Source organism: Rana temporaria, chromosome 3 (assembly GCF_905171775.1).
Source record: "Rana temporaria chromosome 3, aRanTem1.1, whole genome shotgun sequence".
NCBI lineage: Eukaryota > Metazoa > Chordata > Amphibia > Anura > Ranidae > Rana > Rana temporaria.
This window is the reverse complement of record NC_053491.1, coordinates 76,949,759-77,021,847: the sequence shown is the minus strand read 5'-3', so window position 1 is coordinate 77,021,847 and position 72,089 is coordinate 76,949,759. Positions and strand designations below refer to the sequence as shown.

Below are 72,089 nucleotides of genomic sequence, written 5' to 3'. Positions count from 1 at the left end.
TGTTCCAAGATTGGAACAAGCCAGATAAGATCTTCTTACCACCTAAAAGGTTCTCTGTCCTATATCCTATGGAAAAAAAAAAAAAAAAATTTTTTCCAAAAGATGGGCTACTCCTGCAGTGGACGCAGCCATCTCATGTGTTAACAGATCGTTAACATGCCCTGTAGAAAACATACAGGTGTTCAAGGATCCAGTTGATAAGCGCTTGGAAGCACTACTTAAGAACTCCTTCACTACTGCAGGGGCAGTAGTACAGCCAGCTGTGGCTGCGATTGGGGTCGCTCAAGCATTATCGGATCAATTTAAGCAGATGCTTAAACTTATTCCGGCCCAGCAGGCAGAAAAATTTTCGGATGTCCCTAAGGCCATATGTTTTACGGTAGACGCAATCAAGGATTCTATCCAGCAAGCGTCACGTTTATCGTTATCCCTTATCCATATGAGAAGACTCTTATGGTTAAAAAGCTGGGAGGCTGAGCCCCCATGCAAGAAGCTCCTGGTAGGGTTCCCCTTCCACGGAGGACGACTCTTCGGAGAAGACCTAGATAAATACATTCAGACCATTTCAAACGGCAAGAGTACTCTCTTGCCAACTAAGAAGAAGGTTCAGGGACCTGCGTTTAAACGACAGTATTCCCCTGGGCAGGGGCCCTCTAATGCCAAGCAGTATCGACGGCCTCCTGCAAAAGCAAACTTCGGCTTCAACAGCAGATCACAAGGACAGGCTGTTAGAGGCAAAAGGCAGTGGTTTCGCAAACCAGCAAAACCAGCCCCCAAGCCAACCTTATGAAGGGGCGCCCCCACCCACGAAGGTGGGGGGAAGGCTGCGACTCTTTTCAGAGATTTGGGAAGCCAGCATTCCCGACGAGTGGGTACGGTCTTCCGTGGCCACAGGCTACAAATTAGATTTCCTAAGGTTTCCTCCTCCTCATTTCCAGAAGTCGAGGATTCCAAACGATCCGGAAAAGGGAGCCGCATTAAGATCGGCATTAGATCATCTACTTTCCCAGGAAGTAATAGTAGAGGTACCAGTCCTGGAACAGGGGCTGGGTTTCTACTCCAACCTATTCATCATCCCAAAATCCAATGGAGATGTCAGGCCAATTTTGGACCTAAAGATGGTAAATGCATATCTAAAGATCCGCTCATTTCGGATGGAATCCGTGCGGTCAGCAGCTGCCACACTCCAGAAGGACGACTTCATGGCGTCCATAGACATAAAGGATGCCTACCTTCATGTTCCAATTTATCAGCCACATCAAAGATATCTACGCTTCATGGTGGCTTCGCGTCACTTCCAATTCGTGGCGCTTCCCTTCGGGTTGGCTACGGCCCCCCGGGTGTTCACGAAGGTCCTAGCTCCAATCCTAGCCAAACTAAGGATCCAAGGGGTCACGATCCTAGCATACCTGGACGACCTCCTAGTCATAGATCACTCGTCTCCCGGCTTGGAGCGAGCAGTGGCCCTCACGGTCCAATACCTCGAGAGGTTCGGCTGGGTCCTAAATCGAGAAAAGTCAGCTTTCCAGCCCACAAAGCAGTTGGAATATCTCGGCATGAGATTAGACACAGAACAACAAGGAGTGTTCCTACCTCTGAGGAAGGTAAAAGCCATCAAGGAATTAATCCTACTGGTTCTAAGCAAGAAAGAACCGACTATTCGCCTATGTATGAGGTTACTAGGCAAGATGGTGGCCACATTCGAGGCGGTACCATACGCCCAGAGCCACACTCGCATCCTACAGGCAGCCATCCTGTCAGCATGGAGCAGAAGGCCACAGGCCTTGGATATCCCGTTGCCGCTCTCATCAAGAGTCCGACAAAGTCTGTGTTGGTGGTTAGACCCTCAGAATCTACTGAAGGGGAGGTCTTTCAGCCCAGTGGCTTGGAAGATAGTGACCACAGACGCCAGCCTGACGGGCTGGGGAGCAATTTTGGATGGTTGCACTCGCCAAGGTACTTGGGCAAAGCCAGAGAAGCAGTTGCCCATCAACATCTTGGAGCTCAGAGCTGCTCGACTAGCCCTCAGGGCTTGGACGTCAAAATTGCAGGGGTTCCCGGTGAGAATTCAATCAGACAATGCCACGGCCGTGGCACACATAAATCACCAAGGGGGAACCAGGAGTCAAGCCGCTCAGAGAGAGGTGAGCTTGATTCTTCTATGGGCAGAGGCTCATGTGCCCTGCATATCGGCAATATTCATTCCAGGAGTGGACAACTTTCAGGCGGACTTCTTAAGCCGCCAGACTCTATGGCCGGGGGAATGGTCTCTGCATCCACTAGTCTTTCAAGCACTCTGCCAAAGATGGGGAGTGCCGGACGTGGATATCATGGCATCGAGACTCAACAAGAAACTAGACAGGTTCATGTCCCGCTCAAGGGATCCGATGGCCTGCGGAACCGATGCGTTGGTTTGCCCTTGGCATCAGTTCAAACTTCTTTATGCGTTTCCCCCGCTCCAGTTACTACCCCGCCTGCTGCGCAGGATCCGGGTGGAGCACATACCAGTCATCCTGGTAGCTCCAGCATGGCCCAGAAGGGCATGGTACTCACTAATCTTAAGGATGGTAGTGGGAGACCCTTGGACTCTTCCTCTACGGCCAGACCTGCTATCGCAAGGTCCGATCCTCCACCCTGCCTTACGGCATCTAAATTTGACGGCCTGGAAGCTGAATCCCTGATTCTCAGGGGTAGAGGTCTGTCTCAGAAAGTAATCTCTACCCTAATCAGAGCCAGGAAACCGGTCTCTAGGGTGATTTATTACAGGGTCTGGAAGGCCTATGTAGGCTGGTGTGAGTCCAAGCGATGGCTTTCTCGCAAATTTACCATCGATAGAGTATTAAGTTTTCTCCAGCTAGGAGTGGATAAAGGATTGGCATTAAGCACAATCAAAGGACAGATTTCTGCTCTGTCAGTGTGGTTTCAGCGGCCGCTGGCCACCCACTCGCTGGTTAAGACCTTCCTTCAAGGGGTCTTACGTATTAGACCTCCAGTTAAATCCCCGCTTTGTCCGTGGGATTTAAATCTTGTTCTGTCAAGTTTACAGAAACAACCGTTTGAGCCGTTGGCTGATATTCCTTTGGTTCTACTGACAAGGAAGTTAGTATTTTTGGTTGCCATAGTTTCCGCAAGAAGAGTTTCGGAGCTGGCAGCCTTATCCTGTAAGGAACCATATCTTGTTTTTCATAAGGACAGGGTCGTTCTCCGCCCTCATCCTTCCTTCCTTCCGAAGGTCATATCCAGTTTTCATTTGAACCAGGATTTGGTATTACCATCCTTCTTCCCTAAACCTACTTCCAGAAAGGAAGGGTTGCTGCATACCTTGGATATTGTCAGGGCCATGAAGGCCTATCTTAAAGCTACAAAGAAGATCCGGAAGACAGATGTGCTGTTCATTCTACCGGATGGGCCCAAGAAGGGGCAGGCAGCTGCAAAGTCCACCATTTCTAGGTGGATTAAGCAATTAATCACTCAGGCCTACGGCTTGAAAGGGTTGCCTCCTCCAGTATCATTAAAGGCTCATTCTACTAGAGCCATGGGCGCCTCCTGGGCAGCACACCACCAGATCTCTATGGCTCAAGTTTGCAAGGCGGCAACCTGGTCTTCTGTCCACACGTTTACAAAATTCTACAAGTTGGACGTAAGAAGGAATACTGATACTGCCTTCGGGCAGGCAGTGCTGCAGGCTGCAGTTTGAGACCCTCGGATTCCGGGGGCTCCTCTTGTTCGAGTTAAATTTAAAAATTTTATTTTTCTCAACTAAGTTGGATTTATTATGATTTGAGTATATCTCTAAATTAAATCCTTTTGTCTTGGAGATGTTCTCCCTCCCCTCATTGTAAGCATTGCTTTGGGACATCCCATATAGTAATGAATGCCGCTCTGTGTCCCGTGATGTACGATAAAGAAAAAGAGATTTTTAATACAGCTTACCTGTAAAATCTTTTTCTTGGAGTACATCACGGGACACAGAGCTCCCACCCCTCTTTTTTGAGGACCATTTTGGGAGGCATACTGCTTGCTACAAAACTGAGGTACTCCTCCTATGGGAGGGGGTTATATAGGGAGGGGCATTTCCTGTTTGAGATTGCCAGTGTCTACACCTGAAGGTACTCCATATAACCCATATAGTAATGAATGCCGCTCTGTGTCCCGTGATGTACTCCAAGAAAAAGATTTTACAGGTAAGCTGTATTAAAAATCTCTTTTTTTCATCTTGGGGTGTTTATTTTTATTCCTGGTTAGCAGTGGAGATGTTTTTTTCTGTTATTCAGGGATTTATGAGTTGGTTAATGCAACTTGTTGCTCCACCTAATTGAAAGAGTTTAAAGTTCCCCAGTCAGCTGTTGTTTCACCTGTAGCGCTCACTTCTGGAGGGACCAATGGATAGTACCGTGGTCCTGCTTATGTGTTCAGAGGCTGCCAAGCCCATACAACAGTGGTGCTCACACTGACAACGCAGGCTTAATCCTGGTACACACTGTCAGTTTTTTTTTTCATTCAACCTAGCGGGTTGAACTAAAAAAAATACTGGCTGCTCAGGTCGGACCTGCTGTACTAAAGATTCAAAGTCAGTACAGCGATCTCCCCTTCTGAGCTGTTTTGTCCCCCCCCCCCCCGCGCCAGAACACATTTTGGTCAGCACTCAGATATTGTCCGAGAGTGCGGATTTGGAGCTGGTCAGCTGCTGGTTTTTCAGCATGCTCAGAAGCCGTTCGAACGATTGGCTTTGGTCGGACCGGCTGCCATACACTCGAGCCGGATGTTGGATGGTTTTTATTGAACCGGCCAATGTTGCCCAACATTCGGACCGTGTGTACTAGACTTTAGTCTAGGGGATGTCTTTTCACAGATTGATTGCATGAATAAATAGGAGTGAGGGGCGAGGTGCAGGATACTCCAAAATGCAAAACAGATTGAGGACAGTTTCTTAATCACAAATACTTTTTAACATTTGTCTACCTTAATGCATGCCCTAGCTCTAAACACTTACCTGGCTCCTCTTACCACTCCAGCACTGTTCCATCTGCAGCATCACTCTCCCCTCTTTCTGGTCTCACAGGAGACCAAGGCAGCAGAAGGAGGCATAAGCTCCTGCTGCTGTCAGTCAAACTTCTGTGAGGAGGGAGCAGAGGCCTGGCTTACTAACTCTGTGTATGTTTATGGATGCACACAGTCTGGGTCAAGAGTGTGTCCACAAAGTTCCCCCCAGCACACAGCTTGCTATGGTGCTTGCAGAAAAAGAAGGAATGGAGAGCGCTGGTGGGGGGCTCAAGAAGAGAAGGTAAGGGACCTTTCTGTGCAATTTTTTATTGCACAGAACAGGTAGGTATAAGGGGCCAGATTCTGGTAGATCGCCGCATTTTTGCGGCGGCGTAACGTATCTCATTTACGTTACGCCGCCTCAAGTTTTACGGGCAAGTGCTTGATTCACAAAGCACTTGCCTGTAAAGTTGCAGCGGCGTAACATAAATCCTCCGGCGCAAGCCCGCCTAATTCAAATGATCCGGGTAGGGGGCGTGGATCATTTAAATTAGGCGCGTTCCCGCGCCGAACATACTGCGCATGCGCCATCCCTAAAATTTCCCGACATGCATTGCGCTAAATGACGTCGCAATGACGTCATTGGTTTTGGCGTTAACGTAAATGCCGTCCAGCGCCATTCACGGACGACTTACGCAAACGATGTCAATTTTCAAATTTTGACGCGGGAACGACGGCCATACTTAACATTGACTGCGCCTCATTACCCAGGGGCAACTTTACGCATTGCAAATCTTACGTAAATGTCGTAACTTTACTGCGTCGGTCGGGCGTACATTCGGGAATTTGCGTATTTTGCTAATTTGCATACTCGATCGGGAAAACGACGTCGGCGACACCTAGCGGCGAAAAAAAATGCATTTAAGATCCAACAGCGTAAGAGCCTTACGCCTGTCGGATCTAATGGTTATCTATGCATAACTGATTCTATTAATCAGGCGCATAGATACGACGGGCGGACTCAGAGATACGACGGCGTATCAGCCGATACGCCGGCATATCTCTTTTGAGAATCTGGCCCAAAATCTTTTTTTATTTTAAAGAAAAAAAATAGCATTTAGTATCATTTTAAGTTACACATAGTTACAGATTGTTGGGTAAAGTCTGAAAGGTTGATGAAACTTGTATTTACAAAACTATCTTCCATTGAAGAACATTTGGCTTTTTAGTTGGTTCGTACTTTGACAAACTTAAGAACATGCACCCAATCAGGTTCACTTATATTTAGATGATTTCCAATGAATGCGTGTTGGTATATTATGTTATGGCTACATCCATTCACAAAGCCATATGAGTTACCTTAAAGTGGATGTAAACCCAAATTTTTTTTATTTTATTTTTTTATGTCACAATGTAGAGTATAAGATTTCCTATCATCTGTGCCCAGTCTTGCCACACAGAGTTAATCCAGGTCTGAGCAATCCTCTTTTATTGTTCAGTGAAATAAAATGGACTTGCAGAGAAAAACCTTAGTCCGTTCCATCCCCTTGCCATGAGTGACAGGTTATTTACACTCATTCAGTAGCCTAGGGACAGGCATTATTTTTATATTTTCCCACCCCCACTCCTTTTCTGAAATCATGTGGTTACTTTTCTGGATTTTGACTGGATGTTAGTGATCATAGCAGAAGTCAGTTAGTGACATCACAACTCCACCCACAGAGCTTCAGACAACAGATTCACCCACAGAATCTGCAATTTTTCAGTTCTTATAACAGACAGAGTGAAGATATTTGACAGGTAAGGATACATGCAGGAGGCATGTATATCCTTATAGATCAGCACCATGGCAGTAGTTTAGAAAAGATGATAGTGAGTTTACATCCACTTTAAGTTAGCTTGGAGAGAGTGGACAGGATTAGCTTAAATTAGGTTACATATAGCGCGCACCTCATCCCGTATAGTTATATAGTATAGTTAAGTTAGCTTGTTATAGTATCTCATGATAATATTTTCATTAGAGTGTTCCAGTCACAAAAATAGCTATTGCATTGGTATTGAATTTATTTTTTATTCCTTAACTTAATGGTTAACAAAAACAAAATCAACATTTAAAGATGGCTGTGTAGAATCTAAAGAGTTTAGCAAACAGGTATTTACTTGTATAAAATGAATTTCCATTCAAGGACAATAATCTTAGCTACACCACAAAAATACCATGCCGTTTATCTCAATGTCTACAAAAGAATGGGATTTCTGTGAATGCTTATTCATACTTTCTTTATTCATGGCAACATGTTTATGCTTTTAGAAAGCCTTTAAAGTTTATTTTTTCACAGACCGCTACTAAAAAACAAGTAAACAGCTAAGTGTTTGATAAACTGTGCTGATGCTCTTATGTTTATTGTCGAGTGTCCATCAAACTGGGTTTGTGTAATTTTGTATATTTAAGTAATAGATCAGAACGTGATCAAGATGATTTTTTTCCCCTTCAAACCTCTGAGTGAGTGAAGGAAGTACTTTTTCACATATGCACAGCTGTAGTGTGTTGGCTCAATCTTTATTGTCCCCATGCAACCCAGAAGTTCAGCTCAGGCATTAAATTCCATATGTGTGTATAGCCAAGGCTATTTAAGAGTGCAGTCTTGTTGATTAAAATACAATTCCTTTCAAGTAACCTGTATACAACGCAAGAATTTTAGCAGACTTTATTACATTATCTTTCCTTTCTTTGCTTTGGTGAAATTATAATGTATTTTCCAATGTTCTTTCTCAAAGTAGTTGCTTATTGGGAGGGTTGGGCTTCATAATAAAACACCTGAGCAATTGCAGTGTTGAATAATAAAAGGTGCATCACTTACACCCCTTCAGCTATAAAAAAAAGTTTTAGAACATAACTCCTAATGCAGTGGATGGCAGAATTTTTGTCAAAAGCCAACCACAGAAGCAGAAAATTTGATTTCTAATGCTTTTCCTTAAGCCTCGTACACACAATCTGACTTTCTGACGAGAATTGTGTGATGGCAGGATGTTGTCAAATAATCTGACCGTTTGTATGCTCCATCAGACATTTGTTGTTGGAATTTCCAACAACATATGTGGATAGCATGCTTTAAATTGTTTTTGACAACAAATGCGTGATGTCGGGTTATGCGATTGTGTGTACATAAAAATCCAAAGTACAAACACGCATGCTCCGAACCAATGCTAACCATAAGACAACATTCACAGAAGTTGCCAAAGGGTGGCACTAAAGAGCTGAAAAAACATGTAGTTTAGTGTTTGTTGGCCAACAATTCTTTGCCATCGTGTGTAATATAAGTTCACAGCCAACGCCCTTCGGAAAAAAGTCCTACGCTTTGTCTGCTTTGTCCACGGAAAATCCGATCGTGTGTACGAGGCTTAACACTCTCAGAAAACAAAACACCCAGACCACACACCACTGTGTTTTTTGCTTACCAGAATCAATAAGCTTTATGGAAAGCAAAACATGGCTCCTCTTGCATTATCACACTCACTGGGCATGACTCCTTTGCTGACACCTTTCACCAGCAGTATTAAGCCTCATACATACGATCGGACTTCCAACTGACTTTTTTGTGGATTTTGCTCTGAAGGGCATTGTCTGTGAACTTGGTATTTGGTATACATACACACGGCAGCCAACAAACACGAACGTAGTGACACAATAGATGTACTACGTGTTTTTTCTGCTCTTTTCCGCCACCCTTTGGGCAACTTGTGCTATTGTTGTTTGATCTTTAGCATTGGTTTCTAGCATGTGTGTTTGTACTTTAGTCCGATTGACTTGTGTACACACGATCGGATTATGCAGTGTTGTCGGAAAGTTTGTCTGTTCACACAGCGAACATTTGTCCGATGAAAAAGCGAAAATGTTTGTCCGATGGAGCGTGCACACGGTCGGCTTGTCTGCAAAAACAGGTCTGTTTGTTGTCAAAAAGTCAGATCGTGTGTACGGGCCTTAAAAATGATAGCCCTGGAGCTTGCACCTTTAAGACCACAACAGCTGTTGTATCCCATATTGATTGACATTAAGCACAACACTTTCACTCTATCTTTGTTTATGTATTTTGCACAACATTTGGTAGGTTATTACATTCTGTTGAAATGATCAGCATTTTCTAACAGTAGTGAACACTCCAACATTTACTGATGGGATTTGTTTTAACGCCAGCTTGATTTGCTCGGTGAAAATTTGACGTAATTTCTTATTTTGATTGTTCTAGTGCTCTAAATCATGTGAAGCTGGTTTCCGCATTCGTGAGGTCCGATGCCTGGCAGATGACATATCACACAGTGACAAATGTGAAGCAGAACTTAGACCGGAAGACAAAGAAACATGCAATACTCAGGACTGCATCCCAGAAATAGGTAACAGATACTAGTGCTGCTTGGAAACAAAAATGACAATACACTTTTATTAGTTGCCTTACTGTTATTCTAACCCATGGGCTTCAATAATTTGTGAGCCACTGACCTGGAAAATATATACAGATTGCTAAAGGTATTGAAGCTTGATGATCAGCAGCATGGTGGTTAGACAGCTATTATTTTCTGAGTGAGAGTTATTAAAGGCTAGTCTCCATATTTCTCCCTGTTCTTTGACCCTAATAGTATGCACCTAGATGTGCCTGCATGTCCCAGTATTTAAAGTGAACCTGTGAGGACTGGTGGGAAACTGCCATTGGTGACTTGAGGAATAGCACTTGTGGTGTCACAATGATCTTGGTTTCACTACCTACTAAGTCATTGGCCTGGATGGCATGCATTTTCATTTGAAAATTGAAGCACCACACCCAAAAGTTTGAGTCTGAAATGAAATGTTGTCGAAATGTTAACTGGGTATCCAATAGATATATCCAATGTGCATTAGTTTTCGTCCGAATGCATTTTCGTCAGATTTTCGCATTTGTTTTAACAAACGATAATGAACGTGCAGAATCCGAAAGATCAGACATAAAAAATGCTTTATTTTCATTTCGTTGCGACAACAGTTCGATATAGATAGAAGATTCGACATGACGGTGACAATAGCCATCTGTGTCTATCGAACTTGCGGTTTAATGTGCCTAACCTAACTCTATTAATCCAAGATTATTGAACATAGTGAGAAAAGATTCAACATTATAGAGACATGAAGATTCGACGAAGCAGCTAAAAACATACGATCACCGCCAGTGGACATTTATGTCCATAGGCTATATAAGAATTCTAATGTTGGTTGACTAGTAATAATAATTAATAAACAGAATTATTACTAGTCAACCAACATTAGAAGTCTACTATAGCTTGTGGGTGGAGCATTCGACCGGAAATGTACGATTGCGGCGTCGTACAGTTTAGCTGCTTCATCAAATCTTCTTAGAACATTCGACTCACCATAGGCCTTCAATGACAGATTCAAACCTAATTCGAATTTTCAGAAAAATGCATTTTTTTAACGAAACAAAATAAATAAAAACGAATTTCGGAAGTAACTAAATAATTGTATTTTTTGGACGAAACCGAAATTCCGAAACAAAATATTTTTAGTGTGCACATGTCTAGCATCCAATGTATTTCAGGGCCTGACATCACATCTTTCATTGAGGCTTATACTGTATTAGACACATTTTGGGGTCTTTGTGCTTCTCTAAACCAGTGTTTCTCGACTCCAGTCCTCAAGGCGCCCTAAAAGGTCATGTTTTCAGGATTTCCCTCAGATGAAACGGCTGTGGTAATTACTAAAGCCCCGTACACAGGATCAGATTATCGGACAAATTTTCGTCAGCTTTTTGTTGCATGTTAGTCTCGAAAGTGAAGAAATTATTCAACATATGAAAATTCTCATACAACAGAATTTAACTTCAGAAGAGATATAATGTTTAACACATTACATCTCTTTTGAAGTTGAATTCTGTTGTACGAGAATTTTCTCGTATGTGTTCTTTTGTTTCTGAGCATGCATAGTCTTGCTCTTATGATTTTTTTCAGATGAAAACTGTTCTAATTAAACTAAAATCGGCTGTTGTGTTCACATACGACAAAAATGTTATAGCCTACACATCCAGTTTTTGTCATCCGAAAATTCTGAATCAAAAGCACTGTACTAACGATCAGAAAATCAGCAGATCATTCGGACAAAATTTTACTTTCGATTCTCTGATCATGTGTACGGGCCCTTTTCTGTGCAAAATATTGGAAAGCTTGAAATTATGACCTGTTGGGGTACCATGAGGACTGGAGTTGAGAAACACTGCTCTAAACTATGCAGGCAAATTGTGGCTATGATAAACTTAATTTCGGACATCTTTGGGTGTGGTGATTCAATTTAAAGTTCAGACTTTTGCCTACATAACACAGAGTGGCTGTAGTGACCCTGTGGTGTGTGGAAGCTGCCTATCCACCAATTAGTTTTCCTACAGACATTACACCAACACAACAGTGTCATCTATTGGATCATAAAATGTTCATCTATCTTCTGCTGCAGGTTCCAATGCCATTGATCTATTTCCTGGAGCGAGCATGCAAGCAGCAAAGTCAGAAATCATATCTTGCATCCTAGTTTCAAGTCAATGACTCTCCATGTATTGATAACAACCTCAGAGCATGCACATTAAAAAAATAAAACATTTTGTATTTACAGGTCACTTTGTAAGCTGCAGGGCATACTTGTATATTTCGGAAAGCACTCTGGGGGAAGCAATCCACATTATATTATATTTAACTAAAATACCTTGGTAACTACAAAGGGTTGGATATATCTCAGAAACAAAACATGTTGGTGGGAGGGAGAAGAAAACGATTGGGAAATGGAAAGAACAAAAGATATCCAATATGATGCATTAGTGGCAGAGCTTAGTGAATGAAGTGAAGCTCTGCTGACTGCCATCATCCAATCATGTGTAAGCAAAAATGATTTTGTTTTTGTTTCGTTGCACATGATTGAATATTCGCTGCATAATAAAATTTCACCACATTCACTAAGTTTTGGGAAAAATCCCCTTGCAAAGTGCAACTTCCCTTACAAAGTGATTTGTCTATTTTCTTTTAGTAAATCAACCCATGTGTGTCTGAACAACTGCAGGCAGATTTGAATCCTGTATAAATTAATGGGTGGCGATGCTGCCCACATGTAAGCACCTTTCCAAGTGTTTACATAAGATTAGGGACTCTGACCAGCCATGAACACAGTTTGACCTCTGAATGCCACAGCCTATTTGCCCTTGTTCACCCATCTGAATGAGGCCTTAAGGAGATCAAATGTATAGCAACCTTATTTGCATCCCGTTGTGTAGTGCCCTAATCTAATAAATATGACTTGTTTATTCCTCTGTAACAGATGAAACCTGCAAAGACAAATACTACAACTGCAACGTGGTAGTACAAGCTCGGCTTTGTGTATATGCCTACTACAAGACAGCTTGTTGTGCTTCCTGTGTGAGAGCAGCAAGCAGACAATCGGGATACCTTGGACGAAGATAACAGCTACTGATAATTTTACACAAGAGGCAGCAGATAAGTGGTGTGACAATGACTGATCTGACTCCCTGCCTCTGGCATGTATAGTTTGAACTCCATATTTTTATGACATGGAACTTCATCATTACCTTCCGGTTTTATCTGCAACTTTAATAGGAAAATTATGACTTTTTGTAATATGAGCAGAACATTTTTGCTTTACTATTTTAAACGTGACTTTGTGCACACTGCTGGAGAAGTACAATACACAACCTGCACCAATCTAGAGGAGTCAAATAGAGGCACATGGCTGGTATATATATTTTTCTTCTGGGATTAATGTGGTATTTTATGTACTGTATATAATCGAGGAGTGTTTTTTTTTAGCTCAAACAATTGTCTGGGATGTTGGATTAACTGCCTTGTAAATAATGATTTTATATATAAATTGGAAATGATGCAGTCTTACGGTTCATTTTAGTTTCATGGTACATGTTCAGCAAAAAGTGAGTGATTTCCAAATAATTTGTTGATCAAGAAAAAAAAGGAGCACTCTTTTTTGACAAGTACTGCAAATATGCTACATTTTCTTTACCAGATTCTCTGTATATGTAACATTTGCAAATGTATTTCTGTAGTAAAAATGTGTACTTTTTGAACTTGTGAGAGTCTCTAAAGCCATTATGATTGTACACGTTTGTAACTCCAAGCTTCTGGCCCTAAAATTCTGAAGGTTGTCAACATGGTTGACGAGTCTACAGCATAAGCCTAGTGGTACTATCTGTGGAAGAACTTGGACACAGAGACTCATGGGCTCAATTATTTTTATGCTGATAAAGTCTGAACATCTCTAAATCTAGCAAGCTGTTTATTGACAAGTCTATGTAAGAAGAAATTGACAGTTCTATGTGGTTGTCATGGACAAGTCTGCCCACTAGATGGCGGTAGCGGCACATCGGCGCGCACGGGCAAGCGCAATCGCAATCGCGTCACTTTGACGCCCGTGCACGAGCTGTAACGGCGCGCAGGCACGTGCGACCCCATCTTGGCACCAAATATGACTATTTAAGGGAACTGACCCTGGGGCCTCTTGCTGTTCGGTCTACAGCGTGTCCTGAGCCAAACCTGATACCCGTTATCCGTCACCTGCCTGTTCCTGAGACCCGGCTTGCCCCTGACAGCCTGGGTTAGATTGTCCAGATGTCGGCAGAGTTCCGCCATAGGATCCGCTCCCTGCGCAGGCTCAGACATGGCTGTTCGGTACGGTCACATACCTAGTGGTGGAGCCTAATGTGCAGGGAATGGATACTCTTGCTCCTCTCACACCAGAGGCCCTGATAGGAAGAACAGGGAACCCGAGAGTGCAGAGTTGCACAAGAGCCTGGCGGGAACGCTGGTGCTGGGCTGAGCTGGAATCCTGTGCACTCCGGAGTGGTGTCAGCAGTGCTGAGGAAGACTGGACAGCAGGTGACTGGAGCTAGATGCAGGAAGCCGGGATCAGCACTGAGGGAGGTGTATCGTAGTACAGACAGACAGTATCAGGTTCAGACAGGCTGGGTCATACACAGGTGGGCGGATCAGGTGCATGGTCAGAGCAGGTCAGAGCAGGAGCGGAGTCGTGGTCCAAGCCAGGTTGGCAACTGGCGGGGAGCAGACAGATCAGTGGAACAGGCAGTAATGTGGTCAGACAAGCCAAGGTCAGGGCAGGCAGAGATCAAGGGTAGTCAGGGGCAAGCCGGGTCTCAGGAACAGGCAGGTAACGGATAACGGGTATCAGGTTTGGCTCAGGACACACTGTAGACCGAACAGCAAGAGGCCCCAGGGTCAGCTTCCTTAAATAGTCATAGTTACCGCAATTCCGCGCACCAATGTGCCGCTACCGCCATCTAGTGGGCAGACTTGTCCATGACAGTGGTCTTCTGTGATTTGTTTGGGAAGTGCACAATATTGATTATTTTTTTTTTTTGCCTAAAAATATTGACCCTTAATCTGCTATCCTAAATATCTCCCAAGCCAATGCCCCCCTCATTCTTTTTGTACTTGTCGCCCCCCTAAAGTGAAACTTTAATTTTGTGTAGAGATTAAAATGTATGTATAGGCAAACTTTTTATTTAATTTGCTTTTCATATCGTAAAGAAGCATCACAGCCCCTAACAAATTGTTATGGTTGTCTGTGTCCCTACTTGGTAGAATCACACTCTCTATTTGCTCTGGTGACCATTGTCACTGAGACAGAAAGTAATACGAAATACAAAAGTTTATAGTTCTCTATAGAATAAAGGAAAGGTGTAAATCTTCAAATGAGGACCCATGTTCTTGTAAAACAGAGATATCCTCCCACTTCATTGTGTGTCTCCTGAAAGTAAATCTCTGCTCAGTAGAAAAAGCCAGCACAAAATAAACTGGTATGGTTTAGCAATGCCCTACTCTAAAAAGAAAAAATAAATTGTCTATACATGCACTTTAATGAGATCCTAAATGGTACAACCAATATGTCAATTTTTAGCATGGTAAAGTTTACCAGAGTATGATTGGTCTGCTAGTGCTGGTACATGTTTTTAGCATGTTGACTTACAATATCTTTTTATATTTTTACTGTAGAGCAGTCATGTCAAACTGTTTTTTGTTTGTTTTTAAACCTGTTTTAGCTTAATACTGCAAAAAAAAATGTTTTGGGCCCCTTTACCTGGGATACAATGTTTTAGGCTGGGTTCACACTGCAGTATGCAGCGGCTCACAGCAGGAGTCCGGTGCTTCTTCATTCACCGTTTCAAGTCAGATTTCAGCCCGAATACTGGGCTGAATTTGAACCTGAAATGGACCAAAAGACGCACACGGCTCCTGTGCAATTCAAACTGGAGCAGCTGTGCAGATGTGTGAACCGGCTCCTTAGAGAGCCAGTCACAATCTCCTGCAATGCGAATTGGACGTGGAGAAAACCTGCATCCAATTCGCACTAGTGTGAACCCAGCCTCAGACCCTTTTACCTGGGATCAAATGTTCCAAGTTGCAGTCATTGCTATAATGTTAGGTACCATAATGCTGTAATCCTTTTCAGGGTATTAAGTAGTCATAGCCCCTGGTAAACATAATGAAGATGCAGTTCAGCCCCACAGTTTTATTTGACATGCCTGGTGTAGAGACTGCAGCCTCAACAGAATACATCAACTGTCCCATTGCACTGAAAGACTGTTAATCATTTCACTTATTTCTAAATAAATGTATTGAGGGTCTCTTTTATATCTTGATCTTACATTCTGTATATACTCAGCTAAACTATTTATTTAAAAAAAAAATGCCTCATACTGATATTGTCATACTAGATCACCAAGGACAAGTCCACCTTACATGTCCCATGTTCAGTATGTGCTGCATAAAGATTATGAGACTTCAGAATCAAGCAATGGAATGGCCAGTACTTTTTGTTTATTGGGTTCTGCTATTCTATGGGAATTTCTTTGCTGTACTAAAGTTACCAAGTTAAGTTGATATATATATATATATATATTCACCTTGGACTACTCACAATAACATGTTCTTTATATTTTTAATGGTTCAATTGATTAATTTAAGTGTGTTTTTGTAAGCGTTTCAAAAATGTGCTCACAATGAAATTCAGAAGAAAATAAAAGTCAGAATGTGCCATTTTGTTTTTTAAATTAAGACCACACTTTCTATGGTTTACATAAGCACTACATTAAATAAGGTGCTTAATCAGCCCTCTATCTTTCTTTTTTCTTTTTTCCACAGTATAGAGTAGTTTGTGCTAGAACACTTTCAAGCCAGCGTTTGTAGCTAAAATTCATAGCAGGAATTCTCATGAAGAAGCAGATAATCGATGTATCATCTCAGTATAGAAGTCAGCAGGAAACTTTCTTATCATGTTAGACTTGTACTTTTTCTTGGCCAGAAGGCAAATTGGGCATGACAACCTTTTATGTGGTCTTGGACTTTTTATAATTATTCACCTAGGTGTAAATCAAGGTTTTTCCTTACTTTCACATATGATTATTTTGTCGTTTAGTAGCATCTTCGATTTCAATCCTTTCTACCCATTTTAAATAATTTACAAATAGATACAGCACATACAAAAATACAAAAACCATAAAAGGAAGAGTATTTACAACTCGTACATGACAGCACAAAAACATAATAAAAGGTGTATAACCTAGGACCCTGTACAAATATCACGGCAACCATAATTAGTCCCCAAAGAGGAGGAGAGAGACAACAGGAGAGGTGGAGGCTCCCTACATCTGAATGTTAATAACTAGATTGATCTTGACCAAAATAGGTTTAGTAACTACCAGACCACTCTACCTAATGCTCGCCTCTCTCCTCTGCCTTCTTTCTTCTCTCCCCTCCATTATCTTTCCTCCACCCCTTACCTCACGTGTTGTGACATGGGCAAAAACAAAAAACAACAAAAGAAAAGCAATCAAATAGTGATATTTAGGGAAAATAAAATTAATTTCATCCTCCTCCTTATCCTTTCCATTTCCTCCCTCCTTCCCATCTCTCCCTCCATAATACACACCCGCCCTTCCCCTTTTTCACTCACTCACTCCTTCCCGCCCCTCCCTCACTCCCATAATAGGCATTCTATATTCAGAGAATTATTAACCACTATTCCATTAACTGTGAGTATATATCTGTGCATCTTAAAAAAAATTATATATTCTTCCACCTATTTGCCCCACATCATGAAGGCAATAATAGGGGGGGTGGATACCTCAGCAATTGAGAGGACAGGATAAGCAAACTTTCTAATAAAAAATAAAAAAAAGGGGGAGTAGTTACCTATGGCGACCTCTTTCCTTTTCCCATCCACTAGCACTTGGGGATTCCCCCACTGTGTGTTCAACAAAAGTGAAATAATGTATGTTTAATATTTTTTCCTTGACTTACTAGTAGCATGAATTAAACACTGCCAAGGGTCTTGCCCAATTTCAGAGTTACTATTTACATAGTGTGTAAATAGTCTATGACTTCATGCTTTAGGACTTCTGAGATTGGATGGGGGCATGAATTAAAAAACCTTTCAAAAAGCAAGAGTCCCCAGAATCCCGGGATGTGACTAGCATCCTGTACATATTGGAAATACCATATCTAGTCCCCCCCACCCTGCCCCATGAGTCTCTCCATTGGGTCAAACTCACTAATAGAACGGAGCGGTCTTGGAAAATAATCCGCAAAATGCTGAAGTTACCAAAATATCCGGACATTCCATGATAAAGAGCCATTAATACTATATTAATATTAATTCTAATAATGAGCAGAGGGCATTCCCATTTCATACATACTTTATTCTCAGACAATCTATAGTTGTCCAATTTAAATAGACCTTATTTTCTTTCCTTGGCCCGAAAGTGGTATTAAGGGACTATTGTACTGCTAATTAGGGATGAGCCGAACAGCCCCCCTGGTTTGGTTTGCAGCAGAACATGTAAAAAATGTGTTCAAACACGCGAACACCGTTAAAGTCTATGGGACACGAACATGAAAAATCAAAAGTGCTAATTTTAAAGGTTAATATGCAAGTTATTGTCATAAAAACTGTTGCAAAAAAAGTTTAAAAAAACTGCAGTTTTTTCAGGAGCAGTGATTTTAATAATGCTTAAAGTGAAACAATAAAAATGAAATTTTCCTTTAAATATCATGCTTGGGGGGTGTCCTTAGTATGCCTGTAAAGTAGCGCATTTTCCCGTGTTTAGAACAGTCTCTGTACTGTCATTTTCTGCACTGTCATCAAGTAATTTTAAATTGCTCCCGGCTATAATGAATTGTCGGGTCTTGGCAATACAGATCAGTCATTGAAAAAAAATGCATGGGGGTCCCCCTAAATTCCATTACCAGGCCCTTCAGGTCTGGTATGGATTTTAAGGGTAACTCCCTGCCAAAAGAAAAAAAGCCCCCCCTCCTGAACCGTACCAGGCCACATGCCCTCAACATAGGGAGGATGTCCCCACAACCCTTGCCCAGTGGTTGTGGGTATCTGTGGGCGGGGGGCTTATGGGAATCTGAAAGCCCCCTTTAACAAAGGGGAACTCCAGATCCTGGCCCCCTATGTCAATTGGTAAGGGGTACATTGTACGCCTACCATTTCACAAAAAATAAGTGTAAAAATGTTAAATACGACAGGAGACGGCTTGGGACAAGTCCTTTAATAAGAGAAAAAAACACACAATTCCAGTGATGTAATCCAGTCTCGATGTCCAGCCTTGTAATCCATTCTCGATGTCCCGCCACTATGAACGATACCGCTTCCACCCGGCTGAATGACGCGCAAGCTGTTTGATAAGCTCCCCGCCTGCAGACCCCCACAACCACTGGGAAGGGTTGTGGGGATGAGGCCCTTGTCCTCATTAACATGGGGACATCCTCCCCATGTTGAGGGCATGTGGCCTGTTATGGTTCAGGAGGGGGGCGCTCTATCATCCCCCCTCTTTTCCTGCACCCTGTCAGGTTGCATGCTCGGATAAGGGTCTGGCATGGATTTTTGGGGGGAACCTCACGCCATCTTTTTTTTCTTATTTGGCGCAGGGTTCCCCTTAATATCCATACCAGACCTGAAGGGCCTAATAATGGAATTTGGGGGGACCCCCACAATTTTTTTTTATTTTTCAATGACTTTTATCTGTATTGCCGGGACCCAAACACTTAAAGTTTCTACTGTAATAAATGCCGAGTTTTTAGACAGACCTCTGTACTGACCTGGAAACCTTGTACAGTTCAGGAGGGGGGGCGTTCTCTCGCCCCCCCCCTCTTTTCCTGCGGCCTGTCAGGTTGCATGCTTGGATAAGGGTCTGGTATAGATTTTTGGAGGGAAGCCCACCCAATTTTTTTTCAATTTGGCGCAGGGTTCCCCTTAATATCCATACCAGACCTGAAGGGCCTGGTAATGGAATTTGGGGGGACCCCCACACATTTTTTTATTTTTCAATGACTTTTATCTGTATTGCTGGGACCCAAACGCTTAAAGTTTCTATTGTAATAAAGGCTGGATCAGTCCATCCGATGAGAACGGACCGATGGACCGTTTTCATCGGTTAACCGATGAAGCTGACTGATGGTCAGTCGTGCCTACACACCATCGGTGTCAGAACGCGGTGACGTAAAACACAACGACGTGCTGAAAAAAAACGAAGTTCAATGCTTCCAAGCATGCGTCGACTTGATTCTGAGCATGCGTGGATTTTTAACTGATGGTTGTGACTAACGATCTTTTTTTTTTATCGATTAGGAATCCATCGGTTAAATTTAAAACAAGTAGGCTTTTTTTTAACCGATGGTTAAATAACCGATGGCGCCCACACACAATCGGTTTTGACCGATGAAAACGGTCCACCAGACCATTCTCATCGGTTTAACCAATCGTGTGTACGTGGCATTAGTCTTTAGACAGACCTCTGTACTGACTTGACAACCATATAATCTGTTCCAACGGGGTTTCACGTATAACTTCTTCCAATTGTACCCAATTTTTCAAGGGGGCACTGTGCGACCAGTCAAGTGTTCTCAAAGTCTAGTAGGGATAGTTCCCCATTTGACTCACGTCTAACAAGCACTTTATATGCAACACAGGGACCTAGATGTTTCCAAATAAATCTCCTAAACCAGGCATGTCCAAATTCCGGCCCGCGTTCCAGTTTTGAACGGCCCGCCTGGTTATTTGAACGTATATATATCTTTTGTGGCCCCCAACGATCTCCCGGTGCCAGGGGCCACAAAAGATACAGTATATACTGTAATGATGGCTGCCTTGGAGGTGACAGGGACAGGATAAGTGCCGTGCAATGCATACAGGAGTATTTCCTGTTTACGGACGGGCTCTGTAATAGGAAGTCCCGGCTTCTGCGCTGCCATTGGACGGCTGTTCTGTCCATCATAGGAGGCAGGACTTTTTATTAAAGAGGCTTCCGTGTAAACAGGAGTTTCTACTGTATGTAATCTTTTGGCATTCGTCCTGACCCTCCCTGTCCCCTACAAGCCTGCAGAAGGATGGGCATCAGTCAGGCTGCACTGATGTCAATGCTGAGTCTTTATTCCTGGCAATGGTGGGTACTGTTTTCCTTGCAATGGTGGGTGCTGCATTCCTGGCTGTGTTCCTGGCAATGGTGGGTGCTGTGTTCCTGGCTGTGTTCCTGGCAATTGTGGGTGCTGCGTTCCTGGCTATGTTCCTGACTGTGTTCCTAGCAATTGTGGGTGCTGCGTTCCTGGCTGTGTTCCTGGCAATGGTGGGTGCTGCATTCCTGGCAATGGTGGGTGCTGCGTTCCTGGTTGTATTCCTGGCAATTGTGGTTGCTGCGTTCCTGGCAGTGGTGGGTGCTGCGTTCCTGGCAATTGTGGGTGCTGCGTTCCTGGCTGTGTTCCTGGCAATGGTGGGTGCTGTGTTCCTGGCAATGGTGGGTGCTGCGTTCCTGGCTGTGTTCCTGGCAATTGTGGGTGCTGCATTCCTGGCTATGTTCCTGGAAATTGTGGGTGCTGTGATCCTGGCTGTGTTCCTGGCAGTGGTGGGTGCTGCGTTCCTGGCTGTGTTCCTGGTAATTGTGGGTGCTGCGTTCCTGGCTGTATTCCTGGCCATTGTGGTTGCTGCATTCCTGGCAGTGGTGCTGCGTTCCTGGCTGTGTTCCTGGCAATTGTGGGTGCTGCGTTCCTGGCAGTGGTGGGTGCTGCGTTCCTGGCTGTGTTCCTGGCAAGGGTGGGTGCTGCGTTCCTGGCTGTGTTCCTGGCAATTGTGGGTGCTGTATTCTTGGTTGTGTCCCTGGCAATTGTGGGTGAAGTGTTCCTGGCAGTGGAGGGTGCTGCGTTCCTGTCAATGGTGGGTGCAGCGTACCTGGCAATGGTGGGTGCTGCGTTCCTGGCTGTGTTTCTGGCAATGGTGGGTTCTGCACTGATGGCAATAGGGGTGCTGCATTCATGGCAATGGTGGGTCTGCAGATGGCATTGATCCTAATTTTGCTTTACAGTTCTTTCTTTAAAATGTATTTATTTTTTCTGAAACTTCCCTCCTAAAGTGAAGGTGCGTCTTATACCCTGATAAATACGATATATCCAAATAACACACCAAGCTCATCTCTTCACCACACACAGCCACAAAGGCTAGATAATTCTTGTTGGGCAGTGTATTAGTGCTCGGACGAACACACTTAGACCGAATTTTAATGTTTCAAAGAATGTCAGGCAAAATGATCAGCCCTCGTGCATGTTCACTTCATCAAATCTGGCCCTCTTTGAAAAAATTTGGACACCCCTGTCCTAAACAATAACCTAAGGGTTTAAAAATGCCCCTCTGGTATATTTATCGGAAGAGCCTGAGAGCCTTTAGAAGAATCACCATTTAATCACATTTATCCTACCCAAAAAGAAAAACCTACCACTAGAATTAAACCGTATTTGAATGGTTACTCTGTTTCAATCCAAATGGGTATAAAAAGGTCCAAGAACCCCAAGTTCTCCTTGTGGAACAGAGATGTTTAATATTCCATACTTTACTTTAAATTTGAGATCTCCCCATATCTTTTCATTATTATTATTATTATTATAATACAGGGATTTATATAGCGCCAACAGTTTACACAGCACATTACAATAAAAAGGAGGGACAGTACAAATTCAATACAGAAGGAATAGGAGGGCCCAGCTCATGGAGCTTACAATCTAAAGGGAGGGAGAGGTGATGGAAAAGGTATTGGCTGCAGGGGATGATCTGATGGAGGGATGAAAAAGTACAGTTCTTAGGTGGGGTAGGTTTCCCTGAATAAATGATCTTTAAAGGATTGCCTAAAAGGCGGACAGGCGAAGAGCTGACCAGACATACTGAGGCAGGGAGTTCCCGAGGATGGGAGAGGCTCTGTAGAAGTCCTGAATGTGGGCATGGGAGGCAGTAACAAAAGAGCTAGAGAGTTGGAGGAGCAGAGAGGACGATTTGGGCAATATCTGCAGATGAGGTTGGTAATGTAGCTGAAGGTGATGTTGTGGATGGTCTTGTATATTGTGGTTAGTATTTTGAATTTCATACGATGGGGTAAGGGAAGCCAGCGCTTGGCAGAGAGTAGCAGAAGTCACAGATCTGTTAGTAAGGTGTATTAGTCTGGCAGCAGCATTCATGATTGACTGAAGGTGGGATAGCCTGTGTAAAGGTAGGCCAGTGAGGAGGTAGTTACAGTACAGGCGTACTTCATATTCCCATCGCACACTTTCCTGGATCCACTCTTGTGTTTGGGTGCTTGTAGCAACAACCAGCTGGATACTGGTACACGTTAAAGTAGAAATATTTGCCAGCACACCATGGAACGACGTAAATAGCATCCAAACGGATGTTTTATTGCATGATCACAACACAAAGAAAGCGCACTTTCTTTGTGTTGTGATCATGCAATAAAACATCTGTTTGGACGCTATTTACATTGTTCCATGATGTGCTGGCAAATATTTCTACTGTTACAGTACAGGCGGTCCCTGGGTTACAAACAAGATAGGGTCTGTAGGTTTGTTCTTAAGTTGAATCTGTTTGTAAGTCAGAACAGGTACATTTTTTGTGGCTCCAGCCAAGCTTTTTGGATAGCATAGGGAAGGGTTAGCACCCCTGTAATGTGTTTTGCTGTCTGTGCCCCTGTTCAGAAGATTTCATCTCACTTTCTATCCCAATGAAATTATGGATTTTGAAAATGTTGGGTTGCTGGAAACAAGCCTTGGGGATGAAGCATCGGTGGAGACACTTTTTTTCCCATAATGACACTTACAGGAGTGAATTTCCCTTCCTAGGCAAAGATTTCCTCTCACTTGCTGTGGTCGCCTTCCATTTGTAAGTAGGAGTTGTTTGTAAGTCGAATGTCGAATGTTTGTAACTAGGGGACAGCCTTTAGACAAGGCGGGAAATAATCAAGGAATGAATACGTTTTTTTTTTGTTCTATTAGGATAATAGGCAACATTTTGCTTGGATTAGATACATAGAACATAATATCATCTGCAAATGCAGATACTTTAATGTTCTTTCCCAGATATTTCTATGCCCTCTATCTCTTGATTTGTTTGAAACATTGCTAAAAGAAGTACCAGGGACAGTAAAAATAGCAAGGGAGAGAGCAGGCATCCTTGCCGTGTCCCATTGTGTGAAACAAATGGTCACGACAGGGTCCCATTCACTCGGACAAATGGTTTAGCATGTAATGCCTCTATAAATGTATCCATGCCTTTTTGGCATCAATTGACAGGAGGCCTATTTTTCTTAGCACTGTGTGTTAAAAGATAGTTCTCGGGACAATAAACTTCCGCTATCCCCCTGAGGAAGCCACATAACCCTGTGGTGCAACATGCAGGGGAGGGACCCGATTACATCACAATATTTGGAGATCAAGGAATTGCAGCAACATACACCTTGGGAGGTCCACTGGTTGAAAGAATAATCTACATACTGTTACATGCTGTTATAGTCTGGCACACTGTGAGCACCGAACAAATGTGTTTCGTCGGGAGTTTTTTTAGCAATAAAAACTGATCTTTTTCAGGATACAACACGATGGTGAATTTATTTCATGTTTATGCGGCTGAGTGGAGAAGTGACTATGGAGGAGGCGGAAGCATCTGTATTATCCAAACATCTGAAAAGTTTAATGGGGTCATGGAGCATCAGATATCCCCACTCAAAGTGAATGACATAATTGGGCAGGAAGTGGTAGACCCTCTGCAGTCTCTAATGGCCCATACAGACAATCAGAAAATCGTACGAAGAATACCGCATTCGAAGCGATCATATGAGAATCTGATCATTAGTACACAGCTTTCTAGAGCTGATCACGACAGCTCACCCAATATTATTTATTTTCATTTAATCAGTACAGTTGTCATTCAAAAATACAATACAGATACACTACATCACTTACAAATTAGTATTCTGTCGTACAGGAATTTTCATTAGTGTAGTAAACTCTATTTTTGATATGTGACTAGCATGCAAAAAAAATGGCGGATCATTGATCCGATAATCTCATTGTGTGTACCAGGCATAATACTGTCACTCAGACGAGAATGCAAACAGGAACAAGGTTTTTGAAAAATTCACAAACTGATAAGATTTACATTTAGCTGTTCCTTTTCACAAGTTTTTATATATATATATATAGCTTATGGATCCTCTTTAAAGCAAGACTAGTGCTTTTGTCAGACAATGATCAAAGATTATAGAAGCTGCTATAATACATACCACAGTTCACTGAACAGAATAGGCAATAATGATGCATTAATCCTCTTCAGTAAAATTTGTAAAGTATTTTATTTTCTTGATGTGAAAAATAATTAGAACACATGAGAAGACAACTGCAGTATAGAGTAAAGAAAGGCACACTTACCCATGCACTGCTATATATTATACAGCAGGTAAGGAAGCATTGAGAATACGAACAGACTCAGGTTTGAAATTGACGAATGCTCTCCTGGGCATTTAGATCTGTAGCTCTTTGAATTGCATGCTCAAGCATTTAATCATAAAATAATGCGCCAATTTTATTGATGAGAGTCTCAAACTACCGGAGAAAAAAAAACTTTATGTGATGTGAAGAATAAATTAAGAGTTGAAGATCCGAGTACTGAGCTATCTAGAAATCACTTTTATCTAGTTTATGTTCAGATTTTTTTTTGCAGAAAGTGCTAAGAGGGAAAAAAAAAAAGCCTGTCCGTGTCCAACAAGAAACATCCAAGCTTTGTGCGAGTCAGTTCTACAGGGAATATTTTAGCACTGAGGCAGTAATTTCAGTGAGTGTAGGTGACCACTAGGGATACCTCCCTTCATTGGACATTAAGCAGAAAGGCAGATACTTTTACATGCAAGGTGCCCTAATGCTCCCCCCCACACAAAACTACATTTAAAACGTTTTTGAAGATCAGTTCTAATTTTTTAGTCTTCCACAGGAAAAGTTTGTAACTTCTTTGACAAAATAAGCTTTTATCTTGCAGATGGCATTGAAGATGCCAATACAGTCCGAAAGTAGCCGTGTTTAATACTGTAATTGTCAATTGAAAAAAAAAAAAAAAAAATCCCTCTTTATCAGCCTATAATATTAACCACTTTGGCTCCGGAAGGTTTTACCCCCTTCCTGTGCGAGCCATTTTTGGGATACGGCACTGCTTTAAATGACAATTGCGTGGTGGTGCAACGCTGTTTCCAAGCAAAATTGATGTCAATTTTTTTTCCTCACAAATAGAGTTTTCTTTTGGTGGTGTTTGTCGCCTCTGCAGTTTTTATTTTTTGTGCTATAAAACAAAAAAGTACTGACAATTTTGAAAATTTTTTACTTTCTGCTATATAAACACATCCAATAAAAAAAAGATCTCACTCCCAAGATGCAAGTGGGACTATGGTCTACATAGTCTGGGATGAGTAGTGTACATGACCACATCGAACATCTAGCCCAGGGATCCTCAAACTACGGCCCTCCAACTGTTGCAGAACTACACCTCCCATGAGGCATTGTAAAACACTGACATTCACAGACATGACTAAGCATGATGGGAATTGTAGTTCCTGAACAACTGGAGGGCCGTAGTTTGAAGACCCATGGTCTAGCTAGCTCATTTCAAAGAAATTGAAGCGAGTGGGAAAACAAAGAACAATTTTGGGAGCCCACAGGGTTATCTTGCAAGGAGGCAAAAAAACAAAACAAACAAACAGTACGTAGTTTTCTTAAAAAAATTGATTACAGGGTCATTGAAGGATACGTTTACCTTTTGTAATATGTTACATCCTTATTCAGGGTGTAACATGTTACAGATACATCAACCCCATTCCCCCAGTCTTACAGCTAGCAAAGTATCCCCTCCACTAGCTGTCAATCTGCAAAAAAACTTGGCCATGAGGGGCTCCGCCCGCCCAACCATTGCATCCATTTACAGTGTTCCATGAACGGGAAAACTACAATGTCTGACAGCCTTTGGTGCTGCCGAGCGCTGCGGTAGTTCATCAATTCCTTCTGTCACAGTGTTACTGCCTAGCTATTTTGAAGGTACAGACCATCTGCAGGACCGTGGAGTTACACCCAGGATCTGGTGATGCTTTAAAGCAATGCAATTTATTTTATTTTTTGTAAAAGGTAAAATTGTGTATGCGTGTGGATTATTTTTGCAAAAAAGTATATTTAGTTTCATTTTAAGGGTTTAATGCTCTGCTACTGTAAATCAAAGCTGTATCCAGTGATTGACAATCACCATTTACAATTATTAAAACATAAAATAAACCAAAATCACACATTTCTTAAAAGGACCTAAATAATCATGATGTGGTTTAAATTCTGGTCCCATCCTAATCTGTTAAAGAGCGTTCAAACTTTGTGCTTTAAGACTGCTATGCCTTGGAATTGAATTAGTTACACATATGTTCTATATGGATATCAGGATTTGCAGACATACAATCGATTAGAGTGAGACTGCTCTGTCAATAATAGAGGTAAGATGCATGGAAATTGTGCATTTTTATTTCATGTGTGGTATGATATTTTATTTTCTATACAATAAAAGACAGATCACCATGATTAAACCTTTAAACACGACTATACATTTATGAGTTACAGAATTTAACACTGTAATATTGCATTTGATAAAAAACTTATGAAAGGTTGTTTCTATAAAAAAAAAAAACAACATAATGTTGCTTTGTTCTTCATCATAAAATACCAAGTCTAAGGAAAACAATTCCATATAAACATGCAGTGGCTCTTAAAAAATAAAACATGAAATCAAGTTTCAGATTCCAGGTTTTAGTTGCATCATCTGTGATTCTAGTGGCAGCCACATGATCCCACCACCATGTTTCTATACTTCTTTAATATAACATTGGAACTGTCGTCAAAATACAAGACAGAGATTCCCTGAAGTTCTTTAGGGACACAACATGGCTTTGGAACAGTTTCAGGATTAATGAAGTGAACCAAGGTCTGAACAATTGCGTGATTAGTGGCATTCATGTAAGAGTTGAGTGGAAAAGCACATTCTCCTTCACAGTAGTAAGCGGCATATCCTTCTGGGGCGATTATCCAATCTTGCCAGCCAAGGTCACGAAAACTCACATACAGTTCATGCTTTTTGCAGGCCTGTTTTAAGAATCGGTGCCCACTATTACTAGGGCTGCTACCCATAAAGCTCTCTGTAATATTGACTAATGGAACGTTTTTTTCCTTTACTGCCTTTTTATCTTGGTTTCTATGTTTACTGCTCACAGAACGAATATTACGTAGGTGAATTGTTGCAGTTTTAAAAAATGCGACCATAAATGGCTGCTTCTCCTGTGGTCCATTTCTGTCAACTAGACCCACTGATTGAGGTTTAACACTTTTCCTCCCCAGAGTTTCTATTCTCATTTGTAGTCCAAGGTTGTCCTGAGGATTAACTACCCAATCATTGCTTGATGCAGTAATGTCAAATGTCAACCATCCACTTTCTTCACCTGGCTGGATTAATTGGCTGTCCAGCTTTAACAGCCGACTAGTATGTTCCCGAAGCACTTGGTAGATGCTGATCCGGTAGGTTTCATTATGGTTGGTTGGATCTTTATATATGCGCAACTCAGCTGCCATCATTTGCTCTCCAACTGGAACATCAGCAAGATCAAACCTAAACTCTTTGCTGTAGCACTGGTGACAGAATTTGGTGTCATTCTCCATTAGGTTAACAAAACTCATGACAAAATCTGCATCAGCAAGAAAGTGGTTTTCATGAAGATGGACAAGGGAAGGATCATACTTGGTAAAAAAATTGAAGTACTGAAAATTATCTTTTCTCTCTTCATTGATACTTATTGAATTGTAGAGATTCATCATGAATATTGGTGCAGAGGTCTTCTTCTCATGCAAGTAAGGTCTTGGTCTATGGGGCAAGCCTAAAATAGATAAAATCTCTCTCTGCATCTCTCTGCGTTCAGGGTTCTGTAGCCGCCACTTGACAAAGCTGGAGTGCACATCATCTTTAACCATTCCATCTGATGTTATGAGTTTCATAGAAAAGTAGAAAAATATGAATATGACGGTTCTTCTGCTGCTGCCAACCTCAACAGTCATTTCCATAGGGCCTTACTGTAATAGAGAGAGAACATGCAATGAAAACTCAAATCGAAGGCATAAAAATTCAGTGCCACCTTAAAAATACATTTCTTAGAATAGATATCCTGGTTTTGTTGGAAAATTTGCGGCATTTGTCAATGGACTTTTGTTCATTTCAAGAAGTTTTTACATTCCCATGTCTTCAGGACATGGGAATGTAAAAACTCCAGGAAGACTATCTAAAAAAAAAAAAAAAAAAAAAAAAAAATGTATTTTTCTTACAGGACATATATGATCCTCGCTTCTGGGTCTCATGCCAAGTGACTGCCCTATTGCATAGTAACCACAGGTGGTTACCAGCTTGGCACGGGCACCAGAGAACACCTCATGTCTTTCCTCAATGAATTTAAGGCATTCTCTGATTGGATAAGGTGAATAGTATGACATCACTGCATGCTTCTCCACCTAGTCCAGAGTACAAGAATGCGTTGCCTTGCATTTTTCTCAATGAATACATTCTACAAATGATGCCCATACAGAGTGATTAACCCACTGTATTCACTATGCATCCCAGGTATGGGGTGTGGAAGACAGCGAGGATCACTGTAGTAACAGTGCTTATAACAGTGATTCTCTGCTTCCACTGGATTAGCCAGGTAGGGAACGTGTATATTTGCATTGGTTCAAGCTAGAACATACCTGGAAGTCAGCTTTAATACATTTCTGGAGTGAAGGAACAGCTACTGGAGTTTAATACCATTGGGACCACGCGTTTATGTTGTGGAGGAAATCTGGTTTACTGAACTACAAGAAGAGTCCAATTCAGACATGTATACACTGGATTAATTCTTATGTTCGGACAATTGTGGCTGCTTTTCCTGGAATCAACGTTCTAAACATTATACATGTGGACTGCACTGATTGCACTTTTTTTAGTGCAGCTTTCCGATTTGCACAATGTTAGCTGCTTTTCACACATCTATACTGTTACAATTTTTACATATAGAAATGTTTAATTATATGTAAATACACAGAAGTCATATATGAAGTGAAACTGCCATTGTAAGTGACGGAAGCTTACATTTCTACATACAAGAATTTTGTCTGTAAAGCACTGTAAAAAAACGATCAGAATATCGTTCCACAAAATATAATCTGATCGTTTATTTTTGACCAAAATGTTTTGATGAAGTTTGTTCCCCCATATGATACCAGATCATATGATTTTTCTTTGACCAGTACAGTTTTCATCTGAAAATACAATATAAATACATTGCATCACTTCCGAATTTTTATTCTGTCGTATGAGAATTCATATACTTTAGTACCCTATTCATTTTCGATATGGAGGCTAAGCATGCAAAAATAAAAAGATGATCATTCGTTCGATAATCTCAATGGGGTAGATTCACAAAGGAGATACGACGGCGTATCTCCAGATACGCCGTCGTATCTCGGAGTCTGGCCGGTCGCATCTATGCGCCCGATTCTTAGAATCAGTTACGCATAGATTTCTGTTAGATCCGACCGGCGTAAGTCTCTTACGCCGTCGGATCTTAACTGCATATTTACGCTGGCCGCTAGAGGCGTGTACGCTGATTTACGCCTAGAATATGTAAATCAGCTAGATACGCGAACGTACGCCTGGCCGATGCAGTACAGTTACGCCGTTTACGTTAGGCTTTTCCTGGCGTAAAGTTACCCCTGCTATATGAGGCGTATATGCGGCGTACCAATGTTAAGTATGGCCGTCGTTCCCGCGACGAAATTTGAAAAATTAACGTTGTTTGCGCAAGTCGTCCGTGAATGGGGCTGGACGTCATTTACATTCACGTAGAAACCAATGACGTCCTTGTGGCGTACTTTGGAGCAATGCACACTGGGAAATTCCATGGACGGTGCATGGGCCGTCCGTGAAAAACGTCAATCACGTCAGGTTAGGGTTAATTTACATAACACATGCCCACCTCTTCACAATTTGAATTAGGCGGGCTTACTCCGGCCTATTTACGCTACGCCACCGCAACTTTCTTTTGAGAATACGGCACTTGCCTTTAAAAGTTGCAGAGGCGTAACGTAAATAGGATACGTTACGCCCGCACAAAAATACGCCATTCTACGTGAATCTACCCCATTGTGTGTACCAGGCTTAAGGATGGCAGATTTGGTAAAATGCAGATTACCAAGCTGCATCTGTGTCCACCCCCCCACTATTGTCCATTGGGGAACTTAGAGGGAAATCCTCCATTGGTTATAGGTGGAAAGACCTCTACACTGTTCTTAAAATAATGAAACCTTCCATGTGCGCATGACGATGAGAGCAATGGAAGGCCTTAAACAGTGTTCTTTTTAAATGCTTGCCGACTGCCTCACGCACTTAAACGTCAGAAGAATGGCACAGGCTGGCAATTTCTTTGAATCTGCCGCCTAGCGTGCGGGCTCGCCGTGGTCTCCGTGACCATGCCCGCGGGACTCGATGTTTTCTGCGATCAGGTCACAGAATGGCAGAACGGGGGGATGCCTTTGTAAACAAGGCATCTCCCTGTTCTGCCCAGTGACAGGACACTGATCGTCTGCTCCCTCTCATTGGGAGCAGCGATCAGTGTCCTGTAACAGTAAGCCCCATCCCCACACAGTTACAATCACTCCCTAGGACACACTTAACCCCCTTCCTAGCCCCCTAGTGGTTAACCCCTTCCCTGCCAGTCACATTTATACAGTAATCGGTGCATTTTTATAGCACTGATCGCAGTATAAAGGTAAATGGTCCCAAAACAGCGTCAAAAGTGTCCACCATAATGTCGCAGTCACGATAATAATTGCTGATCGTCGCCATTACGTTCCCCTATTTTGTAGAGGTTATAACTTTTTACCAAAAATATGAAGAATGCGTTTTGGCCTAAACTGGAGAAAAAAAATGTTTTTTTTTTATATATTTTTTGGGGGATATTTATTATAGCAAAAAGTAATATAGCTTTTTTTCAAAATTGCCACTCTATTTTTGTTTATAGCGCAAAAAATAAAAAACACAGGAGGTGATCAAATACCACCAAAAGAAAGCTCTATGGGCCAGATCCACAAAAACCCGGCGCAACGTAACTTTTTCAATTTAAGTTACACCGCCGGAAAATTTCTACCTAAGTGCCCGATCCACAAAGCACTTACCTAGAAATTTTCGGCTGTGTAACTTAAATCCGGCCGGCGCAAGGCGTTCCTAATTTAATGGGGTGAGTCCCATTTAAATTAGGCGCGCTCCCGCCGTACTGCGCATGCTCACGACATCATTTTCCCGACGTGCTTTGTGCGGTTTTACGTTGCACCGGGTTTTGAGAATAGCGACGGGCGTAAAAAAAAAAAAAATACGAGTTGCGGCGGAAAAAAAAAAATTGAAAAAAAAAAAGAAAAAAAAGACGGCGACGCGGGATAGAAGGGTCTACTTTTACCTAATATTGCGACGGCAAACTAATACTTACGGAGAAAAAATGAAGAGTAAAAGCTTCGTGGATCTCCGTAAGTGCCAATTTGCATAGCCGAAGCGGCACTTCAATGAGAAATGCCCCCAGCGGCGGCTGCGGTACTGCATCCTTAGATCCGACAGTGCAAGTCCCTTACACATGTCGGATCTTCTGTCTATATATGTGAAACTGATTCTGTGGATCAGTTCCACAGATAGAAACAGGGATACAACGGCGTATCAGTAGATACACCGTCGTATCCCTTTTGAGGATCTGGCCCTATTTGTGTGAAAAATCTTGTTTGGGAGCAACATCGCACAACCGCGCAATTGTGAGTTAAAGCGACGCAGTGCCGAATCGCAAAAAGTGGCCCTGTCATTTGGCAGCCAAATCCTCCAGGCCTGAAGAGGTTAAAGAAAGGATTGCTTTTCTTGAATTGTTTTTAGAGTTGTGTGACATTTAGAAGCAAGAGTTTTTTTTTTTTTATTCATTCAAAAAGTTTAGTGCTCTGCCCCAGATTTAGGTACTACTAGGAGGAAAAAAAAGCACATTGTTCGTATAGTCTGTAAAACAAACTTCAGCAAGATTCCCAAGAACATTATTTGGGCTTCAATGCTTTTTGTGCCTGCGTATTTTCACATTCGCATCTGTTGCCTTGAACTGCAAATTTGATGTCACAACCACAATACTGCTTTTATGACTAAACTGAAAACATCAACATCTGTTCACACATTACTAGGATGAGCTACCATCCAATGGCTAATCACAAGGCCTGGAATCATTGTGTATTCAGAAGCAAAGTATTTACACATTGCATCTCATTAAATACATTCCCATGGAGTTAGACGTTGTAATGTATCTTCTTTGTGCTTTTTTTCCCTTGGCCTCTCCATTTCCATGATCCTGTAATCCACCCAGTAAAGGAGTAAGATCATGTGAAGCTTCATTTGAATGAGCCAGTGACCTTGGCTATGCACAGCTCAGTTTATTCAAAAATCAAGCTTCTGTGCAGTGAAATAGCTTTACAATGTTTCAATAGCAATGTCTTGGAGGAAAATATAATGATGTAAAGAACAATTCAATCACTAAGTAGGTTGCTTCCTATCAACAAATGAACGTTATATATCAAAACAGATTTTTGTAGAAAGGTCTTTAGTTACACTAGGAAAGTTTAATTGTTACTCAACTTTCTCCTACCTATTGTATGTGTGTATAAAAAGGACAAAACAATAAAAACACAAATCAAGCACTGCCACCCTTCATTGTGTACTGACAGATTTCCAAACACGGATCATTCAGATTCAAACTAGGTTGATACACTGACCAGTATTACACATGTTAAATAATACACCTATTAACTGAAGTGTTTATGTGGGTATAGATAGGATTCAAATTTATTTTTGCTACCTGTGTCCAATTGGGGAGATTTTCCTTCATGTTCTGTTCCAGAGACGCAACAGAAAACATGAGGAAAGCTGTACAAAGTAAGGGGAATCCTCCTTTTAAAGGGGTTGCAAAGGTTCGTTTTTTTATTTTCTAAATAGGTTCCTTTAAGCTAGTGCATTGTTGGTTGAATGAATGAATGAATGAATGAATGAATGAATGACTTGTATAGCGCAACTCATGCGAACTGAATCGCCTCTGGGCGCTTTTTCCAGCCAGAGTCTGCTTGGCTGGTGCGGTCATTTTACCCCATAGGATAGTGACACGCTAGTGACACAGTCATACACACAGATATACATATATATACTGGGTCAATTTGGACAAGATCCAAATTTACCTACCAGCATGTCTTTGGAGTGTGGGAGGAATTCGGAGTACCCGGAGGAAACCCACGCATGCACAGGGAGAACATGCAAACTCCAGGCAGATGGTGTCGTGTTCGGGATTCGAACCAGCGACCCTTTTGCTGCTAGGCGAAAGTGCTACTCACTGCACCACTCTGCATCACGTACCTTTTCCTTCGATTTGTCTTCTAAATGTTTTTTTCTCTTTGTCTGAATTATCACTTCCTGTTCCTCCTCAGTAAGCTGTTCTGATCGACTTTCCACCGCTCGGATGATGGGGGAAAGTTTACTGATGAGAAACAGGAAGTGAGAAATTCAGACAAAGAAAAAAAAATTTAGAAGGGAAAAATTCGAAGGAAAAGGTTAGTGAACCAACAATGCACTAGCTTAAAGGAACCTATTTAGAAAATAAAAAACAAACCTTTACAACCCCCTTTAAAAAAGGGACACAAAAGGCATAAATATATATTTTTTTTAAAATAACAAACATGTTATACTTACCTTACCACTGTGCAGCTCGTTTTGCACAGAGTGTCCCCGAATCCGGTCTTCTGGGGTCCCTCGGCAGCTGTCTCGGCTCCTCCTCGCAAAAGCTTTCCACCTTCATGCGAGCGAGCTCGCATGGTGGAAAGCTTTTGCGGGCGCGCTCCCGTGATACAGCGGTGGGCATAGCCGCCGACTGTATCACTCGGACCCGCCCCCGGCGCGCCACGTCATCGAATGTGATTGACAGCAGCTCCAGCCAATGGCTGCGCTGCTATCAATCCGTCCAGCATAGCCAATCAACGGCCAGGCTGGGAAACGAAGAAGATCACAAGGATGCGCACGGGACTTTCGAGGGGTGAGGTAAGTAAAAACGGGGGTTCGGGGGGGGCGGTACAGTCGGATGTTTTTTCACCTTAATGCATAGGATGCATTAAGGTGAAAAAACATTTACCTTTACAACCCCTTTAAACTCTTTTCACCATTTGAAAATGTATCCTTATCTCCGTTTATGGTAAACACAAAAATGTGGGGTTTCACAACACTTTGTTTTGGTTACAATGGTCACCACGGAAGACAGAGGGCAAATCTAAGGCTGGATTCACACCTATGCATTTTTAATGCTTTTTGCATATTTGCACTACAGAACGGGTTTCATAGGAAACCATATTAAATGGACTGTAGTACAAAGCTGCAACATGCAAAAAGCACTAAAAATGCATAGGTGTGAATCCAGTCTAAAATTAAGTTGACTGATGTTAACCCTTCCATTCAAAAAATGCATTTTGGCTGCATATAGACTTTAAACCGATTTCAGAGAGTTCAATTCCCGGAATTACATTTTATCATGTATGTAATAAACATATTTCACCAGCAAATGCTTCCACCATGAGATGATCATGGTAGTAAATTTGTTGGCATGACATAAAATAATTTTGGTAAAGGGGTGGCAAAAAATATAATATTATATCTTAATATATTAATCAGATTGCCTTTGAATGCATGTGTGTATTGATGCATTTGGAAAGTATAAACCAGAATGCTGCCTTTCAGTATTTGAAGGAGTCCATGCAGGCAGTTTTCTTCATTCTTTGCAGTCTAGTAATGAGTGCCATGAGCCATTTTTTTTACACCTTAAAACATTCAGAGTTTTCTTCTTTTTTTTTTATACCTCCATGTTAGTATTATTTAGTTCTGGACTATAGGTAACCCAGTAGTATAGTTAGGTTTTGTGCTGCCCTAGGCCTGACTAAACTCATGCACCCCCTAATTTAAATATGGCCCACCCCTTCCTGTTTAAGACCCGCCCTGAAATTTTTGAGATGGGACACTAGTTCTGAGGGCCTGGTGGGGGGGGGGGAATGGATTCCCCTAATTTGCATGGATTTCGTCTCACTTCCAGTTTGGCTATGTGGCAGGAAGTGAAGGGAAAAACCTGAAATGGGACAGTGACGGTAACAAATAAACTGACGGGCTATAGAATGAAAAAGTGTTGCCTATAGTTCTACTTTAACCACTTCCATACCAGGCACTTATGCACCTTTCTGCCCAAGCCAATTTTCAGCTTTCAGCGCTGTCACATTTTAAATGACAATTGCGCTGTCATGCTACACTGTACCCAAACAATTTTTTTAATAATTTTGTTCCCACAAATGGAGCTTTCTTTTGGTGGTATTTGATCACCTCTGCGATTTTTATATTTTGCGCAACAAATAAAAAAAAAAAAAAAAAAAAAGGACAGAAAATTTGGAAAAAAATACGTAATTTTTTCTGTTAATTTTTTTTGTAAATAAGTATGTTTTCTTCAATTACGGGCACCGATGAGGCGGCACCGATGAGACGGCACTGATAGGTGGGCACGGATAGGCACTGAGAGGTGGCACTGATGACATTGCTGGGCATCACTTGTTTATCCCATATTGTGCCCATGTTGCCAGTCAGTTCCCATTCGTGGGCACTGATTGGCATCTATTCTTTTTTTTGTTATTGTTTTTTATTGTTTTTTATTGTTGCCCCCTTCCCTGGTGGTCCTGGCGGCTTCCCTGGTGGTCCAGTGTGGGTATCCGAGGGGGGGCTGCGCTAATAAACAATCAGCGCGAACCCCCCATCAGGAGAGCCGCCGATCGGCTCTTTTCTACTCGCATCTGTGAGACGCGAGTGGAGGAAGAGCCGATCAGCGGCTCTTCCTGTTTACATCGTGATCAGCCGTGATTGGAAATGGCTGATCATGTGGTAAAGAGCCTCCGCCGGAGGGTCTTTACCGAGATCGGAGATGCAGGGTGGCAGACTGACACCTCGCATCACAGATCGCCACGCTGCGCACCCCCACGGGCACACGCTGGCATGTTATCCTGCTGGACGTCAATAGATTACAGGATTACACAACCACTTCCCGGACGTCAATTTACTATTGACCGGGCGGGAAGTGGTTAAGCACAAATTTCTGAAAATTTTATGGAGAGGATTAAGAACATATAATCATGCCAATGGTGCAGCAGAAACATATAGCACAGTGAGGAAGGTTTGTGCTCCAGCCCCCCCACAGTTGCGGAATGCCGATCACCCACATACCGGAAGCAGTTCAGCCGCTTTATAGGGGCGTTAGACAAATTAGTCTAACAGTGTAGCGGGGACTTTTTTTGTGCTGCCCCCTTGCAAAGTGTTGCCCTAGGCCTGGACTTGTTGACCTAGGCCAGGATACAGCATTGAGGCAACCACAGCCAGAATTCCCACCATGAATGACGGGAAAGAGAGATTTTACTTTAATACCACTGGGATTTGTATTGCTTTATGATGTTCAGGAGGCACACTTATATCAGAAAGAGAGCCAGTATGGGAGAAGTCCTGCTCTGCCTAATGGATGTGTATTTTATTTTATAATTACAGAGAATACAGCGTGAGGAGTGGGAACACCTTAAGGTGGGTAAAAACACCCAAAACTTTAAGGTGGCAGGATCAGAATTTTCAACGATGTCAGGGGGATCTTGACAATAGGGAGTGATATATAAAAGGGAAGCGTTGAGTTAAGCCAGCCGTACACCGTTTGAATCTTGGCCGGTTCATCAGAAGCCAGCCGAGATTCAAACCATTAATGGGCAGGCAGAATGTAGCAAGTTGATCGATCAACTTTGGTACAACCAGCCTGCCAGATTCACTTCTGACTATCAAAAGTGGCTGCTATAGCCGATAGCGACAATTGCCTTCTAAAACCCTCCTGCCGGGAGAAGACAATGGCTCAGCTGAAAGGCCCCACCCCTCCCCAACATCATGGCCGAGTTTGACAGCTGGTTTCTTTCCCTGCATGCAGTTACAATACATGACAGTTTCACATACTGTGTGGATTTTGCAAGTCTCACGATCTGCTGCCTGTGAAACTCCCCCCTCTCCTCTATCGGTGCCCATGAGTGCTACCAATCAGTGCAGCCTATCAGTGTCAAATGCTGCTTTTAACTGCCCATCAATGCTGCCAATCAGTATAGTCTATCAATGCCAATCAGTGCCCATCAGTGCTGCCTATAAGTGCAGGGATGGGAAGATGGACTCTGCAGCCAGGCACATTGTCCATGGGGAAGGGGGGGGGGTGGCCTAGTGGGGCATAACTAAAACATGTTAATGTTTATTAATGCCACATGCCAATCCTTAGTATAAAATAGGTAATCACCACACTACTATTTACTATAAACTACTGGAGATAAAATAAAAAAAAGTGTCAGTAAAAGACTTGCCACTAAGCACTGTTGTGTGTTCCCACACCACAAAAATAAAAAAAGTGCAGCGCTAATTTACTAATCAATAACGTAATAATGGTGGAACCCTCCAATGTATGGAAACCTCAATATTACCACAATACCGGTCTCTGTGATATGTAACATCACATATAATTAAAATCAAACTGAAAACAAGACATACCAAATGAAAACTTAGCAGGTATGGTGGAAACACCTCTTCAGATAATTGCAATACAAATTAAACTTCAAGTGCAACAACTTTTTAGTGTGGGAGGTTCAAACCATTATAGCACTTTGGAATTTTTATTTTTTAGATTGTTACACTTAATTTTATATGTTTTAGTTACTATTATAAATGTGACATATTGCACCTGAAGTAAATTTTCCACCTCCCCTGCCAAATCTGTCTTTATGGACCTTTCTCACTGGTGTGCAGTCATGTTGAAATAGGAAGGGGCCATCCCCAAACTGTTCCCACAAAGTTGAGAGTATGAAATTGTCCAAAATGTCTTGGTATGCCGACACCTCAAGGAGTTCCCTTCAATGGAACCAAGCCCAACCCCTAAAAAACAACCCCACACCATCAATCCCCCCTCTACCAAATGATCTGGACCAGTGCAAATAGAAAGGTCCATAAAGACATGGATTAGCAAGTTTGGGGTGGAGAAACCTGACTGGCCTGCACAGTCCTGACCTCAACCTAATAGAACACCTTTGGGATGAATTAGACAGGCCTTCTTGTTCAGTATCAGTGCCTGACCTCACAAATGTGTGCGTATAAAGGCAGGCGCCACAATACACACAAAATATATATATATATATACACACACACACACACACACGTTTGAGCTTTGGCGTGCACACCCTAATGCAATAGACTGTGCGCGCCTATGCTCCCTCCTCATTGGACAGATGGACAGCAGCGGGAGCCATTGGCTCCCACTGCTCCAATTTAAAATGTATGACATAGGAGAGGGGGTGGGGCCAAGTTCTGCTGTCAGTGTGAATGGACGCAGCAGCCAGACTCGGGAGTGAGTACTCACAGGTGCCCCCTATTAAAAATAGCTTTTCGTGGGGGCACCTGCCAAAGAGGAGGGGCCTGGAGCACCGGCAGTGCACTAGGGGCGGATCCAGGGGGCGACAGGGCAATTGCTACCCCGAGAAATCTGTTGCGGGCCGGGGCGGATGAGCTCTGTTGGACACTCAGAGCGGGTGGCTCCGCGGGCGGATGATAGAATGAGCAGCTCGGTTTGTGAGCGGGCAGGTGAGAGAGCGGATTGGCTGGGCTTCCGGGTGACTGTGTGTGTGGGTGGGTGTGTTACGAGACATGAGAGAGCAGGCTAGGTGTGTGTGGGCAGCTGGTCAATCAGCGAGCCAATGGGCAGGGGAGCAGAGAGATGACATCATCATCTCCCACCAGCCCGCATCCCTGCGGTAACTTCCACCCTCACTGTGCAGGCAGTGTGGGCAGCAGACAGATTACATTATCTCTCTGCTGCCTAACCCTGGGACAAAGAAGCAAGAGATCAGCAAAACACCACCCTACCTGGTAAGGGACAACCCGCAAGGTGTGGCACGAGACAATCCACAAGGTGTGGTAAGTGACAATCCACAAAATGTGGCAAGTGACCATCTGCATCTGGTGGCAGGCAAATGACAATCCCCAATGTGTGGCAGGTGACGTGGCAAGTGACATGCTCAGGGCTCCCACTGATTCTGCATTATGGCGAGTTGAACCACTTCATTATATATTACAATGTATTAATAGAAATAATGCGCTTCAATCATCCTGACACCATAACAACCATGGTGCCGTGATAATTGAAGCACTAACACCAGCTATTTCCCCAGATAAATTGCCTGCAAAAAACATTTTCTGGCAGTGCCCCTCCCGAGACTAGACTCTGTATCCGCCCCTGTGGTGGACCCCAGAAGAAGAGGATCGGGGCTGCTCTGTGCAAAACCATTGCACAGAGCAGGCAAGTATAGGCAAGTTATTCTATTTTTTTTTTTTAAACAAAGCTTTAGTAACACTTTAAGCAGGAGTACCTTTATCACAAATCTTTAGAAAGTTGCCACAGTATTTTCCACTTTAGGGTTTTTATAACATACATATTTAAAGAAGCAATTTGGCACTGGTAGATTGCAAATCCCCAAACTCTCTAGCTACAGTACCTAATGTTTTCTTATACTGAAATCATTATATATGATTTTCATGTGTGAGCCACAAGGGAACATTTGGCTGCCCTGTGTACATAGCCTTAAAATAGAACACTACCTGTAATGCCGGGTACAGACAAGCAAACATGTACGATGAAACCGGTCCGTCGGACCGTTTTCACCGTACATGTCTGCCCGGGGATTTCTGTATGGTGGCTGTACTCACCATCATACAGAAATCCGCGCGTAAACAATACGCGGGGTGTGTCCGCGCCGTCGCCGCGACGATGACACGGCGACGTGGGCGGGCCTGCCAGTTAAATGCTTACACGCATGCGTCGAAGTCATTCGACGCATGCGAGGGATGGCGGGCTCTCGGACATGTACGGTAGGTCTGTACAGACGACCGAACATGTCCGAGGGGACAGGATTCCAGCGGGCTGTTTTAAAACAAGCCCGGAAATATTTGCCCGCTGGGAAAAGGCCCGGCGGGCAAATGTTTGCTGGAATCCTGCCCGCTCGCGCCTACACACGACCGAACATGTATGCTGAAACTGGTCCGCGGACCAGTTTCAGCAGACATGTTCGGTCGTCTGTACGGGGCCTAACAGTCCTGCTACATGTTGTGGTTAATCACATAGCACCAAGAGCAGTGGTATGAGCAATCATGCAATTACAGTATACCTACATATAAAAAAAAAAAAAAAAAATCAATTAGGCTAGCTATCTCACACTAGTTTTATGGGAAAGATGTTCAATGTGATAATGTATGCAATTGCTCCAATACACTATTCTGTATGTATGTATGTATGTATGTATGTATGTATGTATGTATGTATGTATGTATGTATATATATTTTTTTTTTTTTTCTGACATTACCGACAGCAGTGATTATATATATATATATAAAAAAATAAAAAAAAAATGTGCAAGTTATACTTACATTTTGTTTGCAGATTGCACTGATGGTGATCACTGTAAGGAATCAGAGAAAATGGTTGTGTAATAAGTCTTGAGCAATTGAAACGTTGTCCCAGTATTTTCTGATGATGTTGCAGGTCAGGCTACATCATTGTTTCCTCTTCTCCAAAAACAGAGCTTCTAAATGCAGATACAGGCAAGGTTTCTTTTGTGCAGAGGTTTTGCAAGAATCTCCAGGGCACCAGTTGAGATAAGTAGTTACCTACACGAGATGAAGATTGGTCTCAAGTCACAGGGATTCCAGTTTAGCGAAGTTCTTTGAAGAAGGTGGTAAATCAGCTTTGTACTGATCCAGGATATATGTAAAAGAAAATATGAAAATGACAAACTTTAAAAAAAGGGTCAGAGTGGTCCTGTGTGTAAGTGGGAATCTTGAAAAGGAAAACATTGACACACCTTTGTAGACCCTAAACAGTGAATTCCCCTCTGTAATCAGTAGGGGTGATTTCTAATTTGCATTCACATGCACAAAAACAGTAGGAAACAATGGAGACGCAATTGTGCATTTGTAGAACCATACAGTATTGTAAAACAGCAAACTGAACCATAAATTATAAAGTCGAACCTTAGCTTTCTTGAAAATACCAAATACATTATGGTCAGAGGAAATCACCTAGGATAAAAGGCAACATGTGCATGTCTATACCAATATGTATTTTGAGTTTAAGGGGTTGTAAAGGTTCCTTTTTATTTTCTAAATAGGTTCATTTAAGCGAGTGCATTGTTGGTTCACTTACCCTTTTCCTTTCCTTTGATTTTCCTTCTAAAAGTTTTTTCTTCTTTGTCTGCATTTCTCACTTCCTGTTTCTCCTTAGTAAGCTTGTGCCATCGTCGGAGCCGTTCTGGCTGGGGGTTAGTCAGTGTGCTCACCCCCTTCCTTGGGACTACATCCCTGTGGGGAGACGCTCTGTTCACACAGCGTCTCCCCACAGAGATGTAGTCCCAAGGGAGGGGGCGAGCACGCTTACTAACCCCCAGCCAGAACGGCTCAGATGATGGGGCAAGCTTACTGGAGGAGAAACAGGAAGTGAGAAATGCAGACAAAAAAAAAAAAACATTTAGAAGGGAAATCGAAGGAAAAGGTAAGTGAACCAACAATGCACTAGCTTAAAGGAACCTTTTTAGAAAAAAAATAAAATAAAATGAACCTTTACAACCCCTTTAAGTCCTCTATGAACTTCAACACATATAATCACTACTCAAGTGCATCATTCTAGTGACCACACCATGCCCAGCAACAAAAAAGTTTCCCGATTCCCAAGTATTAGGACACTGCCGGAGCTGATTCTGATGTCACTTGTAAACTGTGACCTACTTTTGTAAAGATGCACTCCTGATTCTGAATATTTGTTTGGTAAGAAATAGCCCCTAGCAAGATATGGGAGAATCCTGTCTCCTGGTTCTGCTGGACCTAAGCGCAGCCTTTGACACAGTAGACCACAAAATGTTACTGATGCGACTGGCCGAGGTAGCCAGAATCGCAGAAGGTGATTTACCATGGTTTTCCTCCTTTCTTGAAAACCGATCACAAACAGTGAAACTGGGATCTTTCACGTCGGAAAAACGCACGGTGCCATGTGGAGTCCCCCAAGGATCCCCCCTGTCGCCGGTGCTTTTCAACATCTATCTTCGCCCTCTCTTTGATATTATCAGTAGCCAAGAACTACTCTATCACTCTTATGCAGACGATACGCAACTGTATTTTCGCATCTGCAACAAAAAGGATCATCATCTCAGTTTAGAGAAATGTCTCTCAATAGAAAACTGGATGACTAAGAGTTATCTTAAACTCAACAGTTCCAAAACAGAACTTCTTATGTTTCACGCCAGCCGAAACAGTCAACTGGCAACAACCTGGACACCGCCGCCCATTCTGGGCCAAATCATCACCCCTAGCTCCAAAGTCAAAAGTCTAGGAGTCATTTTTGACACCTTCATGACAATGGACGCACAAATAGGGTCAGTAGTCAGCGGATCGCACCATTTGTTGCGCCTACTACGCAGACTTATTCCATTTATCCCCAAAGAAGACGTAGCAGTCGTGGTGGGAACAATCGTGAATTCCAGACTGGACTATGCTAACGCCCTTTACCTCGGGCTCCCAAAGTACCAAATCGCTCGTCTGCAAGTCGTACAGAATACGGCCGCCAGACTTGTGACTGGGAAAAGGACATGGGAATCAATCTCACCTTCGCTGAGAACCCTTCACTTGCTGCCAGTAAAAGACAGAATTGTATTTAAAGCACTCTGCCTGACACATAAGTGCATCCATGGGAAGGCGCCGCAATATCTTTGCGACAAGATAGAACCTCACAATTCTAATCGCGTTCTGCGATCCACTGACCAAAATCTGGTCAAGGTGCCAAAAACCAAATACAAGTCCAAAGGAGAAAGAAGGTTTGCTTTTCAAGGTCCGAGACTATGGAACGCTTTACCAACCAGCATTCGGTTGGAGGAAAACCACCTGACCTTCAGAAGACAGATCAAAACTCTGCTCTTTTGATGTCATGAGACACGAAACATCAAGCGCCCAGAAGCGATTCAGTTCGCATGTGCCGCGCTATATAAGTTTTTTCATTCATTCATTCATATGTTTGCACCTGACATCTGGTAAAATCATATTATTTTAGGTTTAAAAAGTACCTATTCTGGAGCTCCCTTTTGTCAAGTTGAAAAACCAAATACCTTTGACTAACAGAAGCATTGCGAGACAGCAGAAAAAACTATTTTAATCAGTCTTATCTATCTGATAGATGAGTGATGATCTAAGTATCAGCAAAGTAGAAGCACAAAGCTCATATGTACAGTGCAAATAGGACCTCCTCCACACAACTATACAAAAACATACATTCATAAAATTTAAGTTTTGTGTACTCATTGTAAATTCCATGTTTATTGAGGAACACAGTAATGGAGAAGCCTATACATTGGGTTATTCTGTGACGTTACAGACTTTCTACATACGTGTCCCTCAGCAAACTATAGAGAGATAATTGAAGGGGGACATGCATGCAGCTGTGCATGCAGGAGCCCATTAAGTACAGCTCCAATTCTCACCTGCTGAGATACATTGACTGATGGCAGATCTCACACATATTTACTATACAGTGACAGAAATCACCTGGATGTCAATACATGGCACGAAGGGGTACAAGAAAGGTAAACAGGGACTGGAGTTCTGACACTACTACAGTGATCACTGCCCACAAGATAACAACCATAACAGTGATCACAGCCAGCATGCAGCACAGAAATCCAGATTTTCTGGGATAAAAAAAAAAAAAAAGCCCTAAATAATGCTTCACATATACAGGTGATATTTGGGCTCTTGTTCCCTCCTATGAAGAATCTGTATCATAATCCCCAAGAGCCAATACATCTTTAAAATCTATTCAGCTTATAAAAAGCCGATTTTCAGTCAAGCAAAACTCAAATACCTCAAGGTCTCAAATATTTCTGGCACTCCATTAAACACGATTTTTTTGTTCCTCCTAATAGAGACAAAAACAAACACACACACACACACACACACACACACACACACACACAAAAATTAATGGATATGGTAGAATATAAATGAAACTAGATTCCACATCCCAGAGAACAAATCAGAATACCTTCCATATACAAGACATACAATCTCAACTTGACATAGCATGGTCATTAATAGATGGCCTTGAAAACAGGTCACATACTGTAGATATAGGTTTTGTATACAAGGACTTAAAAAAAAAAAATAAAAAAAATATAGGGGGATTATACTCCCAAAATAAATACTTTCAAACCATAAGCTGCGATTGAATCAAAGGGACATCATGGTCATACCTAATTTCTACTTATGAGGAACAAGTCTTTAATTAGACCAATTAATGAAAATCACTAGAATTGAATACACATGAAAATACTAGAATCAATCAGATAACTATTCTTTGTTTGGGTACAGTGTAGCATGTCCGCGCAATTGTCAAAGTGTGTCAGCGCTGAAAGCTAAAAATTGACCTGGGCATGAAGGGGGAGGAAGTGCCTGGTATGGAAGTGGTTAAAGTGGTACCCATGGGCGTCCGCAGAACATTTTCCGGGGGGGGGGGGCATAATTTTACAGTCACCTATGGTCCGCTTCTTTGACAATGTCATGAAGGGGAGGGGAGGGGCTTAGTCATTATCCCATAAAGCGCAGGCATGTGCCCATGATATGCAGCCTCACTGTGCTGATCAAATGTACAGTACAGAGGGTGTACAGTATGTGTATATAGAAGGGGTGGATGGTATTGGTATATAGAGGAAGGAAGGTGGGTATATACAGGACAGATGATGTATATCTACAGTCAGTGATGGAGGAATACAGGAAGGAAGATGGGTGTATATAGCTGTATACAGGACAGGACAGATGATATGATCTTTCCTATATCTGGCACCCCCCCTTCACTGATCATACCTGTATGCACTCAGATGCCCCCCTCATCTGTATATATGTCAGCCCCCCCCTGTACACAAACAGCCTTCTCCCTTCACTTGTACTCACAGCACCCACTTGTAAGGTCACGGTGGTCTTCCTTCTCCCAAGTCCTGTTTCCACATGTCCCTTTGAAAATACATTACAGGCAGCAAAGCAAACACGAGGGCGCACATACAGGAAGCGTCCAGAGGTGTCAGTAAAGAGCTCTGTAAGCTCCGTGACACTGATCTTACAACAGCTGTGGAGCCGACTGCACAAACACAGAGTCAGCACAGCTACAGATGCAAGCATGGCAGACCCTTGCCGATTCCAGGGGGGGTGTCATGGTGGTACCTAAAATAATAAACATGCTATACTTACCTGCACTATGCAATGGTATTGCAGAGATCAGTCTTTTACCACCTCTTCTGGCATCCCTTGCCAGTGCTCTCCACTTCTCCTTCCGAGTGTGTACCCAAGCTCTGTGCTATAGGGGTACATGTGTGGACACGCTCCAAAGCCAAGCTATTTGCATCCATAGACAAATACAGCGTGGCTGGGCCCTGCTCCCTCCCCACCTGATTAGACTGACAATAGTAGGAGCCAATAGCTCCAGCTGCTGCCTCTGTGTTCTGTGAGAGCCGCTGCAGACAAGCACTGCACAGGATTGAGTAAGGACCCAGGTAGGTATTTAGGCAGGTGGGTGATACAACTACTGGGACATTTTTTGCCTCAATGCAGGCACTGCATTAAGGTAAAAAGTGTTTTGACTTTAGAAACACTTTACATTAGGCCATGAAAATAACCCAACATTGACATCCCCGATAATGAATTAGGCAGCACGCAAACTACAATCAAGGTATTTTTACGAGTTTCTTCTCACCTTAAAACAAGAGACTATTAGACTACTTTCACATTGAGGAGTTTTTCAGGCGCTTGTAAAGCACCTGAAAAAAAAAACGCCCCCCTCTGCAGAGCCAGTGTGCAAGCCGGAATGCTTTCACACTGGAGCGTTGCAGGAGTGGTGTATACAGCGCTCCTCCACCACCCCTGCCATTAAAATCAATGGCCACCGCTGCCCAATCGCCTGCAAAGTGCTTCAGCAGCGGCGCTTTCCGGGGACTATTAACCCATTTATTGTTCCGCTCGCGGTGGATAAGTGTCCCGCTAGCGGCTGAAAAGCGCTGATATTACAGTGGTAAAGCAGTTTACCGCCAACGCGGGGGGAGCAACAATTTTGAAAAAAAAAAAAAAATAGCAAATATTTTTTACTTCTTGCTATAATAAATATCCCCCAAAAAAATATACATTAACTTTTTTCTCTCTTCAGTTTAGGCCGATACGTATTATTCTACATTTTTTAAGCAAGAAATAATGCAATAAGTGTTCATTGATTGGTTTGCACAAAAGTTAAAGCATTTACAAAATAAGGGATCGTTTTGTAAAACATTTTTTTTTTTTACTAATAATGGTGGCAAACAGCGATGTTTATTGTGACTGCAACATTATGGCAGACACAGCGGGCACTTTTGACACCATTTTGGGACCATTGCCAAAATGTGAAAAAAAATTCAAGGAGTTAGAGTTTTTAACCTATGCAGCACCAAGAGTTTAGAGCTGCAAAAATGATCCAATATTAGTAAAAAGTAGGGCTGTGGAAATTAACTATTAATTCATCGAATAATCTAACTTTTTTGATCGATCAAAATTTTGGTTGGTACTCACCTCTCTGCCTGCTTCCGGGCCTTCAGGGAGTTCAGTCGGAGATCCAGTGACGTCATGGACACCGGCGGGGCTTGCCGTGTCCATCTGAAGGGCTCCTTTGCTGTGCCTTCATATCTGCATGCCGGCGGGACCTTACAATCTGCCACACGCAAGTGCAGTTACACTTCCCTCTACCAACCTGGGATTCTACAACCATCCACTGGGAGTTGATAGTTCCCTTCACGGGACATCTACATGCCGACGGACCGATGTTAACCTCTCCACATCTGGATTCAGCAGTGGCATCGTTGTACACATTTTTATACCAGCATCATACTTAGCTACATGTTTTTATGACTGCTTTTGCTACCGTTTGGTATTACTCGCACCATTTTTACAGTTTATGTAGCTACGTTGATTTTATCTCCAGTGCAATATTTATTTTGTTACCTACATGAAGACTATAAAAGTTTTAATGCTATTCCCATTGAGCGCTGCCTTTGTGTGCTTTTTGTATCCTGCTATCCATTTTTCCAGTGGTTGGTAGCTGCACTGGGAATCAGCCTACAAGGAAGAGATCAGCTAAAAGTAGTTGGATCTGTATGTGCATTATAATTAATCGAAATTAGTTGATTAATTGATAAAAAAATAAATAAAAAAAAACACGATTAAATCGAACACAAAAAATTTGATCAGTAACAGCCCTAGTAAAAAGGATTTGCACAATAAGAAGCAGACATCAGGATATAATCCACCTTTCATCATTAGGAGGTTAAGTTATGTCCCAGTTGCAGTGTGACCAAAAAACAAAAACAAATGATTAATGGAACTAACCAAAGAACACAAAAGCAAACCAAATCAGGCATATAAGTGCAGCGCCAAAGATGGGGGCGCTATTTCAAAATTTAGGGGATTTCTGGGCCAATAGTTGGGCAAACAAATTTGCCTCTGTTCTGGCTGTGGTACTGTATTTTTCCCTTTTTGTCTGTGGGTGGCATTGCCACTTCAGGCCCATGTTAAAAAGCAGGTGTACCATGGTGTATTAGGTGTCCCTCCTCGGCAGCAGTACAGTGGGAATGGTGACCCCGCTGTGCATTAACTGGGAAAAAAATAAAAAATCAACTCATAGGTAACCTATCCACCATTTTGAAAATTGTGGAGGGACGTGCCCTTATCCATGAGACAGCGCCAACAACGGTCTGTAGCTGTTGGTGAGATTTTGTGTAGTAGGTGCTGCACCATGTACTAACAAGCACACATTTTACAATTACATTTTCCTGGGTATGTACATAGAGAGATCCTTTTAAAACTAATGTACCGATATGCTCTCAGTCCCGTCCCGTCCCGTCCCCCCCCCAAGATGAAAATCACATACCTAAATGTTATCACTTCAGAGCCCTTCCCATTCAGATTTTACTACAATGCTTAAAACATTTCAATCCCAAATCAATTCAATTTAGTTGGGGTCCTAAGGAATATAGGTTTCCCCTAAAATTTTTAGATTTGAATGAAAAAGTATTTCTGCTAGGAAATGGTTTTCCATCTATAGAGTGAATGTACTACTACACCCTAATTACCCCAAGTAGAAAATTAGTAAATCAGACTTTGAATTAAGTATAGAAATCAATGATGGGCACAAACTAATTATTTCCTTATGAACAACTTGACCCCTGGAAAATGTATCCCCCCTCATTGACCAGGCCATTTTTTTGCAATACGGCACTGCGCTACTTTGACAATTGCGTGGTCGTGCGACACTGTATCCAAATAAAATTTAAGTTATTTTTTCCACAAAATGTATAGATTTCTCTTGGTGGCATTTGATCATATCTGCGTTTATTTTGTGCCAATTTAAAAAAAAAAAAAAATCCACCATTTTATACTTTTTATAAAATTGTATCCAATATTTAAAAATATTTTTATACATTTAGGCCACTATGTATTCTGCTACATATTTTTGGTAAAAAAAATATCCCAATAAGTGTTGATTGATTGGTTTGCACAAAAGCATGTACAAACTATGGGATATCTTAGTTTTTTTTACTGGTAATGGCAGAAATCAGCAACTTATAGGGGGGGGGGGGGGGGGGTTTACCAAAAATATGTAGAAGAATACGTATTGCCCTAAACTAAGGGGAAAAAAAAAGGTTTATATATTTTTGGGGGGATATAGCAAAAACTAAAAAAAGGCAGAGGTGATTAAATACCACCAAAAGAAAGCTCCATTTGTGGGGAAAAAAGGACGCCAATTTTGTTTGGGAGCCACGTCGCACAATTGTTCGTTAAAGCAACGCAGTGCCGAAACGAAAAAAAAGGGGCCATGTTCTTTACCTGCATATTGGTCCGGGTCTTAAGTGGTTAACGGTTGTACCATTTTTTATCATTTTATTAAAAAGGTGTGATTTTTACTGCATTTTCTGTCTGGTTCATGACACTGATAAAATAAAAACTGTCAAACAGAAAATCATATTACATTTTTCAACCACTTGGATTTCTTGTTATGCAGATGTAATCTCCCAATGGGATTGCTAATGCACTGCATGTTATGAGCCCGCTGTGCAGTGATTTGGGTCATGCAACAATCTAGGTTGAGCAATTACTGTTGCTATCATCTTCTAACTGTATCGCTAGAACTTACTATTAATTAAAGCATTAATGCTTTTGACTAGTGCTTACAGTCTTTCATAGCCAAGAATTTGTAATGACATATAAACTATTCAAAATGTAAACTCTTAAGCGTGGCCCTTTTTTGGAGGATTGGAGAATGTTCAATAGCCCCAAGAATTGGACGGGATTCTGCTGCTTGTTCTTTGTAAATGTTTAGTAAAGCAAAGTTTTGCTGGTCTTATGTAAATCCTAGTGTTATGGAGAAGATGGGTGACATACAGGAACATACATTTATAAAAAAATAAAAATAATGTATGTGGCATAAACATTTCGGGCCCATTCACACTTGTGCATTTAATGTGAATGCCACTCTAACACCCAAAAAAGTAAAGTGGAGCACACAATGCACCAAACCAAAATGCAAACACCATGCATTTATGCACTCTGCATTGCAAAAAAAAAAAAAAAAAAGGAAGGAGGTTATGTGCACCTTTTGTTCCCTTACAGTGCATTGGCAGTTCATTCATAATGATGCAGCAATGTATATCTACAGTGTGACTGAGCCCTCAATGCCAGCCAAGTCAATCACGTGTGCATTAATTCCAAGAGGGAGGCAATACTAAAAATATATGTTTGTGTAGCCTGGCAGGTGCCACCACTATCAGCTGTCACACAGGGCCCCCTACAGAGCCACCATATCCCTTCATTCCTGTTGTGATGGGACTGTACAGCAATGTTGGGAGAGAGGGAGAAGAATACTGAAATAGTCTGCAGTCATGGCTGCCAGAAGCCCCGCTGACTGCTGGAGGAGGGTTTGGCATCTGAACTTCTTTTAAAGTTCACCCAACCCTGCTTGGACTGAACCCAAGGCAGTTTGGCTCACCCCTAAATTAAGATGCATAATTTTACTTTAAAATGTTTTGGTGTAATGCATAAATTTTTTATTTTTATTTCAGTAATGAGGCCCTTTATTAGATATTTACAATAATGATAATTAACATGTTACTCAGTTACCAATAGCCTTGTGGGTACACAATTATGTTACTTGTACCATAAAATGAGTCCATTCATTTGTACACCTACACACTTTGCTATTAGTAAGAGTCTTTGACTCATAGTTTTAACAGCAGTTCTCAGAGATCCAAAAAATATATGGCATCTTTACAGTATGAATTTACCTAATAAGGCTTAATGGTTTTTAAAGGATTGTTACAAAGCTTCCATTTCTAGTGATGATGCAGTATATGACCAGATAAGGGCTTTTTGTGCATATGTGCTCTCTTTGCTTCATACGTTTTCATATTAAGCATACTTTTTAATATTATAGAAATTAATCATAGCATAAAGAGTTAAGGGCTTATAGTTACAAATACATACCATAGCAATTTTCTTAAAATGTATCCAATGGAACTGAACTTGGGTGAAAACCTCTCTGATATACACAAACTGAACAATTTATATTTTTACTAGAAAATTAGAATCTGTTTGCAGCTACAAATATTGCTCTTCAAAACTTGGACTGTCTTAAAGCGGAGTTCCAACCACAATTAGCATTTTTTAAATGCATGTCCTTTCATCCTGCGTTTTTATAATATAAATCTGGTCACTTACTATTTTACAATCCGCCGCCGATCCGCATAGATATTCAAAAAAGATAGTTTATAAAACTATATCTACACCGTTGTCATTTTGCTTGTGGGCAATGTGAAGCCTATAGGCACTTACTTCCTGGAAGTCTTGGATGGGGAGTGATAATTGGACAGCGCACTGCATCCTGGGAAATGATGACACATTTCCCAGGAGCATTAGAGGGAGATGATGTCAGAAGCCTAGGTGGATTCAAAGGCAGATTTCGTGGGACCGCATAGCAACAGGCATTTCCAGATGAGTAAAAAAAAAAAAAAAAAAAAATTCTCTTTTTTATAGTGGTAAGCTAGAGTTTAAAGCAAAATCGTTTTTTTGATGGAACCTCCACTTTAAATGGGACAACGCTTTTTACGCTAAATCTAAACATTGACCTCTTATGCTATTTAAATTTTATTTTTTCCACTCACATAAAAGAAGGTCTCTAAACAAGCTTTAACTATTTTTTAAAAAAAACAAAGAAGCATTAAAAAGTCAAGAAATATAAATGTCTAATTAAAAGACGATCCATATGACTGATCACATTATTAACCCCAGTACAGAGACAATGGTAATGGAAATTTCACAGCTTCACAGACAGCATATTTTATAGATTTCAAGGCAGTGTGTGAATCAGCTTGACCTCCATCCTGTATAATTACTTTCCCTGTCAGCTTTAGATAAGACTCTGAAGTTAAAAGGGTACTATGCTGGTAGGGACCAGTTATTGCAAATTAATGAAGATCAGAAAACAGGCTGGGATATCCGGGGGTAGGGGAAATCATTCTGCATTATAAAATGTTGATGGGCCATCAGAGAACATTACTCAAAGATAATGAAGACTTCAAAATATTGAAAGACAATGTGCGTGAATTGAATGGTTCAGCTGAGAATGAATGTAAAATGCTAGGTGATGTGGTATAATAAGTCCAACTTTATATTACTGTTATATTCATAGAGCTCCTCTCATTGTTACTGTAAAATAAAGTTTAACACATTGTACGCATGTAATAATTTCATCCAATCATCTGATGTTCTAAACACATCTCAGAAAAACCAAACCTGTTCAGGTGCTTGCAATCACTTTCTATTGACTTTTCATGCTTAACCAAAAACACAAAAATGTAGTGCTTCGGCTATGAACTTTGAGGCCAATTTGCTCCAAAGTGCTGTAACCACAGAGGTCAGTGAAAGCTTGTTTAAAAGTTAAACACTGCTTTTACAATATACTACTTGCGAAAAATATGCAATCTTTGAATTTTTGTAGCATGAAAGTTCTAATTAGCAGGTTTGCTTGTGGTGGTCTGTGTAACCTGAACTGGTCCCAACCAGAGGCGCAAATACAGGGGTCGCAATTGTGTCCAGGCCCTAGCCTTTAGGGGGCCTGTGAGGCTCCCCTGTTTACCTGGCTGTATTTTAGACATGTGCACACTGAAATATTTTGTGTCAGAATTTCATTATCATCCGAAAAATACATTTAGTTACTCCCGAAATTCGTTTTTGTTTCGTTAAAAAAATGCATTCCTCCGAAAATCCGAATTAAGGTCGAATCCGTCATTGAAGGCTTATGGTGTCTGTCGAATGTTCCAAGAAGATTCGATGGAGCAGCTAAACTGTACGACACAGCAGTTGTACATTTCTGGTTGAATGTTCCGCCTACAAGCTATAGAAGAATTCTAATGTTGTATGACACTAGTAATTATATTTATAAATTATTATTACTAGTCAACCAACATTAGAATTCTTCTTTAGCCTATGGGCTGAGCATTTGACCGGAAATGTACGATTGCAGCGTCATACAGTTTAGCCGCTTGTCGAATCTTCTTAGAACATTCGACAGACACCATAAGCCTTAAATGACAGATTTGACGTTTATGTTTTTTGCCGCTTCGTCGAATCTTTGTCATTCATGTCGAATGGTCTACCCCAACACCGTCTCTATAATGTGGAATCTTTTCTCTCTATGTAGAATAATCTTGGACTAATCGATTTAAGGTTAGGCACATTTGACCGCAGGTTCCATAGACTCAGATCTCTATTGTCACTGTCATGTAGAATCTTCTATCTGTATCGAACTGTTGTAGCAACGAAAAACTAAAATAAAGCATTTTTTATGTCGGATCTTTCCAATTCTGCACGTTCGTTTTCATTTGTTAAAAAGATAATGAAAATACCCGAAATTCGGACGAAAACGAATGCACATGCCTATTGCATTTAGAGGAGCCAATGCCCTCCATGTCCCTACTGCAGCCGCTGAATGCCTGCTTCACCTTCTCTCCCGCAGGCATTCAGTGGCTGTAGGAGGAACATGGAAGATATTTGTTCCTCTATATGCTTTCCTGCTGACTCTTCTATCCAGCTTCTTTCTGCTGCCCCTGGGATCTCTTCCAGCCCCCCCCCCCCCAATCCTGCTGTGGGGGGGATGCTGTCAGAATGGAGAGTGGGGAAGGGGCCAGTAAACATGTAATTTACTAGCACCTTCCTTGTCTGAATAGATCGGTACCGATTAATCACTCTGGTCATGCATAACTGAAGCACAATAAACTGTTTACTATGTTTCAGTTTGTGAATGAGCAGGAAGCTCTGTACAGAGTCATTCCTGTCAAATCTGGGTTGCTGAGGTTACAGAGAGGGAGATTGAGGGCTGTGTCCTCAAAGTGGACACACTTTGTGTCCTGATCTTTCTCTGTCTCAAAGGTGGAATATCAGGGATCTGTTTAGACCCCTGATATTTCACCAAAGCCCTCCAAAAGGGCTCCTAATAGTAATAATACAACTACTGACACCAGTGGCAGAATTACCAGGGTCACAAAGTTCTTACACTCCATATAAGCTCATAATATGGAGTGCAAAACCTTTTTTTTTCCCTTTTTAATCAGTGGGCAAGTTCCAGCTGGAGGTCAGATTGGTTAGAAATATTCTTTAAAATTCTATTAGTCTTTGCTGATAAAGCATAAAACAGATATAACCCTGCAACCCAGTGGCGACTGGTGCTCAATTTTTTTGAGAGAGTGCAAACAAAAAATGAAAAAAATTCTGAAAAAAACAAAACAAAACAAACAAACAAACAAACACACATCAATTGCAGCCTCACTGTGCCCAAACACAGCCACTGTGCCCCATAAAATGCTGTCAATGTGACCCCCTTGCCATCTGCTATGCCCAAACACAGCCATTGTGCCCCATAAAATGCTACCAATGTGACCCCCTTGCCATCTGCTGGGCACTTACCTTGTCTCGTGGTGGGTCAGGCATGCGAGTGACGGCGGCGAGCAGTGGGACCTTGCAGCGGGTCAGATAGTGGCTCCTGTGTCCTCCATGCGTCTCCTCCCCTCTTTCCGGATTGTCTGAAAAGGACAGGCGGTGTGATTGGATGCCTATCAGGTGACATGTAACAGACCTGCACACCGATTGGTGGAGAGGTGTTACAGTGTTATTCATTTGCTTTTCTAACACACCTGCGTGCACTCGTAGCGCAATGCTCTGAGTCACGAGTCCACCTTTTTTGAAGCCCATTAGAGCCCATGTCTCCAATCAGGCGCTTCAAAAACACCCCCTGCCGCTGTAATTCAGGCACCCGGCATCCGAAGAAAGGCCAAACACCTGAATATGCATGAATCTATCCATTAGTAGGGATTAGGGATGAGCCGAACACCCCCCCCCCCTCGTTCGGTTCGCACCAGAACCTGCAAACTTTAGAACCCTGTTAAAGTCTATGGGACTCGAAATCCAAAGTGCTAATTTTAAAGGCCAATATGCAAGTTATTGTTCTAAAAAGTGTTTGGGGACCCGGGTCCTTCCCCAGGGGACATGCATCAATGCAAAAAAAAAAAAAAAGTTTAAAAAAACGGACGTTTTTTCGGGAGCAGTGACTTTAAGCATTATTAAAGTGAAACATTCCTTTAAATTTTGTACCTGGGGGGGTGTATAGTATGCCTGTGTGAAGTAGTGCTTGTTTCCCGTGCTTAGAACTGTCCCTGCACAAAACATAATTTCTGAAGGAAAAAAAAGTATTTTAAAACCATTTGCGGCTATAATGAATTATCGGCTCCCGGCAATACAAAAAAACAAAAAGTCAATGATAAAGAAAATTATGCGTTGGGTCCCGCGACCCGGTACGAAGCTCCGTGCCCACAGTCAGTCACCGGAGCTGAAGAACGTTCTTCATTGTGGCAGTGTCAGTGATCGTCTGTTTCCTGATATAGGGAAAGACAAATCACTAAAGTCACACGTCCTGTACCGTCCCCCTACAGTTAAAAACACATATTAACCCCTATAGTGCCCCCTAGTGGTAAACTCCTAAACTGCAATTGTCATTTTCACAGTAAACAGTGCATTTTTATAGCACTTTTTGCTTTTAAAATGACAATGGTCCCAAAAAATGTGTCAAAATTGTCCGATGTGTCCACCATAAATGTTGCAGTCTCGAAAAAAAAATAAAAAATTGACGCAGGGTTCCCCCTTAATATCCATACCAGACCTGAAGGGCCTGGTAATTGAATTTGGAGGGACCCCCACGCATTTTTTTTTTTTAATCAGACTTTTCTCTGTATTGCCAGGATTCGACAATTCATTAGAGCCGCGAGTGGTTTTAAATGACTTTTTCCCCCTTCAGAAATTACATTTTGTGCATGGACAGTTCTAAGCACGGGAAACAAGCGCTACTTCACAGGCATACTATACACCCCCAGGTACAAAATTTAAAGGAATATTTCACTTTTATTGTTTCACTTCAAGCATTATTAAAATCACTGCTCCTGAAAAAAACTGGCATTTTAATACTTTTTTTGTCCCCTGGGGCAGGACCAAGGTCCCCAGACACTTATATGCAAGTTATTGTCCTTAAAAGCCTTTAAAATTAGCACTTTCGATTTCAAACGTTTGAGTCCCATAGACTTTAAACAGGTTCTAAAGTTCACACAAACTTTTGGTCTGTTCGCAGGTTCTGATGCGAACCGAACGAGGGGGTGGGGTCTTGGGGATGTTCGACTCATCCCTATCCATTAGTCATAGAGTCATAGAGGGGGTAGCTGGAGAGAGGGGGCAGCGTCCGTGCATCCTTAATGGACGCATTGACACTGCTGCAACCTGTATTATTTAATCAAGTAATGTGTAGCAAGCATTCAATTTTGCAAAACGATGCATTCAAGGGTATTAGGGTACATTAGGACTGTTCTATGACCACTAAAACCACACACACACACACACACACAGTCACATAGTCCCTTGTGTTAAAGTACACACAGACATGAGATGATAGGTCAGCAGATTATTTGGAGTATTTAATCAAGATCACAGTTCTCCCCACCCTAAAATCTGATGCTGACAGTGTTTGGGTACTCCTAACTTCCCATGAGATTTGTGTATGCTTTCTAGTTTCCCATTTTGTCCATGACTGACCTAAATATCCCCCATTTCTAATACTTTCCCTGAAGGCATTCCCAGGGAAGAAAAATACTTGAAAGGGGCTGCAGCTTAATATGCTAACAAATGCCTTCAGACATTCAGAAAAGTGTGCTTTGTGCAGACTGAAGTAGAACTTTTCCAACAAATGTATATGAAGCCTAAAGCCTTGTACACACGATCAGACTTTCTGCGGACAAAGCCTTAGACTTTGGCAAAGAATTGTCAGCCAACAAACATAAAACAACGTGGTTTTTACAGCTCTTTAGCGCCACCCTTTGGGCAACTGATTAATATTTCTATTGCACACATTCCTGGTAGATATAGCTCATAAAATGGTGGGTGCTGCAGCGATCACCAGTTGGGTCCTGGAAACACCAAACAAGCGTACATATTTGCCAGCACACCATCGATCGACAACCTCCGTCCAAAAGTTTTTAATGTAAGTTCACATCATAAATGAAATTGCAAAGTTTCGGAGCCACGCAGGACCCCTTCTTCAGGCATTTTGACAAAGGGGTCCTGCGTGGCTCCGAAATGTTGCACTTTCATTTGTGATCTCGTACATTAAAAACTTTTGGACGGAGGTTGTCGATCCATGGTGTGTTGGCGAATATGTACGCTTACCCTTTAGGCAACTGTTAATGTTGTGTTATGGTGAGCATTGCTTCCGAGCATGTGTGTTTGTACTTTGGACTTTTGTACACACGATCGCATAATCCGACAACACACATTTGTTGGCAGACAATTTTAAAGCATGCTATGCTACATTTGTTGGCGGAAAATTGACAACAATTGTCTGATGGAACATACAAACAGTCGGATTATCCAACAACAGCCTGCCATCACACAATCTCCCCCGTCAGATTATCTGACCGTGTGTACGGGCCTTTACTGTGCCCATTTTTTTTTTTTTAACACTCATCAGAAATATAGGTTATTAAATCACATGATTCAAGCATTTCCAGTTTGTTGCATCAGGTCAGGAAATGCAAGCTTTTTTTTAAATGTTACTATAACAAATATGTTTTTTCCTGCAATAGATAAGTTAAAAATATTAAGATTCATTGCTAGGATTTATAACCTTTAACCACTTAAGGACCGCCTCCTGCACATATACATCGGCAGAATGGCACGGCTTGGCACAGGCACGTACCCGTACGTCGCCTTTAAGAGCCCAGCCATGGGTGGGTCGTGCGCGACCTGGTGCAAAGCTCCTTGACTGCACCCGATCGCCGCCAGTGTCCCGCAATCAGGTCACAGGAGCTGAAGAACGGAGGGAGGTGTGTGTAAACACACCTTCCTCATTGTTCTGTGTGGCAGTGTCACTAATCATCTGTTCAGGGCCGATCCGCCCTATAGGCTCACTATGCAAGCCGCTTAGGGCCCCCGCAAAGCTGCGGAGGGCCCCCCAAATTACTAGAGGCCCTGCCTGGGTAGAAGTCGCTGGCTGCATGGGAGAAGAGGTAAGAAGTCAGCACCCCCGCTTCTCACTTTAATGTAAGATGTCATTTGCGACAGCAGAACACCCCCTCTGCTTCTCAACTTTAATGTCACCTGTCATTTTGCTTAGGACCCCAGGGAGGTCAGGATCGGCACTGCGTCTGTTCCTCGTTATAGGGAACGACGATCAGTGATGTCACACCTACAGCCACGCCCCACTACAGTAAGAATCACTCCCTTAAGGCACACTTAACCCCTTAGCGCCCCCTAGTGGTTAACCCCTTCACTGCCATTTTTACAGTAATTAGTGCTAGGGATGAGCTTCGTATTCGAGTTGAACTCATGTTCCACTCGAACATCGTATGTTCGATCGTTTCGTCAAATTACGAACATTTTGGGCCGTTCGCGCCAAATTTGAGTTACGTTTCACAGACCATAATTCACTGCGGCATCTATGACCCGCATGCTTGGCCAATCACAGCTTGCAAAAATCGGAGAGCCATAATTGGCCAACGCCAGGGTGGCTTTGGCCAATTATGGCTCAGGGGGTTTAGTACACGCCCCACCCTATAAAAGACTGCCTGCAGGTCAGCCTTGTGTAGTGTGTTGCAGTGATTAAGAGAGACAGAGAGAGAGTGTCATTTTTTGCAGGTAGATAGAGCAGGCAGGCAGGCTAGTCAGTTAAAGTTACAGTGTGTAGAGGAGATTATATATATATATATATATATATATATATATATATATATATATATATATATATATATATATATATATATATATATATATATATATATATATACACACACACACACATATACACACACACACACACACACACACACACACACACGTGTCCTCTGTAGTTTGCACCTAAAGCTACTTGGGGTGTACTGCACGTGTCCCCTGTAGTTTGCACCTAAAGCTACTTGGCGTGTACTCCACGTGTCCTCTGTAGTTTGCACCTAAAGCTACGTGGTGTGTGTACTGTCTGTGTCTGTGCTATTTTTCTTAATGATTTTCATCCATATTGCAGGGACCAGACATTACATTAAAGCCGCAAGCAGTTTTAAATTACCTTTTTCTTATAGTAATCTCATTTTGTGCAGGGACAGTTCTAAACATGTGCCACTTCACAGGCATACTATAGACACCCAGCAGGTACAATATTTAAAAGGAATTTTTAATTATTTTATTTTTTTAATTATTTAAGCATCATTAAAATCACTGCTCCTGAAAAAAACGACCGTTTTGAAAAAAAAATTCCCATCGATACATGTTCCCTGGGGCAAGACCCGGGTTTTCAAAGACGTATTACGACAATAACTTGCATATTAGGCTTTAAAATGAGCACTTTTGAATTCGAACGTTCAAATCCCATAGACATCAATGGAGTTCTAAATGTTCGCGCGGGTGGTCCGTTCGAAGGTTCTGGTGCGAACCGAAGGGGGGGGGGGGTGTTCAGGTCATCCCTAATCAGTGCATTTTTATAGCACTTTTCGCTGTGAAAATGACAATGGTGTCAAAAGTGTCCACCATAATGTCGCAGTCACGAGAAAAAAAAAAAACACTGATCGCCACTATTACTGGTAAAAAAAAATAAAAAATTATTATTAATAAAAATGCCATAAAAACTATTCCCCATTTTGTAAACGCTATAACTTTTGTGCAAACCAAACGCTTGTTGTGATTTTTTTTTTTTACCAAAAGCAAGTATCTGCCTAAACAGAGGGGAAAAAAAGAAAAAGTTTTTTGGGGATATTTATTATAGCAAAAAGTAAAAAATATTGCATTTTTTTCAAAATTGTCGCTCTATTTTTGTTTATAGCGCAAAAAAATAAAAACCGCAGGAGGTGATCAAATACCACCAAAAGAAAGCTCTATTTGTTGAAAAAAAAAAAAGAAGATTGTCAGTTAAAGCGATGCAGTGCGGAATCACAAAAAGGGACCAGGTCATTTACCTGCATAATGGTCCCGGTCTTAAGTGGTTAAAAAAAAAGTAAAAAGAAAAAAAAGAAGGACTTCGTCCTGGTCCTTAAATTTTTTTTATTATTTGTAGGGAATACATCCAAGTATCCTTGGACTTTGACACACAAGTAATCTCTCCTAAATTCAAGCAAAATACACATTCACCTTACTGATACAATGATTGGACAGCAGGTGGCAGCATTTCTATTTGGCTTTATATTGTTTAGGATAAAAGGCCTTCAACAGTCCTAACATTTTGCATGACAGACAAGGACAAGTTTACTTTTGTATTTGAATGCCACCAGTTTGAAATCAATACTTGATAGATTTAGTTAAAAGCTTTTCTAATTGTTAGCAGGGAGTAATATAAGGGTTAGTTTTGCCAAATAGATTCATTCTAAAATAAAATGTCTTAAAACCCTTTTTTGACTTTTATGCAATCAGTTGTGTGCAGAAGACAAGCTTCAAATTGAGGTTTAGAGATGCAAATTTAGAGATGAGGATAAAAGCATTTAGCTGGATATCTAAAATTTGTCAATCACAGTGTTACATTGAAAAGTCAATTCATGATTTTCTTGAAACACTCTTTAGTTTATGCTTTTAGGATTTCGATTGATATTTAGAGAACTACAGCAATGTGATTTAGCTGGGAGGAAAAAAAAAAAGAAAAAGAGAAAGAAAATCAGTCACTTATTTTTTGTGAAGGGTGAATAAAACAAAAATGTTCTTCAAAAAATGACTTCACTTGTTGAGAATTAAAAACAACTTCCTTTGGGTGATCTATGTACATTGTAATGATTTTAGCAAACTTTGTTGCCAATTCCTACCTGTTCCTGCTAGGTTCACACTGGTGCGCGGTGTGAGATTGCATGCGATTCACACCGCACATCACAGGCAATGTCCATGCAATGAGATTTCAGCCATACAGATAGTATAGCCGATATCGCACCACATTCGGACCAAACATGCACAGGACCCTACCTTTGGTCTGCACCAGAATCAGATCACATGGGTGTTCACACTTATGCCATCTGATTCGTCTCCGAACGGTCAGTTCGCAGAGTGATATGCAAGCTGAAATGGTGGTGTTAATGTCGTATGACACTCCCCAGCAGTTCACATATGGTAGTGTGAACTGCCGTGCGAGTTGGGTGCAATGCGGAAACCCACAGTGGATTTACAGGGTTCTCGCACTGCACTAGTGTGAACCCGGTGTATTGTCACAGTTTGCTGCCTATCCTACAATGCTCCGGAAGTCACGTGGCGGTCAACTGCGCATGCGCGATGCGTTCCAAACGCAAATGCGATGCGTTCCAATGGATTCACGACAGTGCACACCAGTGAAACCTCGGTCGGCATCCAGGCTCTTTCCTTAACATCCCCGTGTATTGGAGGATGTTAAAAAAAGTGCCAGGAGGCCGAGCAAGCGGAGCGAGCCGTCCGAGCGAAGCGAGGACGTGAGGCCGACTGGCCACTTTCCTCTAAATCCACGTCGCCCTGAATGCCGGGTTCGCTGGTGTGCACTGTCGTGAATCCATTGGAACGCATCGCATTTGCGTTTGGAACGCATGCGCAGTTGACCGCCACGTGACTTCCGGAGCATTCTAGGATAGGCAGCAAACTGTGACACTACACCGGCCTAAAAGGATAAGTTCGCCTTTTGGAACATGTTACACCCATATTTCGGGTGGAACATGTTCCAGTAGCTGCAACAATCCCCCTCCCCCTTAGTAAAGTGGGCATTCGCTGTCACTCTTTAAATCTACTGTAACATGGCCATGTGGGGCTCCACCCACCAGCCACTTTTTTCATTCACAGTCCTGACAGCCTTTAAAATATGTCTGCTTGTACTGTAGCTCTCAATGAACTACCATGGCGCAGTTTATTAATTCTTCCTGTTGGTGGGTACGAGCAAACAGATACACTAACAGACCTGTCAGCGTACCAGCCATCAGCTGATCTATGGTGCAATGCTTTAAAGGCTCCCAAAACAAAACAAAAAATAGTAAATGCCAATTTACCTGCCAAAAAAAAAAAATGTGCATTTATTATTTTTTGTTTATTGGCAAACGTATTCTTTAAGCTCTTTGATTAGGTCAATGTGAAGAATAAGGGCCCTTTCACACGTACAGGTCCGTTTATTACAAGTCCATTTACGTACTTGTAATGTATCCCTATGGGATTGCAGACGTTAGCGGATGATGCATCCGCTAACGTCCGCAACCATCAGCGTCCGCAAAGATCCGCTTTTGCGGACGGAAGAAAACCCTATTTTTCTTCCATCTGGCGGAACGGATCGGATGAATACGGACACGCGGTCCGTATTCATCCGATTCCCCATAGGGCAAAGCGGAGGAGAGACAGGGCGGTCTCTGCACTGTGTGCAGGGACCGCCCTGTCCGCCGACAGCTCAGCGGGGATTTACGGAGGAATCCCCGCTGAGCCAAACGGGCTAACGGAGCGGATCCGCTTCGTGTGAAAGAGCCCTAAATCTGAATAGGTGTGGCTTTTGTTTTTAAAATTAATCAGCAGACTTGAAAGGTACTAGCCCCCACACCCCAAATCAACTTCAACTACACCACTTAAATAAACTCAAGGGCTTAATATTACAGTTTTATTAACCACTTGCTGACTGTGTCAAGCACTTTTACATTGGCAGAATGGCACGGCTGCACAAAGTAACGTATACGTCACTTTGAATGTCGGGCTGTGCGGGCAGGCGCATGCGTTCCCCTGCCGCAAGCTCCGTGACCTCGAGAGCCGCGAACTTGATGTCTGCCGGCGTCCCGCGATCGTGTCACAGAACGTGGGGGGGGGGGATTTGGGATGCCTGTGCAAACAAGGCATTTCCCTGTTCTGCCTAGTGACAGGACACTGATAGTCTGCTCCATTTGATCAAGAGCAACGATCACTGTCGTGTCACAGTAATCTCAGCCCCCCACACAGTTAGAATCACTCCCTAGGACACACTTAACCCCTTCCTAGCCTATTACACAGTAATCAGTGCATTTTTATAGCACTGATCGCTGTATAAATGACAATGGTGCCAAAATAGCTTTAAAAGTGTCCGCCATAGGGTCATAGTCACCATAAAAAAAAACACACACACACACACACACACACACACACCTTTCCTAGGAAAAAATAAAATTATTAAAACTATTCCCTATTTTGTAGACGCTATAACTTTTAGGCAAACCAAACGCTTATTGCAATTTTTTTACCAAAAATATGTACTAGAATACGTATCGGCCTAAACTGAGGAAAACAAACGTTTTTTTTTGGGGGGGGGATATTTATTATAGCAAAAAAATTTAGCTTTTTCTTCCAAAATTGTCACTCTATTTTTGTTTATAGTGCAAAAAAAAAAAAAAAAAAAAAAACAGGAGGTGATCAAATACCACCAAAAGAAAGCTTTGTGTGTGTGTGTAGTACGTCAATTTTGTTTGGGAGCCATGTCGCACAATTGTCAGTTAAAGCAACGCAGTGCCAAATCGCAAAAAATGGCCTGGTCATTTGGCAGCCAAATCCTCCGGGGCTGAAGTGGTTAACCTGTATGACATATTCCAGATACTCATGTGCCATTATTATTGGAAATATATGTTTGGAGGTGGGAGATTACATTATTTGTGCATTTTACAGACTTGCAGATGTTACACAAAGTTGTAAGTAGTATTGACATACAGTATACAGACATTATCACAGAATACTGTATCTCATTACCCTCTATATCAATGTGTGCTCACAGGACACATACAGTGCATGATCAGAATGTGTTTCAAAGACAAACTTTTTTATTACAAACCAACAAATGCATTCCTCTGTCAGGGCCACCCAGAGGGGGGGAATCTCCCCAGTACTGAGTGGAGCAGAGCTGCAAAAAGTATACAGTGCGTGGGGTAAACTCTGGAAAAAATATACATATCGGCATGCCATTAAAAAAAGTGCATAGTGCATTATACTATTCAAAAAACATATTGGGGACGATAACAAGCTCAGTATTACTAAAGGGAATGGCTTCTCACCTTAGCACTCTCTTGGAAGTTTCCACAGCAACAAAATATCCACTTTCATAATTGTGTATAAAACTATCTTCTTGCCTGCAAAGATCCTAGGATAATGCAAAATAATTAAAACCAAACCACCTTATATTTAGTATATATAATCCCCAGTATCCCATCAAAGCTGTGACCATCAATAAGTATTCACACACCTGTTTGGATGTTAACATGGGCTAATCCCTCTTGTGGTGAGCAGTATCAAATAAATCCCTCCTTGGATGATCTCATGGGTACTAGAAACACAGTCAACATTTACCGCAGCATCAATGTTGCATTCTTGTATGCTTTTTTTCCCCAATACACTTCTGCTATAACCTCTAGCAGGTTGGTTAGCCTGTCTCTGGAAGTCTATGGGAGTTGATTTACTAAAACTGATGCACTCAGAATCTGGTGCAGCTGTGCATGGTAGTCAATCAGCTTCTAACTTTAGCTTGTTTAGTTAAGCTTTGGCAATAAAACCTGGAGGCTAATTGGTTTCTATGCAGAGCTGCACTCTCTAGTTTTTTTTTTCAATTCATCATCTTTATTAGCACCAATTTTAGTTTACAACACTTAGGCTCCATGCACACTGGAGCTGATAAACTGCAGTTTATTGAAGTTTGGGCATTGTTTTTAAAAAGCCCATAAACTCCACTCTATGTTAGCCTATGTGTCCATGCACACATGGAAGTTTTTCAGCTTTAAAGAGCAGTGGAGTTTATGGGCTTTTTTCTGAATGGCCGAAAATCACGCTCAAAGTGCAGTTTTTTTACCTCAAAAAACGCCAAACGCTCAAAAACGTGGCTCGTCAGCATTTTTAGCATTTTTGATCCATTGAAAAAAAAAGAAAAAAAAACGCTAAAAAACACTCTGAAAAACACTAAAACCGCTAATAAACGCTATTGAAAAAACATTAAAAAAACGTTGAAAGACTCCCTGCAAAGATACTGGCTTTTTATAACATTATTTTAGCGTTCAGTGTGCATAGAGCCTTAGAGCACCTTTTAGGCAACTTGTACCCATTGATTTCAATGGAAGTCGCCTCAGAAGTCGGATCACTGTCTTAACTGAAGCAACAATACAGGAAGATAACATACATTTCTCAGGCAAACCCCTCCCTCCCTCTCCCTCCCACAGAGCTGATTGTTGTTTGACTGGCCTCTGGAAAGCCTCCTGTACTGTAGGCGACTTGAAGTTGCCTTGTAAGTTGCCTGATGATTCATACTTAAGTCGTGTCCAAGTTGCCTCCCAAAGTTGTGTTAGAAGTTGTGTTGCCCCTGTGTGAATGGGCTCTCAGAACAAAAACAACTAAATACATACTTAAAAAATAATAATAAAAAAATAAAAAAAAATAAAAACAGTAAACAAATCAAGAGGTTAACATACATACACCACCTATCTTTCTCTTAATTACATCAACATTATTTATATAAATAACTTGTCCCTTTCCCCCCTTCTTCTCTCCCCCCGTTTTATCTATCCACGGGAAGAAATCCCCCCTGCAATAAGACCAACAGTCATATATATCTATAGGTACGCCTATCTGTACAATCCATTTAAACCCTAAACGTATCCCTCTACTCTTCCTTTCTCTTTTTACACCTTTCTTGTTTTTTCCCCCCTTTCTTCTCCCGTCCCTTTCCTTTTCGTCTTTTCTCCACCTCTCTCTTCCCTCTCTCTTGTTCTCCTTCTACCTTTAATTTACTGTCCCTTATTCCACCCTCTTTCACTTACCTTTCCCCACATTTTCTATAAATTGATAAAGAACCATCCACTCCTGGAGTTCCATCTGTTGCTATTATAAAAGGAGTAATCCCTGGCATGCCCAACCACAAATCCAATATTTTATGAAACTTTTTTTATTAACCCCCCCTATTTCAACAAACCTGCCATTCTTTTAATAGTGTCATTAACCTGTAGGCGCCATTCCTCGTATGTTGGCATATTCAAGGAAATCAATTTTTGTGAAATTAGCTTAGCTTGCGTGCAATAAACAAAATCTTGTTAATTGCTATCCTAATTGTTGGTATGTATGTTTTTTTTATAGGCACCCCAGTAAACTTATTTAACCACTTCAGCCCCGGAAGATTTGGAATTTTCTTTGCAATTCAGCACTGCGTCGCTTTAACTGACAATTGCGCGGTCGTGCGACGATGTACCAAAACAAAATTACATTTTTTTCTCCCACAAATAGAGCTTTCTTTTGGTGTTATTTGATCACCTCGGTTTCTTTAACTTTTTGCGCTATAAACAAAAGAAGAGCGTAAATTAAAAAAAAAAAAAACACAATATCTTTTCCTGTTTGCTATAATAAATATCCAAATATAAAAAAAAAAAAACTTTTTTCCTCGGTTCAGGCCGATATGTATTCTTCTACATATTTTGGTAAAAAAAAATTGCAATAAGCGTAAATTGATTGGTTTGCACAAAAGTTATAGCATCTACAAAATAGGGGATAGATTTATGGCATTATTATTATTATTTTTTTTTACTAGTAATGGTGGTGAGCAGCGTTTTTTATCGGGACAGCGATATTGCAGCAGACAGATCGGATACTTTTGACACATTTTTGGAACCAGTGACAATTATAAAGGGATCATTGCTATAAAAATGTACCGATTACTGTATAAATGTCACTGGCAGGGAAGGGGTTAACACTAGGGGGCTATCAAGGTGTTAACTGTGTTCCCTAGTGTGTGTTCTAACTGTGGGGGGGATGGGACCGACTAGGAGATCTGACAGATCTATACTTCGTATGAACACGCGATCAGTCTCCCCTGCCCTGAGAGAACCAGGATCTGTGTGTTTACACACACACAGATCCCGGTTCTCACTCTGTCACGGCCATCGCACCTGCCGGGCACTCGCATTGGCTCCGGTGGTGAGCCACAGGTGCGCGCGTGCATCCGGCGGCGTGTGCACCCCCTAGTGGTCAAAAGGCAAAGCGGCATAAGGTAACATAGTTTTGCCCAGGGGAGCCAACCTGCCACAGTAAAACTGCAGCGGCTGGTTCGGAAGAGGTTAAGGATCCCTTTGTACCTGTGTTTGATCTACCCAGTTAATGGTATCAATTATTTTTTGCCAGTGCCTAAATCATTTGGGACATTTTCATAGCATATGTATTAGGTCAGCTGAGGTTCTTCTACACCGGGGACAGTCAGATGTATCTCGTCTACCTCAGTAATACAATTTAATCGGTGTCCTATACACATGGATTATGTATAATTGTGTTAAAGTTTGCTGGGGTGAAACTAATACTGATTGTACTTGTTCCAAAATATTTTGCCATTGTTCATCTGTTAGATCTCCTAGACCTAGAACCTTTTCCCATCCCCATCTAGCTTGACAGGTAGCCTTTCCTTGGAGTTGGCCAATTAAATAGCCATATATTTTAGAGATTATGCCCTTTTTCAATTGTATCTTTGCGATTAAGTCAATGCAGGATGGACCTCACTAGAGGTCTACCATAATCAACTACTGAGCCCAAAAGTCATTGAGGTGAATTAAAAAAATTGCCTTTCATGACAACCAATCAGCTTCTATTTTTTATTTACAAAGCTTACCTGAACAAGCTGAAGATAGACGCTGATTGGTTTCCATTCTGCTCCAGATTCTGGCTGCTACCGTTTTGTTAAAGTCACCCTATTGTGTGTTTCTTTTCTAGAAAAGGAAAAATCTTGCTCCTCTTCAAAGGATTAAAATGAATACCTTTTGTTTATCTATTGCAACAAACTAGGAGATTTGGGTTGATTTAATTACTTTAGAATAATCAGTTCAAAGCTAAAATGATGTATGTTAATAAGTTATTTTTCATAAGTTTAGTATCATCAAAGTCTAGATATAATAATACAAGTAATAATGGGAGGACAATCTCATTTAGCCCTGCTTCACACTGGTGTGATTTGACATGCGACTTGACATGTCAAATCGCATGTCAAATCAGCGGCATTTGCCAGCAATTTCACCGTCCTAATTTGGTGCAACGCCACATCTGTGGCGCTGCACCGATTTCAAAAAGTAGTTTCTGTACTACATTTTGCGATTTCTACCTGTAATTTACATTGACATCTGTGCAGAAACTGCACACATGTCTCTGTAATCGCGACAGAAATCGGGACTGACAAGCGGGACTGAAATCATGCAAGTTCAGCTGAATTTGCACGGCTTTTTCCTGCAACCCAGTGTGAACCTGGGCTTAGGGTAAGACGTTTTACAAAGAAACTAACTTTGTTTCAAAATGTGAAGGTACTGTATATTAGCAGAATTGTCACAAATATAAGTACATCCCAGTTTAGGTTAGACACTACCAACAACTTTTGTCAAATTAGGGTTAATGTGGTGTTAAAGGGTCACTAAAGGATTTTTTTTTTTAGCTAAATAGCTTTCTTTACCTTACTGCAGTCCTGGTTTCATGTCCTCTTTGCTCGTTTTTGCTCTGATGTTGCTGTAAAACTGCTCTGTTCTGGACACTTCCTGGTTGTCTGGCTCCGTATGAAAAAAGTCATGGGAGAGTTTAGTTTCGTTTTCCCAGCCATGACTCTCTATGGCACTGTCCAGCACAGAGGCATAAAATAACATGCAAAGACTAAACTACTTTCAGTTTCGTTTTTGCATCTAAGAGGCACATTATATGATTGATTTTTATCTATTTTTAATCGTTTTTAAAAGGAATCAGTTAACTATTATGTCTCTATACCCTGTAAACAGTCATTTCAGCAAAAACATTTTTTTCCTTTAGTGATCCTTTAAACCCAAAAGCAAACATTTATTATATTATAGATTACCAATTTTTAGATGTGATGGCTGTAGTAGTTTTCTTTTTTAAGGCTTTCTGTCTTTTATTTTGACCTGATGATTTGACCTGTAAGTCTGTTGTTTTTCAACAAAACAAACTGTTCTACAAATGTAATAATTAAGAGTGTCGAGACAAACCATTTACCACTGGCAGGGTTGCTTACAATAATCCACTTTTATTTATTTATGTAAAACTTATTCGAAACAAAAAAAAACAATGTTGCTACAACTTATTATAACGTGGTAGCTAGAGTTTGGCTTCAGTTTGTTAGTGCATTGAAATCTGATAGTCCATTTAACACACCCCACACCCCCAGACTGACAATGCTGCTGCCTGCTGTGCCCCCCATTCTACTCCCTCCAGAGTGGGGGCACACTAATGCAGGAGGTGTGTTACTGGCGATGGCCAGATGTAGCCCCTTGACCACCGTTGGAGCCTACACACGGTCTGGAATTTCCGACCAAAAGCTCACATTGGACTTTTCTTGTCGGAATTTACGATCGTGTGTATGCGGCAGAAGAGTAAAGCTGAGTACACTTGAATTGTTTTGGCCAATTGCTGCTGAACTGGCTGAATTTCGATCCATGTGTGCCCAGCTTTAAACTAGCCTCAGACATGGGAAGACTATTGCATGATCAGGCTAAGTGAAATTATCTACAGATGTGAGATTACGGTTGTCTGATCTGACTGGGTGAAAAAGACACATATTTGGTGGGCCCATATTCCTGGTGGCATCCTCTCTTCATTACCAAAAACCTGAATTTGGGGCCAGAGATTAAAAGCAAATTCCCCAAAAAAACAACACCTTTTTTTTAAATCACACATTCCACAACCCAATCAAATATCTTTCAATTTTTTTTCAGCCTGCTTGATAATCTTTTGCATTTTGACATAAAAAAAATGAAAGTGATTTTTTTAGATTTTGTCTGAATATTGAATAGGATTAACAATTAGATTGAAACATGTTGGAACATTTTAGTAGACCCCTCTACCCTCCTAAACAATATTTAGTAAAGAAAAATCATCTTCATCACATTGAAATCCATAATAGAAATGCGCAGAAATACAGAGCCAAGTAAAATCAAATAGGTTTCCTTAATGTCCCTGAAACACTTGGCTGTAAATGTAACCGCAGCAGAAACCATTTATCAAACGTTTAGCTGTTTGTTTTCTAGCATCTGTCTGTGGTCCTTTTCCAAAGTATCAAATTGCTTGTATACCACTTTTAAACTCCATGTACTGTGAAACTTTTATTAAAAAAACATACAGAGACAAAAAATGGAAAATTGTTTTACAGCCTTTTATCAAGACATTTTTTTTAACTAAATATACAGCTGGTGTATAAAACATGCAAAATGTGCTGTTCGCTACAGTTGGCAACCATCGCATATCTGTGGAAGGCAATACTAGCTACTTGTCATAGTGACATTCAAAACAAGGTAAGAAAACAAACATTTAAACATCACATGACGCCGTTGACATATAGCAATGTGACCTAATCACATTCTAACTCAATTTTGCACATCAATATAAATATAACACTTGTACAAACATGTATATACTTTATATAGCTACCTACGTATCTGACAAATTCCAACAAGACCTGGACTCTTCCTCTTCCTTCCCCTTACTGATATGTGGCATAACCAACATAAGCTAAAGTGGTTTCCTTTTTGTAAGATAGGTGATTTGGCTTCATTGACCATAAGAGAAACAGTACAATTTCTACTCCTGGTGCTATCCACTGGATAGCAGTCTATTATTGCCGAAAACAACAAAAGGCCTTACACCAGGAGTGTGTTAAAGGGGTTGTAAAGGTTTTTAAATTATTTTCTAAATAGGTTCCTTTAAGCTAGTGCATTGTTGGTTCACTTACCTTTCCCTTCGTTCTGGCTGGGGGATAGTCAGCGTGCTCGCCCCCTCCCTTGGGACTACATCCCTGCGGGGAGACGCTAAGCGTCTCCCCACAGGGATGTAGTCCCAAGGGAGGGGGCATGCATGTTTGTATAATCCACCTGGATGCACAGAATCCAGTAGTTGTGATGATGTGTACGGTTTTACTAATGCATGCCAAAGTTGCAAAATTTTGCTTAGGCATTAAGAATTGATTTGGTGGATGTAAAGATTTTTTTTTCGCACTCTGCTATTATTCAAAAAAGTCAACATCCTGGTGCTCACTTGTTTGAAGGTGTACATTAATTTAATAGGGGTCTGGGGATTTGTTTGCCATCTAGGACTGAATTTTGGTCATATTTCTTCTGCACCAGAATAAGTCATTAGGGTTGATTTACTAAAACCAAATAGACTGTTCACTTTGCAGGGGAAAGTGCACTTTGCAAAGGAAGGTGCCCCAGAACTTAGTGAGTAAAGTGTAGCTCTGCTAACTTCCATCATCCAATTATGTACAAGCAAAAATGCATATTTTTCTTTTCATTGGATGTGATTGGGTATTCTTTGCATAGAGTAACTTCACCACATTCAATAAGCTCTGGAGTAAATTCCCTTGTAATGTACAATTTCCTTTGTTCACTTTGCAATCTATTTGCCTTAGGTAAATCAACTCAATTATGTGCATTATGATTAGACCTGTTCCTCTGATGGGAAGATAGCCTTGTCGTAACCTCCCTGGCGGTATGATTATGTCAGGTTTTTGATGATGAATGCGGTACAATTGTTTTGCATGGAAATTTGCCGTTTTATATTGTAGGCCTGTAATTCTTAGAAATAACTCACTTAAACCTGACCAAACAAGATTCTAGTACAGGGGTGGGCAAACTTTTTGACTCGAGGGCCGCAATGGGTTCATATATTGGACCCGGGGGCCGGACCAAGAGTAGATGGACCGCGCGCCTGGCTATGTAAATGCTGGGGGCGGCCGCGAAAGCCGTGAAGTCGCCGCAGGAGCGGCGCCAGCCATGCCGCCCCTGCACCACTGCCGCCCCGAGGCCTGGCCTCGGCAGTGGCGTAACCAGAGTTATGGGCGCCCGGGGCGGAATTCTTTTTCCC

The 72,089-nt window shown here is 41.7% G+C and overlaps 2 protein-coding genes and 1 long non-coding RNA gene across 7 annotated transcripts in view; 1 reads left to right on the top strand and 2 right to left on the bottom strand.

Annotated features, from left to right (window-relative positions):
• The window catches only part of THSD4 (thrombospondin type 1 domain containing 4), an 894,854-nt gene extending 881,746 nt beyond the window's left edge, over positions 1–13,108 (top strand). For both annotated transcript variants that reach the window (XM_040342787.1, XM_040342788.1), the window contains 2 exons: positions 9,231–9,375; positions 12,326–13,108. In XM_040342787.1, the coding sequence (XP_040198721.1) occupies positions 9,231–9,375; positions 12,326–12,468 (288 nt within the window). In that variant the 3' untranslated portion in view covers positions 12,469–13,108. The remainder of the gene's footprint in view (positions 1–9,230; positions 9,376–12,325) is intronic.
• Positions 13,109–26,492: 13,384 nt separating this feature from the next.
• On the bottom strand, positions 26,493–41,619 carry LOC120931390 (bone morphogenetic protein 7-like). 4 transcript variants are annotated; one of them, XM_040342784.1, is made up of 3 exons: positions 41,271–41,387; positions 41,031–41,188; positions 26,493–28,506 (listed from the first exon to the last, which is right to left on the bottom strand). In XM_040342784.1, exon 3 carries the CDS (start codon positions 28,495–28,497, stop codon positions 27,217–27,219), a length of 1,281 nt encoding a protein of 426 aa, XP_040198718.1. In that variant the 5' UTR covers positions 28,498–28,506; positions 41,031–41,188; positions 41,271–41,387; the 3' UTR covers positions 26,493–27,216. The 4 variants fall into 4 exon arrangements, 3 of the variants coding, with proteins under 3 accessions (XP_040198718.1, XP_040198719.1, XP_040198720.1); XM_040342785.1 differs by having other exon boundaries at positions 41,275–41,387; XM_040342786.1 differs by lacking the exons at positions 41,031–41,188; positions 41,271–41,387 and adding an exon at positions 33,884–33,919.
• A 13,055-nt stretch (positions 41,620–54,674) lies between these two features.
• LOC120931389 lies at positions 54,675–64,733 on the bottom strand. The gene is made up of 3 exons (XR_005747857.1): positions 64,462–64,733; positions 64,274–64,359; positions 54,675–54,784 (listed from the first exon to the last, which is right to left on the bottom strand). It is a non-coding gene; the product is annotated as an uncharacterized LOC120931389 (long non-coding RNA).
• Positions 64,734–72,089: the final 7,356 nt, after the last annotated feature.

What these genes read in the sequence shown, in the direction of transcription:
- LOC120931390 (XM_040342784.1), bottom strand. Translation starts at nt 28,497, where the DNA reads ATGGAAATGACTGTTGAGGTTGGCAGCAGCAGAAGAACCGTCATATTC.